This window comes from Vicia villosa, linkage group LG7 (assembly GCF_029867415.1).
Source record: "Vicia villosa cultivar HV-30 ecotype Madison, WI linkage group LG7, Vvil1.0, whole genome shotgun sequence".
Classification (NCBI taxonomy): domain Eukaryota; kingdom Viridiplantae; phylum Streptophyta; class Magnoliopsida; order Fabales; family Fabaceae; genus Vicia; species Vicia villosa.
The window spans coordinates 107,990,631-108,062,719 of NC_081186.1; the positions used below are offsets into that span (position 1 = coordinate 107,990,631).

A 72,089-nucleotide genomic window follows, 5' to 3' on the forward strand; every position below is an offset into this window, starting at 1 on the left:
CAGGACTGTTGGAATGGCACGCGCACCTCGCGTTGAGTTTATAGTCAGGAGTGGAGGTGTTAGCATTTTTAGGAGGGTCCCTCAGAGTAATAAATTCGATCTTCAATAGATGTTGTAATGCTTGAACCAATGACATATTGATCTCGGTGAATTGATGCTTGGGTACGTCTGGCTTTATTCGTTGTTGTGGAACTGGTGTAGAGATTCAGAGTATCCGGGATTCGAGCTTCCGGAATGTATCTGACATAGGACATCAGAACGAGTTATTCATTAAACCATATCTGAAGAGGAATGCCAGAACGGGTCATACATTAGACCATATCTGGAAGTGGGAAATCAGAACGAGTTATTCATTAAACCATATCTGAAGGAGAACAATCAGAATGAGCCATGCATTAGACCATATCTGATGAAGGATGTCAGAACGAGTCATTCATTAGACCATATCTGTTATAATGTCAGAACGAGTCCTACATTGGACTATATCTGTTGAGGAATGTCAGAACGAGTCGTACATTAGACCATATCTGACTGGAGATACCGGAACGGATCATATATTAGACCATATCTGATAGAGAATGCTTGCTTGTTAGAGTCGATGAGTTATTTTGACGAAGTTTTGGAATGTAAATAGGGCTTGTCAGAATGAATCTCCAGCTCGATTATATCTGAGAGGAATGATTGTCGAGGCGGAACCTGAAAACAAGGTTAGGAATATGCGATGTCATGAATGCAAATGCAATACTTTCAAAGATCTTTAGGAATTTAGTTAGCAACTTTAGAAAATGATTTGGTTGCATCTTTGTTTGAAGAATTCTGAATTTCGTTTTTGAACATCCTTCTTTGAGAGTCGAGCTCACCATATCGAGTGGGTCATCGCCTCTGATTCAGGACACTTTTGAATTTGAAGATACATAGCAAGAGGAAAGTAAATCCTCTTGCCCTTTGATAGGTGCGGTGTCTTTGAATTGGAAGGTACGTGGCCAGAGGAAAATAAATCCTCTTGCCCCTAGATAGGAATTCAGTCCTTGATAAGGGCACCTGAAATTGTGCGCCCTAAATTCCTAAGATCCTTGAAAGGGTTAGTTAAATCATGTTATGCTTATGATGTCATGATGTCATGATGTTATGCGAATGCAATTCGTTAGACTTAGTGTGCGATGGTAAGGACAAACAAGTCCTTTCAACAAAACCTGCGGGGAAACGAAGGTTAGTAGCAAACACAAACAAGTCACACAAGTCACACAATTGCCTTAAGGGTAGGCTTGCATGAAGTTCATAGGTATATACCCTTCTTCCTTTCGTTTAGTTGGTTCAACCTGTCCTAAAAAGTAACCGGGTTCTATGGTGCTCATATCCCTGATCTTTCTCGTGGGCATTGTCTCAACATAGCACTCAATCGGCCAGCCAAAAGCATCCCTTGAGTCTAATCTCAATGAGTGTAGCATCGAGTATCAACCGGCTTCAGTCAAGAATCCAAAGCCAGCTATCTCGCTACTTCCTATAGGCCAAAGTCAAGTTCAACTAAGGTTCTAAGGGCGAATTAGTGCTTGTGACACCACGCGGTAGCCAAATGTCTCCTCGATCATATTCAAGGGCCATCAGGACAAACCAAAGCGTCGCACTAACGGTGGCCACCAGTTCAACCATAACGATACATGTCGTACAGCCTCCCTGGTCTCATGCCACATACCTAAGGTACACTAGATCCGGGTGTAGGACCTTTCACACAGCAGAATTCCCAAAACAGCCTTGGAAGTTAAAACAAGCAAAACAAACAATAGAAAACATTTAAAGTGAATCCTAAACTTTTAAGGTAACCCCTCTTTTATCGAAATTAGTCCCCAGCAGAGTCGCCAGTTCTGTAATATGGTGAACTGACTTTTATAATCGAAATGTCGCGGTTAAGCATGAGTCGCCACCGACTTTTATTTTATCCAAACAAATTCAGAAAGGCAAAAAGAAACAGAAAAAAACCTTTTAAAGAAATCTAAGTTCGGGGGGTAATTTATGCAAAGGGAAGGTGTAAGGCACCCTTTGCATCCATGGTTTTCCATGGGCTCTTAATTGCTTTGCTTGCTCGTTTGTTTAGAAAATGTAGATGAAAAAGATAGGGACTTTAGCTCGTAAATGAGCGTAGCCCTTTTGAAAAATTATGAGAAAGAATATAATGAAAGTTTGAGCATTGCAAGGCAATTAGGGGCAATTACCTTAAACTCAGATGATAGGTCTCTTTTTAGCCTTTCAGAATGAAAGGGTCTATCCTTGCCATAAGAGGGCAGGAAGCCTTTCGTTTGGAGGTTGAAGGGTCGTCGAAGCACCCTTTGCCATAAGACTGTCCCATGCCATAGAAGGGCAGGTAGTCTAAGGTAAGGATCAGAATAAGCCTTATTCGTAGGCAACCAGAGGATACCTCAGCCTTTTTCCGTAGGCAACTTTCAAGGGTCGAGGTCATTTGTGTATCGAAGGCAGCATCATTAGGGACCATGACCTTTAATCGAGGCAACATGGCTGAGGTATCCTCGTATTCGAGGGACTTGGCTTATTCTGCAAAAAAACATAAAGGCAACATGCAACAGGCAACAAGGCAACAAAGAGGTTACCCCAAAAGCGTGCGTGTGTGCACCAATCACGTGATTTGATTCAGTTATTTATCTTGTAATTAGTCATTCTAGGTTCAATTCGAGGTTATCACTCCCTAAATTACTAACCACGCAAATAATATAAGGCAAGAAACAGTAATACGGGGGAGGGGACAATGAAACCAGCGGATCCCTTAATCAGGGTTTGACACAAGTAATAATAAAGCAGGAAAATATAAGGTTAGGGTTTAGGGTTACCAAACTTGTAGCTTCGGCGGTCGACAAACCCTGAAAAGGAAAAAGACAAGACAGAAAACATATAGTGAGTGCATTATCAAATTCGAGGGCAAACCGCATTAACTACAAAAGAAAATAGGATAATAATTTAAAAATAAAATAGGGAGAAGGTACTCAGCTTGGCATTTGCCTGACAGGGTTGAGGGCAAGGGTTTGCCAGAAGCATCGACTCTGACCATTAGGAATGAGCAAGGAAACAAATAAGGCGTGAGTGTATTATCAGATTCGAGGGCAAAGAGATTAACCCTAAAAACAAAGAATAAATAAATATAAAGATAATAGTTAAAAAAAGAAATGAGGGTACTTAGCTTTGTATTTGATCTGATAGGGTTGCTTGGGCGCCTTTAGGGTGCATGGTAAACCTTCAGCTTTGTGTGCGTTAGATCTGGATGGTAGGAGATTGAGGATGAATTTTGCGAATATTTGCAAGAATAGATGAACAGCTCAGATGTACCTCGTAATAAACAAGAAAATGGTAGTAATAATGCATAAAATAATAGACGAGAAAATGTCGAGAATATTAACAACATTAATTAATTGAGATATCTAAAACATTTAATTCTAAGAAAATTAAAATTTAAACAAAATATTAAGCCAAACTGTATATATATTTTTTTGTATTTTTTATCTATACATTCTAAATAACAATCTAAATGAAATATTTTATTTTTTATGAAAATGATAATGATACTAAAAAAAACTACAAAGAAATGAAATCAAAAGTGAAACCAAACATGTGGACACAGTAGCCATGATTTTTTTTTTATACTGATACAATTAGGTGACACAATCAAAAATTAATAATTTTCTAACTTAATTTAACAAAATATCTTCTCCTATGCTTCACGTGGAAAATAGATAGAGAAAACAAACAACTATAAACCATTACCATTGTTTTCATTAGTGTAAATTCAAGGAAAACTTTTCATTCTTTCTCACGCTCATGAAACAAACACACAAACAAATACAAGCTTTCTTCTTATATATAAAAGACATAACATAAATGATTTTTCTCAGTTTATAGATCACAAGTCTCCTATATATGTCAGACCCAACAACAAAGCAACACACATCCAAATTAGCAGTAAACAAAAAGAATGAAGATACTTACGGAGGCATCGAAAACTGTAGCTGAAGCGGTGCTCCATGTGAGGCGGTACAGAGTAGATTTGTGAGCGTTGTGTTTCGCGGAGGACAGAGGTGCTATGACCAGATTTGTGAGATCCACGGTGATGGCTACGCATCTGTGTTGTAATCCGGTCGAGAGTAGTGGTTGCGGCGCTGTGCAGGGGCGGACGGCGAGCGCCGTCGCGGTGTCTTCAAGGGTGGCGTTGAACATTGGTCGTGTCTTCGTCGGAAGCGGATGGTGAAACGGTGGGTCTTGCGGCGGAGTATGGAAGTTTCCTCTTCTTCTCTTGGTTTGTACCTTTAGACATGTATCAAATTTGGATCTAAAAGATTGAGTTGAGAATATGGCTTAGCAAAATCGGTGATGATAGTGGTGTTTGTGGTTGTTGTTTGTTGGCAGCGGCTTTACATTTGTTCTCCCACTGCTTCTTTTTCCGACTGCGGATTTCTGTTGATGATTATTGATTTGACGTTGTTGGTGGTGCGTTGTTCTGTGTTGGACGGCGGAGTCGCGGTTGCCATGGTGAAATTGCAAGCTTGCTTGTGACTTTTTTTGTGTGGAAGTGAGGTCTTTTTGATCGGTCTGTGTGGTTTGTTTACAGTGTATGAAAGTGGAGATACGGCGTGGAATATTAGAGTGGGGGAGGGAATATAAGGGTTAAAAAAAAGCTGTAAGAGTGTATGTACGTGAATCAATCCCCCCCTGAGATCAGGGTTTTGTTCCTATTTATAATATACAAAATTAGGTTAAATTTAATGGACCAAAATTAATTAAAAATGACCAAAAGCCCAAATAAAAGGAATTGTTTTAATTGAGTTCTTATGATTATATTTAATCAATTAAAAAACTAACCTAAAATGTAAAAAAAGTGTAGAATTTAAAATCTTTCTAAAGTAAAAAACTATGAAAATTAATTGCAAATAAAAAACAACTTTTTGTGATTTTTAGAAAAAGTAATTTAAAACAAAAATTAAATTAGTAACAAATAAAATAAAAAAAATGTTAGTAGTGGGACTCGAACACGGGACCTCGCGCTATTGTACCATTCACGCTCAAATCCTTACCAACTGTGCCAATTCATTTATTCGAAATAAAATGGCGTTTGTAAATATATGAGGGCAAATTTTGGGGTATGACACTAGCATTCTCAGTTTTCAGCATTATGTGGTTTACTATGGGGAACCGGGTTGTCCCTAGGTGGGAACCGGTTCCTCAGTTCAAAATTTGAATATTTCTGCTGTAACGTTCAGCAGGAACCGGGTTGTCCTATGCAGGAACCGGTTCCTACTGAACCAGTGTGTTTTTCCATTGCATGTTTTCACCCAAACGAAATTATATTCTCAAACCTTAAACATTGCATTGGTTGATCATTTTATACTCTTTCTAAAGGGTGTAAATACCTATATAAATACCATAAACTTCAGATTTAAATCTCACCTCTTTCATTACAATTTACCACATTTTTGATCATATATTTTCATCATATATTTTCATACAAGTGTTTCATACTTGAACTTTCATTGAAACTTTTTCTACACATTGTTAGAAAAGTTTCTCATTCATACATAAACACTTGAGCACTATTATATCATTGTAAATTGTCTTGCTTGAAAGAGAAGATCAATCTTATAGATTGATATATGTTCATTAACATTTCTACTCAAATATATTCATTATTATTGACTTGCTATCCAGGATTGTTGGAAGCAAGGGTTATTGATTAGTGAGAGGATTGTTCTCATAATCAAGATAGTAAATCCAAGAAGATTGTTCTTGGTGGTTGAGATCTTGTTGTCCAGGATTGTTGGAAACAAGTTAGTGAAAAATCCAAGAGGATTGTTCTTGGTGGTTTTGTTAGAAGATTGTAGGAGGAGTCTTGGTATAGGCTTGTACAAAGATCTAACAATAGTAAAATCTCTTTCGTGTTTGAAAGGGGACTGGAGTACTCTCGGATTGTGAGGGGAACCAGTATATATAGTTGTGTTCTTTACCTTTCCGCAATTTATCGCTTTCATCACTATTATCAAGAAAAGAAAAGAACCATTCAAAAACCTTCAAACACTTAACCAAAAATAAGTACAAGTATTCTAAAAACCGGATAAATCTTTGAAAACCTAATTCACCCTCCCTCTTAGGCGCACTCTTAAACTTACAACTTCATGGTCTTCAATATGTAATTTCCTTCAAACACACACGAATGGATTCCCATGGAATCAGGTAACTTTGTATTTGAAGACTTGGAAGTTCATATACATAAGATAACCCATGCGTCATCTTAATGAAGCAACCACATACAATTTTGTCAGCACCAACTCTTTTTACCCTTTCTAACTCCTTTGCAATGTGTTATATACACTATTTCGAGATGAGGCTATGCAATATCGAGTAAAATGGAGTGTTATATCAATGTTCAATATAATGTTGGTAGCATCCCAACATCTGCACAAATCTCCTCGACTAGTATTCAACATGTTTTTAGTCTCCAGTGAGTGGTTTCAACCCTATAAAATAATATTATAAAAAGATGTAATAAATAAATAGATAAATATTTGTATAATAATATTAAAATCACAAGGTTATAAAATGTACCTTTTGTTGTCGGGTTCCCTAAATGGGTGACTTGGTTAGTCCATGCAACAATTTATAGGATGTCAACCATGTTTGGTGCACATAATCAACAAATGAAGAGATATCAGTATATACTACCTCAAAATGATGCAAATGTTACTCAAACACACTATTTGAATACATGACTTTGTTTCATTGATATATAACATACTCTTTCCTATTGGCCTCGACGTACTCCTAGCACTTCGAATTAACATTTTTTGAAATATGGAATGCACGCAAGAGATAAAACGAGGATTGGAACACAAATTCGATGACATTCATCGGGGCAAGATCTTGATTTGTCACCATGGCCTTGGGAAGAAAATTCTTAGAAGTGAACAAATCCTTCTGCTTCTCTAGTGTCCATGTGAAGTTTTCCTCCCTTTCATGTTTTAAGTAGGCAAACCCAACCGAGAAAGACAACTCTGTATACATAACACCAATGATCTCAAGTAGTGAGAGCCGATACTTGTTAGTGTTGTATATAGATTTAAAGATCAAAATCATATGAAACATGTTCAATTACTTCACATATCAAGACGTGTCTAGAATATTATCAACAATAACATTTGATTCCTTTATGTTTTTGGTTCACCACATGTCTATCTCATCATGAAATAGGTTTAATAGATGTTGTATTTCCGTATATGGGCCTCTAATAATAGATTGGTATGTTGATCTTGCCTAATACACATGCTTCGTAGTCGTCATACTATCATAATCTCTATCTTTCAATGCATTCACTATGTACCTCAGCGCCATGCGCTATTTTGTCATTTCATTCACAGACAATCTTTCAACGGATTTTAGTTCCCCTAATATGTTATGACCAACTAAATCCTTAATTAGATCATGATTATGAATTCCACATCTATTTGTCTACTGTTTGGCACAGATCTAAACTTAAATGAGTATTTAACTCTTATACTACAAGTGACTTAAGACGGTTTTTGGTTTTTGTAGTTTTCTCCCCTCTCAGAGTCCATAATCAATGTGTTTCCCCCTTCTTTGCCCATTTGTTATATTAGAACAAATGGCAATGACAATAATACCATAGTGTTTCTCAATAGATTGTGTCCATGATAACACTTCGGTCTGAGAGGAAAATATCTATCAATTAAAACATATAAAAAATTACTCTTAGATTCTACAACTCGATTAAAACTTCAAAAGTTTATATAAAATATGTAAGTAAAACATAGGGATAATACATATTCACCCCCTGCCATTAGGGCGAGATTCGGTTTTCCCCCTATTAGTTTTTTTTGTTAGATTCCCCCCTTATAAAACACAGATTCCATTTTCGCTACCCCCTATTCCCTTGTTTGGCTGCCTGTGTAACACCCGTATATTTTAATTTTTAATGGAAATTTAATTAATAATTAGAATTATATGTGGTTTGTGGGATTTAATTGGAAAAGGATGGTTTATGGTGTTGGGCCATGTGAGATGTTAAGGAATGAGGGGGTGTTATGTTAGTAAAGGTCTTATTCCAATAAAAGTTTATTTTATAAAATAATAAGAATTGGGAATAAGAGAAAGGAACGTGAAAGGCAGAGCAGAGGAGATGAGGGATTGGAAAGCTGGTACGTGAAGAGGAGCAATGGAGGGAGAGACCAATCAAGAACTCTTGGCTAAGGTAAGGGGGGACTCTCCGTTTATCATCTATTATCGTATTCTTGGATAATAATATTGATTAGGGATGTTGTTGAGTCAATTGGATTATATGTCGGGTTTAGGGAGGTTATGAATTGATGAAAATTGCATGGATTATTGATTGATTATGTGTTGTTTTGATGTGTGATGATGAATAATGATGCAATTGATGATTAACTGCCTGTATATGACGTTTAGAGTCAGTTTTGGACTCAGATTGAGTCAGATCGCAGGATCTGACGCAGACCCGAAAGTCTGTGAAATCGCCAGTTCGCGCCGCGTCCTAGTGTTGGCGCCGCGAAGGCGTACTTGTTTTCTCACATCGCGCCGCGTGCATAGGTTGGCGCCACGAACGTGTTTGTGTGCTTCAGGTCGCGCCGCGAACTTTGGTTGCGCCGCGTGCTGTAGCGTTAGTTGTTTTCTTGGAAAAGTTAAATGATGTGTAACTTTCGAACCGTAGGTCCGTTTTTAGTGCCGTTTCGAGTACGATGAATCTTATGAGATAGCCTACGTGTTTAAATGATGGAATGAGGTGTGAATCCAATTATTCTTAAATATGATTTTATTTCTTGGTGAACGATGTATTGTACATATATGTGATGAGATGTGTTAAATACATGCTATGTTGAAATATTAATCATGTGACGATTTGTTTAATTGGATGATGTATTGTTGACATATATGATGAAATGTAACAATATAAGATGTTGTTTTTGAGAAACATTAGGATGTGATGAATTGTTGAGAATTGTATGATGTTGATTGATTGTTTTGGAATGATGTGGATACATGTGTGTTCTTCTTATTGATGATGATGATTGATATGGACACATGTATGTTCTTTAATGATGATGATGATGATTGATTGTGATTGAATGATGTTAATATATATGAACATACTTGATAATGATGATGATGTTAATGATGATGATGATGGTATAAGTATGTTGTATATGTTGCATTCATTCATGTTCATTGATGATACTGTATCCATAAGGGAGTGTTGGATCAGTGAAGGGCATGATTCCCATTGTGTGGAATCTGTGCTGGCAGGGCCGTATCTTGATGATGTTGGATCGGTCATGGGTTATTCCCATTTGATGAGGTTAATCGTGTGCCCATGTGGGGTGTGAGCGATTGAAGGGCAGTATCGTAGAGAGAAGTCCTGTGGATATGATTCACGAATTTTGGTACCACATGCATAGTGTCAGTTCATACATATGCATACTTTTATAACATGATTGGAAGTATTCCAGTGTTATAAATATTGATGACGTGTTGATTGTGTGTTTTGTTGAATTAATGTTGAGTATGATTGTCTGTTTGAAAGATGTGTTTTGTTGACGTTTGTGTAAATGATGGATGTTCCTGATAATCTGAATATGATGAAATTGGGTGAATAATATAACTATGATGTATTGTTATTTAAGATGCAATAACATTTGTTAACTGTGATGAGACTCACCCTTACTGTTGACATTTTCAGATTGAGGATAGCTGCTTTCGACTTAGTGAGGATTAGCTCATAAGTCGGTTTAGTTGTTGTGTCGGTGTCATGCTCTGATAGATGTAACACTGGGAACGCGATGTTTTGAGTTTCGATTATAACTCTATTGTTTATTTTATTTGAAGTCTGATACATTAACAATGTAATGTTGACTTGATGATTTGATTCCGCTGTGTAAACATGATTTTTATCTAATGAGTTATAATTCAGATGTTTCAGTGAATGCATGACATATGCCGAACGTATGTTTTCTTTTATTTTTGAATTGTGACACCCTTTGCATGTTTACTCTGATTTAATTTTGTTAATTACCGTGGGGTATTAGAGGGGTGTTACAATAGTGGTATCAGAGCAGGTCGGTCCGTCCGACCAATTGTTGAGTCAGTTAAGTTGCGCGACAGTTGTATATTGTCGGCATTTTATTCCTTGGTACGCGACATGTGAGTGAATCACTGTCGGTACTTGGTTGTTTGTTGCAGGTGTTGGATTGAAACAAGTGGGGGAGATGCTTCGCTTCTCGGTTATGTTTCAGTTGTAAGAAGATTGATTCGGTAGGCTGTTGTTGGCAACAGTGCGAGCGTTGTTGGAGTTTGTTGTTTCCCGAATTGAAGGCGATTTGGAATCAAGACTTGACTAGTAATTGAGTTGGAACATCTTGAAGGAAGATGATTAGAGGTAATTGACAGTTATTGTAAGAGGAGGAAATTAGAAGGTTGCGATGTGTCAGCTCTGCTGGTGTGCTGCAAAGATGTCAGTTGAGTAGCCATACGTCTGGGAAGAGATTCAACTGCAAGTTTGCAAAGAGGATTGCTGTCGTAATGTTCTAGAAATCGCACTTCGGCGATAGGATGTGTTGCTCAAATTATAAGAATGTTAGGAAGTGAAGAGATACGATAATGAGCTGTTTGGAATGTGATCGAGTTGAAGAGAATGAGTTTTGGAGAGAGATTTTCGTAAGCAAAACGCAGGAAAGTTGTTGAATAGCTGCGGAACTTCGAAAATTCATAACTGGAGTTCTGGACATCCGAATTGAGTTCCGTTTGAAGCGTTGGAAAGCTAATGAGATGAACTTTGTTATAAAAATGGTTGCAGCAGTTGTAAGATAATTAATTGTGACAGGATGATGTTGGAAAGAGGTGAAGTTGCGGTTGCTCTTGTTCTTATAACTAGACTTGTTTATTGGTACTGCACGGGATGTCAGTGTCAGTGTCGAATGGATCGAAGGAATAATTAGAAGGTTTGTTGAGGAGTAATTTTAAGAATTGAATTTACCAATTGAGGAGTTTTGGATATATCGTATAGAGTGTCGCTGCATGATGTCGGTGTTGCATTTTGCGGGCAATGACTGGAAAATTCACATCATGAGTTCCGAGTGTCGGACTAATGTGCCGTTCGAACCTACGAAGAGGAGAGATTATGTTCTACCTTATGGAAGAGCTATAAATACAATCGATTGATCCTATAAGGAGATATTGTGAAGTCGGTTAAGGAAGTGTGAAACTTGTTGGATAGGAATGCCTACTACCGTGATTATTCGAAAACGAAGTTGAGCAGAACGTGATGTTGATGAATAAGTTGATGAGATGCTCGATAATAAAGATGATTTGAGTGCCGATGGATTTTATTAAAGATTGAATTAGTAGCAAAGATGGAATAAACTTTAGAACTCTTGGAATCGTGTTTGTGATGGCAAAGTAACGATAAGTATAAAAGAATAATTGTAGGGAATTTCTAACATCTGTTAATGTGAGGAAGACCTTGTTGAGATTCCGAGTGGAATGATATTTGGACGTGAAGGATGTTATGGAATTTGGATTAAAACCACGAGTTATGAATGTTGTCTTGGTCTTGCAGGTTAATTGTATGGTTCAAAATTCGAAGTGTTTATTGATCATAAGAGTTGAAGTACCTCTTTGATCAGAAAGGGCTTAATATGAGGCAGTAGAGATGATTAGAGTATATATTTTTTTATTAGGATTTTGGTTTGAATTACCATCCTAATGAGGAAAATGTTGTGTTATTGTGTTGCGTAAGAAGTCTTTAAAATGTCGGTGCTAATGATGAATGGGTTGGATTTAATCGGACAATTTAGAGACTTGAGTTGGTATGTGAAGGCACTCGTAATAGTGTTAGATTGGGTATGCTAGAAGATTACTAGTGGTATTCTTGACGGGATTAGAGAAGGTCAGGAAGATGATGTTGAGTTGATCGATAGGTTGACTTTGAATTACCAAGGTAAAGACGGTGAATTCAGAATCGACGAGAATGGTGTAATGAGGTTGAGTGATTGGATTTGTGTAACTGGTGTTTTGAGCTTCAGAAGGATATTCTAGAAGGACACCGTAGTGAATTATTGGACTATGACGATGTTAATGAGTTTGGGTGCAAACTCGGAAAGGGACACTATTATGTAGTAACGACGGTTTATGCTTAAATATGATTTTCAACTAATATTGACAAATTTAGGACTTGATCATCCTAAATCTCTTGTTGGTAGTAGATGGGATCATATAGAAGAGATAAGCTTGTTTTGTTACCTTAATGGTTTAAGATGTGATGAATACTAAGCCGTGAGAATAATCACTCACTATGTTGTGTGAACTTATGAAGAAGTGAATAGGAAAGAGTGCAACATGGTGGATGATGACTTAAGATGGGTAATCAGAGTCGCGCAGCGAAAGTATGATGTGGAGTAGTGTTATGAGTACTACTCGCGGGAAGTAAGGAATTAATATGTCGGAAGCCTACATAGAGAATATGTATTGATCTATATGTTGGATTTAGAATCCAGTGGATGTAAGGATGTCGTGTCGAAGAATTATAACTCTTTTGAATAATTGCCGAGATGATGAATATGTTATTATGGTTGTACGTAGTTAACGAGTAGGTATTCGGCGAAATTAAAACGAAGAGTTGATTCTATATGACGTTGTAATAATTTTGTGTTGTTGTTAAGGGGTTATTATAGATTCCAGATATAATGAGTAATTACACTCTATGAAGGACGAAGTTGATTTGATTCTTAGAAAATAGTGAAACTCAATTTGAGTTGTTTTGTAAGAAATGGTATATTGAGGCTGACGAGTGTAATTATAACTACTTGTGCGTACTCGTTCCGATGGCCGGAATGTTTAAAAGATGTAATAACTCAGGGACTTGTTTTTGAGTGCGAGTAAGTATTACTGAATGGTAAATTGGTACCATGAATGATGAAGAATGATTCTTGGACGAATGAGTAGAGAGAATCGGAATCGGGTGAAACTCAGAAATCTATTTGGTATAGATGATTGTGATGAGTAATCAGAGTAGTGCGGAAAAAGCGGAATGTAACGAGTTGGATAATTGCTGGTGTGACTTAAGAGGAGACAGATAATTGGAATTCAAGGGTATAGGAATATGAGTATTGAGTTTCTTGAAGGAAGCGGTTGGTGAAAAGTGTAAGTATTATTTTATCGCTCAGATGGAAGAGTATGCCTAAGGTTGGTGTGTTTGGTAGATGGTATGCATTACTGCAGTGTTGATCAGTGTGATCATACTATAGATTGTGTAATTGTATTACTCGGCTGTTGAGCGTATTGTATAGGTTGTATCTCAATGTTCTGTTGTTGTTAACCTTTTGGAGCTATAGCGAGTGGTATACTTTTGGATAGTCAAATGCGACGTAAGAACTGGGATTTGAATGTACGAAACATGTTTCCTGTTGGTTATGTCAGATGGATTTTGAGGATTGACCGATGGTAATGTTAATTGGGAGCTGGAGAGTCAGGTGAAGGACTCTTATACGAGCTGGTTACTTGAGGTATGTTTTCGAGGACGAAAACTCTTTTAGTGGGGGAGAGTTGTAACACCCGTATATTTTAATTTTTAATGGAAATTTAATTAATAATTAGAATTATATGTGGTTTGTGGGATTTAATTGGAAAAGGATGGTTTATGGTGTTGGGCCATGTGAGATGTTAAGGAATGAGGGGGTGTTATGTTAGTAAAGGTTTTATTCCAATAAAAGTTTATTTTATAAAATAATAAGAATTGGGAATAAGAGAAAGGAACGTGAAAGGCAGAGCAGAGGAGATGAGGGATTGGAAAGCTGGTACGTGAAGAGGAGCAATGGAGGGAGAGACCAATCAAGAACTCTTGGCTAAGGTAAGGGGGGACTCTCCGTTTATCATCTATTATCGTATTCTTGGATAATAATATTGATTAGGGATGTTGTTGAGTCAATTGGATTATATGTCGGGTTTAAGGAGGTTATGAATTGATGAAAATTGCATGGATTATTGATTGATTATGTGTTGTTTTGATGTGTGATGATGAATAATGATGTAATTGATGATTAACTGCCTGTATATGACGTTTAGAGTCAGTTTTGGACTCAGGTTGAGTCAGATCGCAGGATCTGACGCAGACCCGAAAATCTGTGAAATCGCCAGTTCGCGCCGCGTCCTAGTGTTGGCGCCGCGAAGGCGTACTTGTTTTCTCGCATCGCGCCGTGTGCATAGGTTGGCGCCGCGAACGTGTTTGTGTGCTTCAGGTCGCGCCACGAACTTTGGTTGCGCCGCGTGCTGTAGCGTTAGTTGTTTTCTTGGAAAAGTTAAATGATGTGTAACTTTCGAACCGTAGGTCCGTTTTTAGTGCCGTTTCGAGTACGATGAATCTTATGAGATAGACTACGTGTTTAAATGATGGAATGAGGTGTGAATCCAATTATTCTTAAATATGATTTTATTTCTTGGTGAACGATGTATTGTACATATATGTGATGAGATGTGTTAAATATATGCTATGTTGAAATATTAATCATGTGACGATTTGTTTAATTTGATGATGTATTGTTGACATGTATGATGAAATGTAACAATATAAGATGTTGTTTTGAGAAACATTATGATGTGATGAATTGTTGAGAATTGTATGATGTTGATTGATTGTTTTGGAATGATGTGGATACATGTGTGTTCTTCTTATTGATGACGATGATTGATGTGGACACATGTATGTTCTTTAATGATGATGATGATGATTGATTGTGATTGAATGATGTTAATATATATGAACATACTTGATAATGATGATGATGATGATGGTATAAGTATGTTGTATATGTTGCATTCATTCATGTTCATTGATGATACTGTATCCATAAGGGAGTGTTGGATCAGTGAAGGGCATGATTCCCATTGTGTGGAATCTATGCTGGCAGGGCCGTATCTTGATGATGTTGGATCGGTCATGGGTTATTCCCATTTGATGAGGTTAATCGTGTGCCCATGTGGGGTGTGAGCGATTGAAGGGCAGTATCGTAGAGAGAAGTCCTGTGGATATGATTTACGAATTTTGGTACCACATGCATAGTGTCAGTTCATACATATGCATACTTTTATAACATGATTGGAAGTATTCCAGTGTTATAAATATTGATGACGTGTTGGTTGTGTGTTTTGTTGAATTAATGTTGAGTATGATTGTCTGTTTGAAAGATGTGTTTTGTTGACGTTTGTGTAAATGATGGATGTTCCTGATAATCTGAATATGATGAAATTGGGTGAATAATATAACTATGATGTGTTGTTATTTAAGATGCAATAACATTTGTTAACTGTGATGAGACTCACCCTTACTGTTGACATTTTCAGATTGAGGATAGCTGCTTTCGACTTGGTGAGGATTAGCTCATAAGTCGGTTTAGTTGTTGTGTCGGTGTCATGCTCTGATAGATGTATCACTGGGAACGCGATGTTTTGAGTTTCGATTATAACTCTAATGTTTATTTTATTTGAAGTCTGATACATTAACAATGTAATGTTGACTTGATGATTTGATTCCGCTGTGTAAACATGATTTTTATCTAATGAGTTATAATTCAGATGTTTTAGTGAATGCATGACATATGCCGAACGTATGTTTTCTTTTATTTTTGAATTGTGACACCCTTTGCATGTTTACTCTGATTTAATTTTGTTAATTACCGTGGGGTATTAGAGGGGTGTTACAGCCTGGACATAGGGTACTTGGCTGACGGACATATGAATCTCTTGTTTTGTTGACTGGACTTGTTTACTATATAAATGTAGAAAAGTTAATAAAAATGTGTATATTTTCTTATGGATTAGTAAAAAATCTACCAAATTTTTTTATTAGACTACCAAATTTTTTGTGGTTTATTAGTTTTTGAAGAGTATTTTTCTTTTTTAAATTATAACTTTTGAAAGAGGTCAGCAATAACTTGGTTAATTTTGGAGAATATTTCATTACACCCCTTGAATCTCTTAGGCACCTGGCAAAATTTTAATAATGTCCCCATCTTCCGTAGATGCATATCCAGAAGCACTTTTTTTTTAAAAAAAAATTGGCTTTTTCCGTAGGTACATCTACGAAACGTGTTAAAATTAGAGTGTTTCGTAGATGTACCGACGTAACATTTTGATATATTTTCAAATCAAATACATTTCACTCCAAAACTTAATTTTTATAACAAAAATAGAACATCAAATTATAGTAAATTAAAGTAATGCAATTTAAAGGCAACGTAATATAGTACACCAAAAAAAAAATACATCGTATAAATCATCGACCATAATGTCAAATGCATAATCAAAGTAACGTACATAAATGAAATCAAAATACATATATTAAAAAAATCACAGGCATCACTACTAATGTGTGTGTCGGACAACATCTTCTGCCTCTCATCTGCCTCTGGAACCGCCTCTGCGTCCACCACGCCGTTTGCTAGCTACTTTGCATATGTCATCAAGTGCCTCACCTGTCCTGAAACGATGTCGACAATAGAAAAATTCCCAATTTGCCACCCTAGTGATACCATCCCGTACACGCCTTTGACCAGACCCCTCAGGGAAGAAACCAGTGGCAATGCCTGCCTGTGCCATGTCAAGTATCTCACGACAGCGAGGAATAAGATCGTCAGTGTGGTCCAACTAAAACTGATGAGTCCGCAAAATCTCCTCGTGGGCTGGTATGGGTGGTGATCTCGGTGCAGTGGGAATCATGTATGGGTGTGACACCCTGTAGTACCAAGTGATGTACCCGTCGACATAACTTCAGTCTACCTCTGATTTGGTCTCCCGAGCCTCGTCAAGAACCATGTGATGTTCAAAGTCTGCAAAGATATGATCTAGCCGCCGATGGGTTATGGCGATAGGAGCGGAGACAGAAGGGTGGCTAGGTATCGTCTGCTGGTATCCGAATTGCCACATGACGCACTCCGAAAGATAACGAACAATGATGGTCGAACTGGCAGCCAACCTTCCAAAATATAGTGTGGTCTCATCAAACGGAACTGTCTCACGATAAGCAGCATAATAGTCGTATTGGACGTCCTCAGCACCCATGCGGTCAATATAGCGCCTATAAGGATTCGGCACCTGGTTCCCTCTGAGGGGGATGAAGTCTCTAGTACGCGGTATGGTCTCAGTGTAGTCTGACACCTTTCCACAACCAATAATGTCAGGGAAGTGTTGTAATATCCAACGCTGGAAAAAAAAGAATGAGGATCAAACATATTATCACAAATATATAATAAACTTTGAGAAAAAGTATAATGATATAAGATTGTTACCACTAAGAGGGTACAGCTTCCAGCCACAGTCCTTGCCTTCCACAGGTATCCCTCACCGAGTCTATGATAGTTATACGCTAGTGTACCCGCTATCTAGTTATACTCATGGACACGTACGGTATCCGATAAGTACCTCAGGTAAACGACATATGTGTACGACGAGCTCGTGTCCATAAACAACTAGGTGCCTAACAAAAATAGGAAGTAACATCTCAGCATCCGCTGCCTGTGTATATCCACCTTTGCCTCGTCACCATCAACAGCATGTGTCGCAAGGAGCTCGGCCTCGTAGTGTAGCGCCAAGAAATGAAACCTCGTGTGTGCCCCACGGGTTCTCTCAACCTCCTCAAGCGCGTCCTTAGGATCATCCCCGAGTTCCTCAATCTGCATCTGCCTCGCTTCCTCCTTCGTCAGCCTATTGTGACCAATGAGGGTACCCCTGATACGTATATGTAGGAGGCATGCGACATTGTCAAGAGTGATGTTAATCTCACCATGTGGCATATGGAACAAAAAAAGTCTCTGGATGCCACCTCTCTGCAAATTCTACCAGCATCCCATTGTGTGGAACCCGACCTAACAGAGGTCCTTCAGCCTAGAAGTTGAGAGGACATCCTGGAACCACGACTCAGTAGGCTGCACAAGAGCGGCAATATTCCATTTGTGGTTGTAAAACTTCTGGGTATCTCTATCCTGAAATTTTACAAAAAAACACTGTTAATAATAAGCAAAGTCTACAAAATTTTACCTCTCCATCCCAGATATGCCTGGCTGAATGATTTGCATACCCTGTCAACAGGGATACATCTATAGGACTCCCAGGTAGAAGACAGGCCCCTCAGCCACATCAGCCTCCTCGTGTAGCTCAGGAGGTGGCACTAGAGAGCTAGCATCAGTCGTCACTAGCACAAGAATAGAAGAACTGGCCCGACGATGTTTGCGGTCGGAGGGCGTCTGTGAGGAACCCTCACCATCATCCTGAGGCCTCTGGGATGAGGTAGTAGATGTGGAAGGTCCCTGTCATACCCCAAAATTTGCCCATCTCATTTCCCTATTCAAGCTCATACTAAAGTTCAAGGCTCAAGGACACACTCTCATAAACAATGGCTCAAGGAATTAGGGTTTTTGATTTCTCTGAAGAAAACAAATGAATCAAAGGCTCCAATGCATTTCATACGCTTATGATGTTTCAAACTATCTCCGTGACAAAATTCAGGTTTCAATTCCAAGGATTGCCCAGTCAAATGATCAGAAAGTCAACAGTCGACTAGCTTGACCTAAAAGTCAACTGTGGTCAAAGTACAGTCAAAACTCCTGATTTTTTGTCAACCATCTTATTTTGAAGTATCATTAATCATTTGATCAAGTATTGATCATGATTCATCAAGAAAAGATCAGAAATCAACAAATTCAAAAAGTTTCTAAATTAGGGTTTCATAGGAGAAAGTCAACTGAACTTTGACCAGCCATAACTTTCACATGGAACATTAGAAATTTCCCATCCAAAGCTCATTTTGAAGGAAATTGAATTCTCTACAATTTTGTCTCTCACAAGCCAAGGATAAAAATGCTTCATTTGAGAGATATGGATCAAAAGATTATAGGTTCTTTTTGAAAGTCAACCAAAAGCAGTTTTTTGTCAAAGCCAATATCATCAAGATAAAATCCTCAAATGGAAAAAAGATTCCAAAGTGGCTTGTAAAGGACATCTTGAGTTTTCCAAAAAGTCCTAGAACTTCTCCATATCTTAAAAATTGAGGGAGATATGCCTTGTCAAAGTTGGACAATTTTTAGAGAAAAATATGAAACAAAAAGGCTTCAAAATGGATTTCTTTGCAAAGAGGCTCAATATTTTATGGTCCAATCTTGTTCCCCAAGTTATCAAAGACATTCAATCCAACTCCCACGAATTATTGAGTTTTATTTGATTTTATATGGATTTTTTTATTCATTTAAAAGTGATATAATGCATATAAATCAAAGGAAAATCAAAGATTTGATTAGAGATATTATATTGATCAATTTTAATCATCAATCAAACCATATAATATGTCAAAATTCTTGCAAATTGGAAGTGGTAAGATTGGATCAAAATTTGGACAAAAATAGCAAGATCATGAACCAAATTCCAATCAAATTTTCCAAAACTTCAATCAAAGATTTAAAGAGATTTAATCCAAAATTGTTAACCTAATATGTTCTATTATATAAACCAAACAATTCCAGATGCAAGGCTCACGAATTCTCTGCCTCAAGAACCCTAAATCTGAGTCCTAAAAATACAAGAAAACTCAAACTTCGAATTAAGGGTTACAGGCCAATTCAAGGATTCTTATTGATCTGAGTACGTTCCTGGATCATCATTGAAGCTTTTCCAATCATTCTCAAAGCCCTTGCATGTCCAAAACCATCATCAATACCTCACGGTTTGCACTTTTCTAAAATTGTTTCGATTACTCTCATTCACGCATCATAAACTGTTTTTGCTTGCATATTTGTGTTCTACATGATGTCGTAATGGATTCTGGATAATTAATTGTATTTCTGTGCACGCGAACCGTATATCACCATTGTTAGGGTTAGAGAGCTTTAATTGGGGCTTTCCTTGTTAGGAAAAATTAGAACCAATTGCAGGTACCATGATGGTCGTGAGACCTGGACGATCACGTCCATGAGGTCGCGCCAAATTTATATTGCATTTTTCTTGTATTCGTTGAAGGCAGGTGTAATAGCTTTGAAGCTTTTATAGCTCTCTGCAAAAGAGCGCTGTAAAAGAGATGTTGATGAAGAAGATGAAGACGTGACTCCCTCCTATTGGCCAGGGGGCGCGCGCGTTTCTTGTTTTAAATCCATGGATCCGGTGCATCAAGATGTATGTGGTATCGTACTCCTTCATCATCAGGGACATCAGATCATCTCCTCTTCAAATCCAACGCCCTGAAGCTGCCAGTCTACCATGGTCTCTCAATCCTGCGCAACACTGGATCCAAAACGCTAAGTTCCAATTTTTTGTACTTTTAATTGTATAACTTAGTTTTATTTATTTTCTTTTGTTTAATTATTTTTATATATTGTTTATTTGTTTTATTTAATAAAACTTCTTTTAAATTTTCTTTTTTCATAAAAACATTTATTTTGAAAATATTTATTCTACAATTAAATAATTAATTTGATTTAGTTATTAATAACATTTTTATTTTGATTAAATGTTCAAATTAATTTAATTGTTAAATATCTAATTATGTTAATATTTTTATTAATTGATTAAATTAATTATTAGGGTTAGATAATTTAATCGAAAGCATATTTTTGTCGATTTAATTAATTAGGTTGAAAACCAATAATTAATTAATTTAGCTTTTTATTATTTTATTAACCATGGTTAACTTATGCCCAATCAGGGTTGCGAGGTTTGTCATTAGATCACTCATGCACTAAAAACTTCTTTTCTTTGTGCAAATTTTCAGGGTTACCCCAGGATCCTTCAGACACGCGCCATACCAATCGAAAAGCTAAGTTTCTAATTCTTTTCTTATTTAAATATCATTTTACTTTTATTTTTGCCTTATGGATTAAATTAGGGTTTGCTTCAACCGTCAATGAATTACTCCTACACTCACACCTTTTATTTTTGCCTTCATTGATTTTCAGGGTTAACCAACCGATTAAAGCTCAAACCTTCGGTAACCCTAAACTCGTTCTTTTTTTTTAATTCTCTTATATTATTACTTGTGTTTATATATTTAGCTTTTATTTTGGGTTATTTTATTGCTTTCCCCCCTCCCCATGGCTATATATTTTGTAACTGCTCCTGGTTTGTATTGCTTGGCCTTGAAGGCACTTAAACTGTTATGCATTATATTATAACTGCGTGGTTAGTAATTTAGGGCGTGAAAACCTCGAACTGAATTTAGAATAATTAATTATAAGATAAATTATCTGAATTGAATCACGTGATTGTGCACCCACACACCTTTTATGGTAACCCCTTTTGTTGTCTGTTTCCTGTTGCCTTGTTGCCTTTTCAGTGCAGAATAGTCAAGTCCCTCGGATACGAGGACGCCTCAACAAATGTTGCCCTCAGTTCATTCTCATCACAAAAGATCATAAGTCCCTACGATGCTGCCTTCGATTATATGATCTCGTCCCTCGAGGTTGCCTACAAATATGATGTGATAGTCCCTTTCAATTGCTGAGGTGTCCTCTTGGTTGCCTAATAATGACTATTCTTATCATTCCCTTAGGCTACCTGCCCTCTTCATGGCAGGGACAGTCTTATGCCGAACGATAACTGCGACGACCCTTCAACCTCCAATGGTATGGATAGCCCTGAAAGGCTAAAAGAACTCTTTTACAATGTTAAGGTAATTAGCTCCTAATTGCTAGCTCTGGTTTAAATCCTTTTTCTACTCTTTTATCAAAAACCTTCAAAAAGCTACGCTTATTTACAAGCTAAAGTCTTATTTCATTTTTAAACTTTTGAAAACTAAAGGAGCTAAGAAATTAAGAGCCCATAGAAAACCATGGATGCAAAGGGTGCCTTACGCCTTCCCTTTGTATAAATTACCCCCCGAACTCAAAATTTCTTTTAAAAGGTTTTTTCTGTTCTTTTAGCCTTTCTATAATTTGGATAAAATAAAAGTCGGTAGCGACTCTTGCTTACCGCGACATTTCAATAAAGTCAGTTCACCGTATTACAGTCCCTCAGCTGGAACGAATGGAGAAGGCTCTGCTGGAACGGGTGTAGCATGCACATTTGCTGGAACAACAACTCCATCAGTCACCTGTGACACTACCTGCATTCGTTCATGTCGCACGGAGGCATGTTGTGCTACCCTCCCACGTATAAGTTTGTCTGGATGGTCGACCATAATGTCTGTATTGTATTATAAATAAAATCGAGTTAGATACAATTTAGTTATAACAAAAAATGAAAAAAAAACAAATTTACTTCTGTATGTGCACCTACGAAACTCTTCCGTAGATGCATCTACGGAAGTACCTTACATTTCAAAAAACTGAAATTCTTCCGTAGGTGCATCTACGGAAAGACCTAATGTTTCATGTTGCGTAGATGCATCTATAAAACATTTTGAAACCTCTAAAACGCAAAAATGGCGTTTGATCACTGTTGTAGAGGGTTAAAAACCTCATTTTGGTGGTTTGGTCGTCCATTTAACACATCTAACAATACCTACATCGTCTTTAAACTATGTTTCTAAAAGTAACTAATGATTTATAAAAATCGTTTCAAACTCTATTGCGGGAAATACTCTAAAATAACTCGAAAACTTACCGATTAAATTGAGTTTTGAAGTTGTTGGAATGTGTTGATCGTTGATGTTGACGTTAACGGCCGAACTCGGGAAAAAAACAACTTCGATGGAAGTTTGATTTTTGAGGTTGAGAGAGTTTGAGAGTTTTGGAATGAGAAACGTGAAGAATGGGGGAGGTGAAGAGTATGTCGCGAATATAACATAAAATGCTTCCGCAGATGCATATACAGAAACTTCCGTATGTGTATCTACGAAACAAAATAAAATTTTAACAAAAAATTATACTTCCAAAAATACATCTACGTAAGCAGGAGACATTTTAGACAACTTGCATGGTGCATAAAAAACCTATAAAATGGGATAAGATATTCTCTAATTTTAAAACTATTAAAATATGTGAGATGATAAAACCAACTTAGAGGTGTCAGGTAAATTCTCCCTTATATTAGAAATTAGAATGTAACCACCTTACTCCCTTCTTTTATTTTGTTTAAGAAATTTCTAAATCTCTTGTTTTTATACAACAATACAAAGAGCCATTTCATCCTTGAAGACTTTATATTTAGAGGGGATGCATACCATCATAATTTTCACAATAAGAATATTATATTACGGTAAACAATAAACACTAAAATCTATAAATTTAATTGAATATCAATATTCTTAATCAATCAAATAATATAATTCAATGTCATATTATTTTTTAATTTTTTTAATTTAAAACAAATTAAAATTTTAATATAATTTACTTTAAAGATATCCGGCTCAAACTCATGAATTCCAAAAAATTTATCTTATATTATTAGTAGTTAATCCTAAAAATACTTTTAATCCAAAATTGAAAATTTCCTGTCTATCTTATTATGTTCTTCTTCTTTATTGCAAAGAAAAAATCTACATAAAAAGTAGCCTCAAGTATTGTTTCTTTGACTTTAATGTCCTCGGAAATTGCACAGAAAGAAGAAAATTCAAAGTAGTAGTAATTATAAAACTTAAAATAAACCTCAAAGCATGATTTATTTTTAATCATTATACGTAAAGAAACAAATACTAAATAAAAGTATACTAGGTTGCTTGTATGTTGGATTCAACAACGAAGCATACGCGTTTTGGTTTGTGGATAATGTTTGTGATGTGCGTGCGTCCCTTGTTTTTTTTCTCATGTCACTATCAATTTTCAACTCCTTCATATTTATTTTCTTCTATTAAAAATAATCCTCACTATTTTCTCTTTATTATAATAATTTATCATATTTTATATTTGTAATTCTTTTATTCGAGATAAACAATAATTAAGGTTTTTTTCATGTAAATTAGTTCAACAAATCGTTTCATAGCTTCTTTCACTTGAATTAAGCATAAATCTAATTATTGAGTTGGTTGCAAAGAGAAATAACGACTAATATGTTAAGATTTTATGAAGAATAAAATGTATCCGTAAAAATTGAAGTAAGATTCTCTTTTTTTTTTAGTAGTTATAGTGTGCATATCCACTTTTTTTTTAAGAGAGAGGGGGTCGAAGCCCAAAGGAAAATAATTACAAAGGAACAAAATTATAGTCTAGAAAATCAATGAGACCGGAGTTTGAGCTATTTTGAATGAAAATCGGCATGTCATGAAAAACTTCTAATCCATGATGCATATTCCTACCCTTTGACGCAAGCGCATTAGCACACTCGTTGGATTCCCTATAAGTAAAAGAGAGCTCACCATTGAGAATTTTCTCCATGAGACAGATAATTTGATTCTCCAAAGATGAAAATCTATAATTATTCCTCTTAGTTTTAGCGAAAACTTCAATAACCGCTTTAGCATCAATGTTTATTTCAACCTTATCAAACTTAAAATCAACAATTTGAGGCCTTCAAAAACACCCCACAGCTCCGCTTTAAGCACACTACAGTTTCCGATAAACTTGGCGAAGACTTTAATCCATTTACCGTTCGAGCCGCAAATCAGCCCACCACACCCAGCTGTACCATCAGAAACTCTAGAGGCATCCACATTAAGTTTGACACACGACATCCTAGGAGGGATCCAATGAATGCTTCTCTCCGAATTCACTAAATCAACAATCCGCTATTGGTTCTCCATGGCCATAGCATAGTCCTGCACCCTTTTCTCTATACCCATGCACGAATCATGAGGTCTAGAATAGTTCATAGTGTGCATCTCTGTATTTCTCCAAGACCAGATAGCATGACAACCAACGGCCCTGAAATTCCTCCAATCAACATCTTCATGGGGCCGAGAAAGAACAGTCAATCTGATTCACTCATGCCAATTCATCTTAAAGAAATCATCTGCAATGCTAGATGGAACACGATTAATGCATATCATACGAATCTTCAAGCAATCACGCATGACATGTTTAGAGGATTCACACGAGTTCCCACACAGAATGCAAACAGCTCCTTCAATACCAATAACATTTTCCTATAATTCGTCATCAGCCTATCATGATTCATCAGCCAAATAAAGTGCTTACCTCTTTCAGGAACCTTTAAATTCCAAATACTCTTCCAGAAGTTATTGATGGGTCTTGTATCACTTCTCATTTGATTATGATATAGAGCACTAACTGTGCACGTACCATTCGCTTCACTAGCAACTCTGAATTGATCATCCGTAGCATCCAAACACGGCGGCATAATAGCAACAATTTTCTTCTTTAGACCATCCGACAACCAGTCCTCCATCATACTTAAGTTTCAACCCCCGCGCCAATCAGATCCTTAACCATAATGTTATGTAAATGCAAAGGAATATTAACACTATAATCGGAGATGATCTTCCCAGCTTCAACCTAACACTCATGCCAAGCCCTAACATCAGAACTGTTACCAACTAGACATTGGCCATGATCTAGCAATTGTGGCATAGTCTTTGCAATAGACTTCCACGTACTTGAATTGAAATTTTTAGCCTCTGTTATCATGTGCATATTATCAAGATTATATTTAACTTTTAACACTCTCCACCAAAGCTCCTGCTCATTATTTATCAACTTGCCACTAAGCTTCATAATACACGCCTGATTCATGACTCTAAGATCTCGAAGCCCTAAGCCACCCTTGTCCTTATCTAAAGTAATGATCTCCCAACTCACATCATGGTACTTTTTACTATCCTCGGTATCACCCCATATAAAGTTCCGTTGGAGCTTCTGAATATCTTTGATACACGCCTTCGATAAAAGATTTGTCATCATCGGATAAATAAGAATTCCTTCCATGACACTCTTCGCTAAAGTAACTCTACCCGCAAACAAGAGCTGCCGCGCATTCTAGCCAGATAACTTCTTAGAAATTTGGTCTAGAACGTAGTTGAAATTAGCTTTCTTTAGAGTCTTACCCTTCAAAGGAATCCCCAAGCATTTGCCAAAACAGTTCACTTCGCGAAATTGTGCAATATGCACTAGTTTGGATCTCAAACTTCTAGTAACATTATGAGAAAATAAGATGCTTGACTTTTCCTTACCAATCTCCTGGCCAAACATAAGGCAAAAAACGTGAAAAATCTTCTTAACAGACACCATTTAGTTCTCGGACGCCTCTCCAAACAACAGCAGGTCATCGACGAACATCTAATACGAGATGTTGATACCATGAGTACCAAGGCGCGTAGGTCTCCAGTTCTTCTTGTTTACCGCATGCTCAATCTATTTTAATATACACAGTTAAAAATACAATTAAGAATTATAACTGATATTGCAATTATTAATGTTGATTGGATATATATATATATACTAGTAAGAAACCCGTGCTATCGCACGGGTCTCGTCTGGATTCACATTCACATGTCTATCATCGGTAAAGTTTGAATTCATTTTTCAATTGGTTAACATTGACATAGTGACAAATATATGTTAATAATATGCATCAACTTTTACGCATTGACTCGAACTTACAATAAATCGTACAACTGATTTTGTAACTTCAATTCTATAAAACAACCGCAAGAGAAATATTTAAAAAGACATTAAATTGAACAGTCCACAGCTGATATCTCATAGATATGTTTACATCTACCCGTGAATCCGTATGAATCCAGATGAGTTAACAAAATTCAATTGAATCCAAATGAGTTAATTTTAAAACTACATATTTGAATAAAATCTTTTTTCCAATTCAAATAACTAATTTTAAAATCAATTCCCCTTTAAATATCAGTTTTAAATCCTTCTTATTATATCATATTTTCAATTTTTACAAACCTACAATATATGACAGCTCCCCGTCAAATTTCAGTTATAAATGAATATCTACGCTCCGTGGTAACTTAAAATTTTAGTTCTAAATGAATATTTTCTCTATCTTTTTTGTCTAGAAAAATTTCGTTTAACTCTATAAAATTTTAAATAATTTAATAATTCATTGGATAATTTTAAACAAAAATAAAATAAAATTTTAAAAAAGTGTAACTAATAATAATTTTAAATTTATATAAAATTTAATATGCTTGATAATAATATATAATAATAATAATAATAATAATAATAATAAATTGAGTTAATGTAAAAATTATTATAAAAACAAAACATTATGTTGTCTCAATTTTGATAACTAAGATAGATAATAGATGATAGCAGCTACCATATACTAATTAGACCTTGAACAATTAACAATGATAAGATATTGTTCAATTCAATAAATGGAAGTGTTATTTTGATTATCAAATTAGATGTGGAATAATTTTTAAAAAAAACTTATTAGATAAAAAATGATCATTAACAAATTAATTAATTAATTAAAAGAAAGAAGAATTAGTGCAGCAGATGAAAGAAAGAGATGCAGCAGATGAAGGTACAATTAGGCATATTTATTTGCTCACTTGTAGTTGTACTTGAAGACAACTGTAATTAAAATACTTTTTTTGGTTGGTACGATAATACTTAGAGTGGGTATTTAAGTTGTAGTTGTACCATATTTGCTCACTTGAAGTTTTCAAGGCAAGAATACTTGAAGAAAAGAGAGGAAAAGAAATTAGAAAAACTAAGATATGATTCTAAGTTTTGTTTGATAAAGAAACTAAGTTTTGATTTTAGTTTATATGAGACTTGGTTAGCTAATATGTTGCAAACTTTCAGATACATTTAAATTGGATGAAATTAACCGTAGTAGGAATGATATATTAAAAGAAAGACATAAAGCTCGCACAATTATGCGAAAGCTTGTTTGCAAGAACATGTTTCTCTGGTATCTTAACAACGAAATTAACAGGAAACAATGCAATTATTTTACAGAAAATCAACTCAAACTTATCATAATAAAATAAAATGTTTCCATGATAAACTTTAGCTTAACTAAACAGCAGTAAGTTGTCCATCTTTATATCAAATTTTCCGATTTGATTGGTTTTGTCATCTTTGTTGGGGAAAGTTGAACACTCTCAACATCTTATACTATGTCGGTTATTGTTCTCTTCGACGGTGTCAGCCCCAAATTTGCAACAGAAGGGTCATAATTTGCAGATGCAGACAATGGTTCCTGTAATATTTTAAGAAACATTGATTAATGATTATATGCAGCAAGCAATGTTGTACTTAATGTAATCATAGATAAAGATATATACTTATAGAAAAACTCCTCAAATCCTCTTGCGAGCAAGGTTCCAAAACGCCAAGCTTCGATGCTACCTGCCAATACATAATTGAATCAAAAAAACTATTTATTATACCAAATTTGATTCATCCAAATGAAATATAAAATTAATCTATGAACTTGATTAGTAGTTGACGGGAGATGAACAATACCTATATCAATTCAATCTTCAATTGCAAAGCAGACTATCCGGCTAACTTCACACAGTCGTTGTCCCAAAAGATGAATCGAGCCTTGAATTTCCCGTCAATTCCCAAAATCTCAAGCTTATATCTACAACAATTAAAGTAAGTTATAAGATTATTACATAGCTAACAATAATGGAGTACACTATTCAAAAAGTTATAGAACACAATGTTTTAACTAATACCTCAGTATTGTTTCATTCATTATACTCTCAGGATCAAAACGTGGAATGAAGAATCAGGGAAGTTGGAGACGTAACCTGTTGGAAAATGAAGATTGAGGGAGTGGAGAGTGAAGATTGAGGGAGTGGAAGAGAAAGAGAATCCTATTTTCTATTTAAATAAATAATATGATAGAGAAATATATATTCTATTCCAATTCCTATGAGATGCATGAATCGTGTAGTGTAGGGGAGCAATAAGTGTTGGGTTTTTCAAATTCTGCATCTATTTTCAATAAGTGGAGCAATAAGTGTTGATTTTCAAATTCTGCATCTATTTTCAATAAGTGGAGCAATAAATTAATTTGTTTTACTATTCCAATTCCTAAGAAAAGTCATGAATCGTGTATATAGTGGAGTAATAAGTGAATTTTCCCAAATTCTGCATTAAATAATAAAACAAATCCATTTGACCTTTAATTTTTTTCAGAATTAAATAAAATAAAAAAATATTGTTTCAAAATGTAATGGGATGACACATCAGAAAATTAATTGTCAAATGATTGTGGTAACAACATAGCATTGATTAGTCATTTTTATCCTTAGAATAAGAAAAGTTATAACAATTTATCAAAAGGTTAGATTTGGAATTTCCAGATACTTTATTTTTAATAGATTGATAATATATATATATATATATATATATATATATATATATATATATATATATATATATATATATATATATAATTCAATTGTCATATGCATTAATGGACACTTCAAGAAGATATATTTCCATTATCATCCCTTTATTATTTACCTATCTTAAAAAAAATCCCTTCAATTCATTCGTTTCGGATCTACTACAAAATCAGAGCAAGGAAATTTCGTATGGGAATTTTTTTACTGAAAAAGACAAAAGAACATTCGTGGAATTCTGTGTGCATGTGACCATAGTATTTTGCTTTCACATTCTTAACCGTTTTGTTGTAAACTCTGACAAGTCTAACGGCCACATGTAACTTCTTTGACTTTATTAAATAACACTTACACAAACATAAAATATATTTAAAAATTACATAAAATATAGAAAATATATTTCCCTAATTTATCGTATTATATAAAAAAAAATGAGTTTAAAGGTAGTGCACTGACAGTGTAAACAAACTTTACACATACATTCAATCAAAATCCTTACACTTGCCATGTCATATTAATTTTTTTATTTTTTTTTAATAAGCAATTGATTGAAAAGCACGCACTAGAGGTGCAACCCTTACAAAAAGGGAAACAAAACTAAAGGTTAATTTTTTAAAATTAAAATTGTGTTTTAATTAAATGCATGGTTGTAATTGATTGATAGTGTAAAAATATTTTTCACTGTCAATACATATCCATTTTTCTAAAAAAAATACTATTCATCCGTTTTGAAAAAGAAATCAATTTATATTCGAGTCAATTACCAATTGTTTTAAAAATCTTTTTTTAATAAGAATATAAAATCAACACTATTTTTCATGTAAATTATCTCTTTTGATTTCTTAAACAATATTCTAAAATATTTTTTGGTTTTTTTTTACGTATATAGTCAATTAATATTTTTACTTTTCATGTTATTTTCAATTAGCTATAATATTTATGATATGGTTTAATATTTAACTTTTTTAAATTTTAAAATTTAATAGTTGATAAATAAATTTTGTAAAAACTTACTGTAATTATTTTTTAATTAATTTAATTTATATAAATCATCACTGTAAATATTGTCAATATCTATCAATTAACTCCTCGGTTATCACATAAAATCGAGGTAAACGAATAACTTATTATCTCAGATTTTGAATCAAAATGAAAGGTATATGACGAGCGTAACGAAATTTAGAAAATATAAATATGAAGTTTTTTGAGATCGAATCCATGACCTTTTAACACTACCCAAACTCGCACTCGAAATCGGCACCCGAACCCGAACCCAAAGGGTTTCGCACTGGATTCGAGTTTTTTCACCCGAATCCGAACCCGCAACAAAATACATAAAATACATTTTTCCTACAACTTTTTACAATATATATATATAAATATATATATATATATATATATATATATATATATATATATATATAATATAATATAATATAATATATAATTTATAAGCGGGTGTGATTTTGGGTTTCGTGTGCAGGTTTCACACTATCCGAACCCAAACCTAGTCAACTCGGGTTTTCACCCGTTGACTCGGGTACGGGTGGGTCCCGCGAGTTTGGGTCTGCTAGCAATCCTTACTTAAAATCGGTGTTAACACACTCTCGCCATTAGGGGTGTAATCGGATCGGTTTGGACCGGTTTTTGGTTGAAAAAAGGTCTGAACCAATGATATTTGTATTGGTTTGGTTTGGTTTTCAACATTTTTAAAAAATGGAACCGAACCAAACTAACCGATTTGGTTCAGTTTGGTTTGGTTTGGTTGATCGGTTTACAATGTTTATTTTTTAAAATATTATATTCATCCGTATATTCTCCATTATCGTGTTTTTTGGTGTATTTTATACTATTATTTTTTTAAACATTATATTCATCTGTATATTCTCCATTATCGTATTTTTTGGTGTATTTTATACTATTATTTTTTAAAATAATATGTTTCATGCTATATTTGTTCAAACAAATTACAAGTTGCTCTTATTCCATACGAAATAGTGACAGGATTTCCTTTGCATCATGAAATAAGTTTCCTATCAAATATAAAAGTTAACACTTAGTATCAGAAAGTTGGAAAGGGATTTCAAAGCTTAACATATAGAATATAACAAAACACACATTCATTAACATGTTTCACACCTCAAACACACATCAAAACTATTTTTTAACAAGATCTAAATGAGTTTTGATGAAGAAAAAGAATAAAAAAAGGTACAAAAATATATGAAAATTAACAAAGAGAACTTGAATACGAAGAAGACGACCATAACATATCATAATGACGGTAGTGAAAGGAACAATAGTTGTGGGCATCAAGAGCAGCAGTTCTGTGAAAGCATAACTTTTGTGACTTATGGTTTCTATTGTCTATGCTTTAGAGTTTGATTCTAGATGCGAGTTTTGCTTAAGGAAGGAAGTGTAAACAAAGATGGATAATGGTTGGACCAATAAAAAATTTGAATTTAATGATGGGTAGAATAAAATATTTAGAGAGTCATTATTTCCATTGGTTCGGTTCATCGGATTGGCGGTTCCTAAAAACTAAATCCGAGAACCAAACCAAACCACATCGGTTTTTATTGGTTTGGTTTGGTTTTTGAACCAAACCAATAATAATCGATTTAATTTCGGTTTGGTTTGGTTTGGATTGTCGCCATATTTCCCCCCTCAAAGTGTTCAAAGAAGTGTAGGCGGGGAATCTGGATTAGGATCTACGGTCCCTGTCTTTTTTGAGGCAATTGCTCTCTTTTTATGGCGCCCAACCGTATTTGGAGTTTCGTGCTCCCTGGACCATCTCTCCTTCTTCATTTAGGATTTTTCATTGTAATTGATATAAGGTTATGAATTATTTAGCATATCACTCAAATTATAGGCTACTGAGCGCCAAAATTTCGCAGAACATGTAATTCTACCTCAATCCCTCCCTTCTTGAACATCCAACATTTTAATCCTCCATTCGTGACTCGTACAACCATTGTCACTTTTGTGAATTGATCAATGTACTCACTCAAGGTTTCCTTCATTCTTTTGTATGACCCTGCTGAGTACCACCATGGTTGTGGGTTGCTGGTTTCGGGAGGTAAATTGGACAATGAAGGAGTCATACAGATCCTTCAATAAATCTATACTTTTGTCTCGAAGGGCTTTGAACCACGTCATCGTGACTCCCGTAAGGGTCAACATGTTTGTCTGGTAGTAATCTAGTATGTTATCTACATGTTCAAAATGTTCGTCTGGATCTCTAGTTCCGTCGTAAATTTACAACTTTGGAGGTTTCTTTAGAGACCTCGGGATTTTGTTAGTGAGGATACAACATGTTCTTCTTTTGCTGTAGAGCTGAAGTGTTTGTGTCATTTATTTTCCTTCTCTAAGAATGGTGTATCGGTGAACGATGAGGATGACAAACTTCGGAAGGAGTATGACTATCACTCATTCTCAAAATTGGGCAGAAGAGTCCTATGTCATCGATGTTGGTTACGAGTAAGTGATTTCGTGGCCTCTCCCTGTGGCGTAGTTGTGCCAACAGGAACCGACTCTGGTATGCCTGCTTGGTTTCCCTGAGAAGTTGTCTCTCGTATAGTGATGTCCTTTCATGGAACGTATTGCATGTTTAATTCATTTTTGAGTATCTTATCAGTTAAGAATTGTGAGTTGTGTAGGTGTACTAGGTTGTAAATGTTGTTCAACAAGTTTGTGGCTCCTTGCACTCCAATATTTGCCTGCAGCAACTAAAGGCTTAAGATTATTTCTTTTTAAAATACAACATGTTGTAAAGGAGGTAGATGTGATGGTTCTCCCTATCAAAGTTGTTGTATATGCTTGGAGAGCACGAGAGCTTGGGACACTCTTTGACAAACTCTTAAAGGAACATAATCTTGTTGCGTAGGGTTAGATGAAGATGCCACTAATGGATCTTCTTCCACCAGAGAAGGGGGGAGGAAGAGGTGGAGTTCTAGTATATTCAATGACTGCAATAACAACTTGTCATTGAGCGATAGATTGAGTGACTTTGGATGTCACCATGCTCGATGAATTTTATAATAGATCTGTTTGAGAAGGAGATTGAAACTTCAATAAAGGAGATCAATGACCTAGATATTTGGTGGAGAAACAATTATTTTTTATGAAAGTCTGCGAAAATCAAAAGTCAATTCCTATACAGTGTGCCACTGTTCGGTTGGGAACTAAAAATAGAAGACGAGACGATGCAGTTACATCTCATTGCAGTGGAGCAATACCTCATATACGATAGAGTGAGACTAACCTCTAAAATTAATACTCCAAAATTCAAATCAATTAGGAGAATAACAAGTAATATAAAAGTAAAAATAAATTCATTTAAAATGACACGCCATCTCCTTACATGTCAAGATACCAATTAAAATGACACGTCTTCTCTTACATGTCAAGATATGTGCACCCATAGCAACATTAAGTATTTTAAAAAAATATATATTGAAAAATTAATTTAAACTTTCAAAAAAGTCAGGCACAATTTTCAAAACTATAAACTCACATTTAATCTCTCAACCCACATCAACATTTTCTTCATTTTTTTATGGTTATAATTCCTTTACATTTTTCATCTTTGACTTTCTACAACATTAGTTCATATAATAAAATTGAACACCTTTTCATTTGATAAAAAAATAAAAATAAACACCAACTTTATAATACCCCGCAATTATAATGTTTTATATAAACAAGTCTCTGTCAGGAATCACAGAGAAAAAAGGGTTACTAGTATATCAAATGAGAGAATGATAGAACAAAATGGAAAACTCGTTACTCAAATTCCATTTCACAACAGAATTTTCATTCTTCCATTGATCTCTGTTTTTCCAAATTCGTGTACAGAATCGTAGCGACTTGTTTGTTTCGATTAATTTATTTTTTAATCGATTATTGAGATTATTCTGTGGTTGACGATGATGATTATCAAAGATCCAAATTCGAACTCGTTGTTGATTGATTCAGGGTTTGTTTCCGTTCTTCGTATATGCTTAATTTTCTGATCGTGTTTTTGATTTTTTTTTATAGTGTGCGCATTCAATTCAATTGAAACGAGTGTTTGAATTAGTCAAATATTGAATTGAGAGCTTCTGAGGTTAAGTGATTGGTGAATTAGGGTTCCTTTCGTTGATATTTCGAAAGCAATTGATCTTTATTACCTCGATGTATTGAGAATTTGAGTGTATGAGTTTTGAATTCTGAATTGTGAATATGGTTGGTTATTAGTGGCAAATGGGAGAATCATGATGAATGCGGAAGCTAGATTTTTGTTTGTCAATGGATGCAATAGACAAGGCATTTTCTGAGCTTGTCAGTATTATAAAATCATGGATACCCTGGCAATCTGAGCCAGCAAACGTGTCGCGTGATTTTTGGATGCCCGATCATAGTTGTAGAGTATGCTACGAGTGTGATGCACAATTCTCTTTATTTAATCGCAGACACCATTGTCGTCTTTGTGGACGGATTTTTTGTTCCAAGTGTACTACGAATTCGGTTCCTGCACCGTTTAGCGGAGGCCAGAGGAATTCTTGGGATGAGTCGGAGAAGATTCGGGTGTGTAATTATTGTTACAAGCAGTGGGAGCAGGGTATAGTTTCTTTTGAGAAAAGTGGTCAGACTTCTAATCTTGAACGTACAATGTCAGCTTCGAGTGTGGCTAGTAGTAAAACTAGTGCCACGGGTAACAGTAGTAACATTACTATTTGCTCCGTGCCTTATTCGGTTAGTTCTTATAAACAAAAACAACAGGGTTCATGTGGGAACAACATGCATCAGTCACCTAAGAGGGGAAAAGAAACTGATAGGGAACGTTTATCATCCATAGGAGGGAGGAATATTGATCTTGTAGAAGAACTAGGGGACCCATTAACGAAGCAATACGGGTTCTCTATGAGCAGGTATTGCATTACTTCTCTTAAATTCATTGATAGTGAGGACTGATTCTTGATTGTTCATATTGGTATTTCATTGATAAGACATTTTCATGTAGTTTTGTTTTTATATTGTTTTTTGATAAATCATATTCTTCATTGTGATTATGGAAAATTCAAAGGAATTTCACAACCATACATTATATCTTTAGTATAACTTGAATTATGATGGGGATCTGATAAGTGATCACATAAATCATTTCGTTCTAATGCGCATCAGAGTCGTCAGGATTCTGTAATCACATGATTTCAATGTGTGAATGTTATTTAATAAATTATCTGTGATTTATTTTACCTTTATATTTTGACTAAAATATCTGTAATTTATTTAATGCATTCTCTATCACCCAACAACTCTTATATTTAGGGTCTGTTTGGATTGACTTTTTGAGATTATTTACTTACATAAGCACTTGTTGTGAGACTGTTTGAGAGAGTTTATGGAAACAATTTAGGGCATTTCTGAAAGCTCTTCAAGAGAGCTTATGAAAACAACTTATAGCTTTATTTCATCTTTTGTTATAGAAATAGCTTTTGCATAAGAACTTAATGATAAATGCTTATGCTATTAGCGCTTAATTAAGTTGTTTATCCAAACATGACATTAATACGTGCCTTATCAATGCTGCTAGTTTGTCCAAATTTGTCATGGGTCAATGTGCTTTTATGTTTTTTCAGGAGTGACGATGATGAGGATGAGTATGATGTATATCGGTCTGATTCTGATATAAGGCAATATCCTCAAGTGAATAGCTACTATGGACAGGCCGTGCTTGATGGAATAAAAAAAATTGATGGCTCACAGAAAGGGCATCCCAATGGAGAAAACATTGATGCAAAACTCTCTTCAAACTACAATTTTGATGCATGTGGTTTGGAAGGAACGCCAGTTATTGCAAAAAATGAAGATGAACCTGATATCTGTGATGAACATGATGCACCTTCGTCGTTATATGTTTCAGAGGATGTTGATGCTGAACCTGTCGATTTCGAAAATAATGGACTTTTGTGGCTCCCCCCTGAACCAGAGGATGAAGAAGATGACCGGGAAGCTATTATGTATGATGACGACGATGATAATGAGGGAAATAGCACTGGAGAGTGGGGCTATCTTCGCAGTTCAAGCAGTTTTGGAAGTGGGGAGTATCGACAGAGAGATAGGTCAAATGAGGAACACAAGAAGGTAATGAAGAATGTAGTTGATGGACACTTTAGGGCTTTGGTGTCGCAGCTCTTAGCAGTTGAGAACCTACCAGTTGAGGACAATAACAAAAACAGTTGGTTGGAAATAATCATATCTCTGTCATGGGAAGCTGCTAATTTACTGAAACCAGATATGAGCAAAGGTGGTGGGATGGACCCAGCTGGTTATTCGAAAGTCAAATGCATAGCATGTGGGAGCCGCATTGAAAGGTGAATACTACACTTTTTATGATATGATTTTAACCTCTATGTTCTATCTAGTTTTGTTTTATGCTCTTCTAGATCAGTTATTACAATTTATCATTCTAGATGGCTTTTGGCAACAGGTTTTAAGCCTCATGCTTTTCTCGTGCATAAATACACTGAGTCTCAATATGGAAAAACACCTTTCATAACCTGCTAAACAAAAATATTCAAGAGTGGTGCTGTTGCTTTTGTATATCTTATTTATGGTTCCAAAAAAAGAAAAAGGAAACAGATAGTGTCCAACACTGGACACGCCTTAAATGTGAAGTGTTAGGGCCAAATAGAAATTTTTATTAATTTTCACATAAATCTACACCATTAGTATAAACTTGATTTTAACTCATGATTTTATGTTGATCACTTTTATTTCCTGTTATAAGTGCAATATATTATTAAACTCAATCATGGGTCAAAGAGAATTTTGTATATGTCAAAGTCCTGGCATTCTATTTCCCTGACTTCTTGGATTTATTTTCTTACAGTGTGGTGGTTAAAGGAGTTGTTTGTAAGAAAAACGTGGCTCATCGACGAATGACGTCAAAAGTGGATAAACCTCGCTTGTTGATCCTTGGAGGGGCTCTTGAATATCAGCGTGTTACCAATCTCTTGTCTAGTGTTGATACCCTATTGCAGCAGGTTGTTCTTGTGTAATACTTTTTAAGGGTTAGGCTAATATGAGTTTATGCTAAGTGTTTATACTCTTTTATGTAGGAAACGGACCATCTTAAGATGGCAGTGGCAAAGATAGCTTCACACCAGCCAAGTATCCTTCTGGTCGAGAAATCAGTTTCTCGATATGCACAAGAATATCTTCTTGCAAAAGACATAACACTAGTTCTCAATGTAAAGAGACCGCTTTTAGAGCGCTTAGCACGTTGTACTGGCACTCAAATAGTGCCTTCAATTGATCATCTTTCATCGCAAAAGTTGGGTTACTGTGAAACGTTTCATGTTGAAAAATTTCTCGAAGACCTAATTGTTGCTGTTCCGGGTGCAAAAAAACCAATGAAAACATTGATGTTTTTTGAAGGTTGCCCAAAACCATTAGGTTGCACAGTAAGTCTTGATTTATTTGTTTCATGTAATTTCAACATAATAAGAACAAAATATGCAGGAAACCATGACTTCAAATTACAGATAAATCTTTCTACTATTGTAAGAAGAATTCATTGTTCTATTGTTTATAATTAAACAGATTTTACTTAGAGGAGCTGACATGGATGAATTGAAAAAGGTAAAGCATGTGGTTCAGTATGCAGTTTTTGCAGCCTACCATTTGGCTATGGAGACATCTTTTCTTGCTGATGAAGGAGTCTCTCTGCCAGAACTTCCATTAAACAGTCTCGCCCTTCCAAATAAGTCGTCATCCATTCAAAGGTCAATCTCAACAGTTCCTGGTTTTAGTGTTCCGGGCAATGAGAAGTCTCAGATTCATGATCCCAACAATGGACCACGGAGGACCAAAAGTGTCACAGTTACTGAACTAGTCTCCCCAGTTTGCAATACAGGATCCTTATCTAATGGTTGTTCTCAATCTTTGCCATCTGGATCAAATCTTAACCATTCAGCTGCCATGTACTCCTCCATTGTTGCTTCTGGAGATAATATTCCTGAATTGCACCATAAGAAGCTTCTTTCCAAACAACCTCCGGTAAAAGAAACTTCTGTGGTGGATGATACCTTTGTAAATGGTACGGAAACTTCAGAGCAAATATATCAAGGCATTTTAGCTGATAATTCTCGAAATGGTCATAACCAAATCTATGCAAATCAGTTAAGCGCTTCGGAGTCGTCATTATCTCCAAATTATGCTCAAAACCATACTGATAAGAAGCTTGTAACCACAAATGAAGAACCAGTTCCTCAAAAAGAAGAGTTTCCTCCATCACCCTCTGACCATCAAAGCATTTTGGTGTCTTTATCGTCTCGGTGTGTATGGAAGGGAACCGTGTGCGAGAGGTCCCATCTATTCCGAATTAAATACTATGGAAGCTTTGACAAGCCATTGGGTCGGTTCCTGCGGGACCATTTATTTGATCAGGTAATTTTCTCTTATTGGAGGAATACATGTGCATTTGTTAGAACTAAGGCAATAGTTTGCACATTTAATAAATGTATTTACTTTCCAGAGTTATCGATGTGATTCTTGTGATATGCCATCGGAAGCACATGTGCATTGCTATACTCATCGACAGGGAACACTTACCATATCGGTAAAAAAACTACCAGAAATCATCCTGCCTGGTGAAAGGGACGGAAAGATTTGGATGTGGCACAGGTGCTTGCGGTGTCCAAGAATCGGTGGCTTTCCTCCTGCCACACAGAGAATAGTAATGTCTGATGCTGCTTGGGGTTTATCATTTGGAAAGTTTTTGGAGCTCAGTTTCTCAAACCATGCTGCAGCCAGCAGGGTGGCAAGCTGTGGCCATTCTCTACACAGAGATTGTCTTCGCTTTTATGGGTGATTATAATCTCCCCTATTTTGTGTTTGACCTAAATTGTCATCTAGTCCAATTTTTATATGTTACCCATTTATAACAAAACTGTCATGTCTGTGGTCTTGATCTCTATTTTATAGGTGACAAACTTCATGATTTAAGATACTAATGATTGAATTTGAAAATAATGTGTATAATAACTCTGTAACGACAGTCTAAACAAATTTTCCACACATATATAGCCACAACGTAACATTACTTTTAAACCTATATACATTGCTAAGATGGTGAAGTAAGTTTGAATGTATGTGTAAAACTTATTTATACTGTCAATGTATATTCATTATCTCTTCTTTAATACTGTATCAACACGATTATTTAAGAGAAGGAATCTTATGGCGTCCTTTGTAGGATGCATTGATTCACGATGCTCATATTTCTCTTGCAGATTCGGGAAAATGGTTGCTTGTTTTCGATATGCATCAATTGATGTTCACTCAGTCTACCTTCCTCCACACAAACTGAATTTTGATCACGGGAAACAGGATTGGATACAGAAAGAATCAGATGAGGTTTGATATTTGAAGTCTTGGATTTTAAATTTTGGTTGCATTACAGTGAATCTAATTTCTGGTTGTTACAGACGGTCAATCGAGCCGAGCTTTTATTCTCCGAAGTACTCAATTGTCTAAGTCAAATTGGAGAAAAAAAATCGAATTCAATCCAAAGCAGTAGTGGTCATAAAACACCGGAATTAAGACGTCAAGTTACTGAACTGGAAGCAATGTTGCAAAGGGAGAAACTGGAATTTGAGGTGAGGGTCTTTGTAATTTTACCTGAATTTATAGCTTCATTCACTCAAGTTCGTTTCAATGATTGTTTTTGTGTTCAGTAACTTTTAGTCTTGAGAGATACTACCTCCATCCCTAAATATAAGACCCTTTAGAGTAAATCAAAGAAATTAAGAAGTTAGTTGATGTATTAAGTTTGTTGACTATTTGTATAATTTTACAAGTTTATCCATAGGAGAGAGAATTATTTAATCTTTGTGTAAGAGTATTTAGTGCAAAAAGCAGAAATACAATGTAACATAATTAGAAGCATATGAGTAAGCAAATGATCAATGCACTTTGAAATGGTCTTATAAAAAGGGACAAAGAAAAAAGAAAAAACTCAAGAGTCTCTTATATTTAGGTACGGAGGTAGCATAAGATCATTTTTGTTTTAGCATTTTTTAATATCTATCACTTTAATGTTAGATAGGATAGGGGATTTATTAACTAATAACTATGTTAGCAGTCTTAAAGGGGTGAGGTTTTATTAAATTCTATAATATTGTAGAAACATATACATATCTTTAAAGTATTGTAGTTTCACGGTTTTCTCTTCTGTTTACATAGGAAACTCTTAAAAAGATTTTGAACCAAGAAAAGAGAAATGGCCAACCTGGAATTGACATTCTGGAAATTAACCGACTGTGGAGGCAGTTACTTTTCCAATCATATGTGTGGGACCACCGCCTTGTGTATGCAGACAGCTTAGCTAATTCCAACATCGAAACTGATTTAAGCAGTTCGACTTCAGAAGATAAGGAAACACCTATAGATGAAAATTTGATGACTGGGGTCTCCTTGGCTAGAAGGGGATTCAGCAGTGCTGACTCTATTCATGAACTAGTTGATGCCAAAAGTTCCCAATCCGATGCATTTAATCAAGAAATTGACGTGGCCAAAAATAAACAAAACGAGAAAGAGCATCCCAATCTTTCTCTCAGCAAAAGCGTAAATGATCAATCGCACCTTTTAGAACATGAATTGGGTGTTCGTAGAGCTCTCTCGGAGGGGCCATTACCCGTTGTACCTAGTTTGTCTGATACACTTGATGCAAAATGGACAGGTGAAAACCAGTCAGGAATTGGAATTCAAAAGGATAGCACTTCCGGAAACCCTGATATATCTATAGCAGATGCTTTGACAACCACTACACAAAGAGAAACGTACTATCTCGGGGATCGCTCTGAAGACCAGAACAGTTCCAAGAGCATCTTTTCTTCTCTTAAAAGTCATGATAATTTGGAAGACTCTTTAAGTTGGTTAGGGATTCCCTTTGTAAACTTCTATCGCCAATTTAACAAGAGCTTGTTTGCTAGTAGCCAGAAGATTGAAAAACTAGTGGAATACAATCCCGTTTTTGTAACGTCATTCGGGAAGCTGGGACTCCATGGTGGTGCAAGCATGCTTTTGCCGATCGGTGTTAATGACACTGTAATTCCAATATATGATGATGAGCCCTCGAGTATTATAGCTCATGCCTTGATGTCATCGCAATATCATTCCCAGTTATCTGATGAATTAGAGAGATCAAAAGATGGATCTGAATATGCATCAACTTATTTTTCAGAGTCTGGTGCCTTCCAGTCATTTTCATCGGCCGATGATACAGCTTTTGATTCTCAGAAAAGTTTTGGGTCGATCGAGGATATGATATTGTCCATGTCTGGTTCTCGTAACTCATCAATGTTGGACCCAGTGATGTATACAAAAGCTATGCATGCCAAAGTTTCCTTTGGAGAAGAAGATCCCCTTGCAAAGGTAAAATATTATGTGACTGTTTACTATGCAAAGCGATTTGAAGCCTTAAGAAGAGTCTGCTGTCCTTCCGAGCTTGACTACATAAGGTCTCTAAGTCGCTGTAAGAAATGGAGAGCTCAAGGTGGGAAGAGTAATGTATTCTTTGCAAAAACCTTGGATGATCGATTTATCATCAAACAAGTTACCAAAACAGAACTTGAATCGTTCGTTAAATTTGGTCCTGAATACTTCAAGTACCTTTCTGAATCCATAGGAACAGGAAGTCCAACATGCCTGGCAAAGATTCTTGGCATATACCAGGTACTCGTCTTTTCATGCCTTACATTTTTTTTTTTATTATTTTGTTCTTAGAGCCTCAAATGTAGAAGTAACTAAGTCATCATATTTCGTTTGTAAATATGGAAACTGCCGAGTCTAGTTATGAAATTTTATTAAAAACCAAGCAAAGTAACTTGCTTAACTAAATCATTGATAGAAGTTTAGATGGTTATTCATCTTTTGGAAGGTAAAGAACCAAGCAAGAAAACTCACATAACCACCGATGGAAGGATCATGCTATAAATCATCTTTGAATGTATTGGTAATTAGAATTAGATTGTTAATTTATAATGCTGGATCTTAACCGCATAATTTTTGGTTGGAAAAAGGTTACTTCAAAGCATCTCAAAGGAGGTAAAGAGTCAAAGATGGACGTTTTGGTTATGGAGAATCTTCTATTTAGGAGGACCGTGACACGACTTTACGATCTCAAAGGATCTTCTAGGTCTCGGTATAATCCAGATAGTACAGGGAAAAACAAAGTTCTGCTGGACCAGAATTTGATTGAAGCAATGCCAACTTCTCCTATTTTTGTGGGAAACAAAGCAAAACGACTGTTAGAAAGAGCCGTCTGGAATGATACTGGTTTTCTTGCAGTAAGTTTCACATCTTCATCCACACTATACTTTACACTTTTCTTGCTTAGGCTTTGTTTGGATAAACACCTTAATGTTAAGTCCATTTGACATGCATGCATATGTTTACCTCTTTTTGCAGTCAGTTGATGTAATGGACTATTCATTACTAGTTGGGGTGGACGAAGAAAAGGACGAGTTAGTTCTTGGAATAATCGATTTCATGAGGCAGTATACATGGGACAAGCATCTTGAAACATGGGTGAAAGCTTCAGGAATCCTTGGAGGACCAAAGAATACACCACCAACAGTTATATCACCAAAGCAATACAAGAAAAGGTTCAGAAAAGCAATGACTACTTACTTTCTCATGCTTCCAGATCAATGGTCCCCTCCATCGATTATTCCTAGTCATTCTCAGTCTGATTTAGTTGAAGAAAACAAAGAAAAAGAAAAAGAAAACAAAGAAAAAGAAAACAATACACAGTCTAGGACTTTAGCTGAATGATTCTTTCTTTCATGTGTTTCTGTAAATTTTACTTCCATTTTGGGAATCATCAACTCCATCCATATTTTTTATTTGGTTTTTGTTTTTGGCCTCTTAAATTATAGGAATTCTTTTGGTTCAATTATGATAGATATACACACAGAAGCTGTTAGAAGCCACATGGTGTTTGTCTGGAGTAAATGTATTTAATGACCTCCAGATGAAATCTATGTACAAAAAACATACAGTCTGTTTCCAGCATCATATATACATGTATAAAATTTCAGACGCGTTCGAGTATCTCAAATTTCATTTGTCATCACTATGTCTTGAATTCAGATATCTTTTTTCGGAGATTCTTATCGAGGCAACAAGAATGAGGTTTTTTTTAACTCAATTGGTTATTACAACTTTCATGGCCAACTTTGAGGTAAAAAAGGTCTCCATTGACCAAGGAAAGTTCAGCAAACATAATGTCTTATGACATCATTGTCATATTATTGAGCATGCCTTTCCTAAAATGCTTTAGGAGAAGTTTCATCTTTTTTAAATTTTACAATGACAAAGATGGGGTTGTTCCATTTTGAACTGATTATTTCGATAAGCACTTATGCTATAAACTGCAAATAAGATGAGATTAATACAATTTGAAGTGATTATTTTGATAAGCACTTGTGCTATAAACTGCAAATAAGATGAGATTATTACAATTTGAAGTGATTATTTTGATAAGCACTTGTGCTATAAACTGCAAATAAGGTTTATCCAAACAAGGAGGAAAAGCAATTGAGAAAAACATTGCTATTATTAATTTGTACAACTTGCAAGTAAAGTAAAAAATGTGCTGCAGGAACTAACCTACTGCACATGTACTATTTGATTCAATACTCACAACTATAGGTTATAATACATACTATTATTACACTACTCAAACTTCAAAGCTAAGAGTGTAACAAAGGCCTGATTCGATTAGTCAAAAGAGTTAAGTTAAACTCTTTTATTGAAATTCAAATTAAATCCTTCAACTGCATCATCAATTTCTTCTTCCCCTTTAGCAATTTGAAACCAACTTTGTTTTAGTAGATTCACAATTTCAATATCCCTGAACCCAACAAAAAATTTATGTTAGGACAAATATATGTATGTATAGAATAGTAGTACAATTGTCCGACAAATCCTTACTCAACCGACATAAATCGATATTGTTAGGTGAAACTTCATTACCAGGTTCAAACCCTGATATTTATAGTTGTGTCTGAGTTTCTAGTGATTATTATCACTGTCTTCCGACAAAAAAATAAAATAGTACTATAATTTTTCAGTTGAATTTTCTCTACCTAACTCAACTGACATAAACTGATATTATTAAGTTGGACGTCATTATCAGGTTCGAACTCTGATACTTGTAATTGTGTGTCTTCTGACAAAAAAAAAATAGTACTATAACTTTTCAGATGAAATTTCTCTACCTTGTTTGTTGGATTGGTCTTGAAATTTGTCTATAAGAAGGCCCTTCATCACACCCTTCACAAATTATTTCTCCACTCTCATCTTGGTAACAAACTATACCTTGAGATTCATCCTCATAAACCTGTTTTGCATAAAATAAAACATTAATTAAGAAAAAGTTCTTGTTCTAGAGAATTAAAGAAAGATTATAAGATGTTAATTAACCTTGTTCTGGATGGATGCTGTGATTTTAAACACTACTTGACCAACTGATGACTTTTTCTTTGGAGCATAGAATCGTTTGGAGATCAACAAATTGTTTGAATATTTCACAAATGAATGATCATATTTCTGAATTGGGATTTGAGCTAAAGAATTACAGTGAAGAGCCATGAATCTCTAATACTTGAAGAACAAGAAAAAAAAAGAGGAGGAGAGAAACTGAAGAGGAAAAAGAAAATGAAATGGATGTTAATGTAATGATAGTGAGCATCGATTTTATCTACTTTTGTTTATATAATAATAGTTCAATTATTGTAGATTATCATGTCTTGTCACGATGCATTAATTAATTAATATAGTACTATAGGATAAAGAAGTAGGGACCAACATATGTTTAACTTATTGTGTTGCCCCATAGTATTTTCTTAGCAAGCCAATTATGTTTGATTTTAGTGGTTTTAAATTGAAACAATTGTTGAATCTTTTTATATTATATTAATGATGATCAAGTTCTTAGATGGAGTAATTAAGTTATTCTAGGAGTAGTTTTAGGTATAGCTACTTTACTTAATAATTCGGCATATACATTGAATTTTATCAATACAAAAATTTAATGTTTTCATATTGTATTATTGATGGATCAATCATACAAAACTTCATTAGAATTGGATTTATAGTTATGTAATTTTATAGTTGGGTTTAGTTTACTTGAAATTATTTAATCCTTGATTAAATAATTTTAAATTTTGTGAAAATATGTTGAGTTATGTATTCAATATTTTTTTAATTTATTTTAAGCGTTAAATTTGTAAAATATAATAATTCTAAAAAAAAATCTTAAAATAACTTGATAATTCTCTTACATATATTAAAGAAATGCAAGTCTCTTAAGAATAAATTTTTATTAAAATGTATGAATGTGTCTAATGCATTGAAAATTGAAATGTTTAATATTTTAAGAGAATTTTTTATTAAAAGTTCTAATGAAGAATAATATTAAGGCATCAATTAGCAAGATCTCATAAATTAATATAAAACTATGTTATGTTAGTGATAAAGTATATATACTAAAAGCATTGTTTTAGAAATGAGACTCAACAGCAAATCAAATCGATGAAAGTACTGAGTTATTGATTTATTGGTCGAATTATTAAAGTTATTGATAAAATTTCATAATTAAATAAAAAAATTGGTTAAATAAATCAATCTCCATAACAAAATTATATATTTATTAAATCAGTCAAACCGAATAATTCAATCTCTAAAAAATCATTATACCGACAAAATTTTATAATTTCACAAGTTCATTCTTTATACTCAAATTTCCACACACAGAAAAATAGTTCAAAATACAAATTCAAATAAATTTTAAACAAAATCTAATTGAAACATAAACTGTATAACAAAATAACTATCTAATAAATTTTATTACAAAAGAAAAAATTGTATCAAATAAGTTTTGAACAAAGTTGTGTGTGTGTGTTATAGAATTACCCAAAACTCTTGGAGAATTGTGAATTAATCTTGATGAAATAGAATCAATTACACCGATCAATTTGCTTCTTGTTCATCACTTTTCACTCAAGTGAATCAACCACACATTGGTTGCAAGGTAATTCTATTGCATAACGATAATGAAAGAAGAAAAGAAAAAGATGAATTTGGGAAGAAAGGGAATTACGGTTTGAACGAAAGAGGAAGAAGAAGAAAATATTTCTGCAGAATTTCTCTCTGCCTTAAAACTGAAGTTTTATTCTCAATTATGAAACTGCATTAGTATTTTCCAATGATAGGGGTTACTCCCTATTTATAAGTTGAGTTTGCTTGTTCACTAAGCAAAATCCAACTAATCTAATTCAGGTAAAATTACAAAAATAAGGCTAAGTTAAAATTCCTGTCGATGCTAACTCCTTCGATATTTTGAGAGCTATACAATTTTGACGCACAAAACATTTTGACATCTAACATTTTTTCGACACAATTCATTGTGTCTAAACTATCTACATTCATCATTGGTCTTAGTCTTCTGAACACTTTGACCTACACGCCCTTCGTCATGATGTCTACAATCTGATTTTCAGTTATGCAGTGTTCCAAGTTCACTTTCCCTTTTTGTCACTTGCTCTCGAAGATAATGGAACCTCATTTTTATGTGCTTGCTTGTGCCATGTGATATCGGATTCTTTTCCAAATTGATAGTAGCATTGATGTCGATCTTCATGGTAGTTGCTTCATGGTCCTTTATTGTAATCTCTTCGACTAGATTCATCATCCATGTTGCTTGACATGCATAGAGAAAAACCACTATGTATTTTGATTCACACGACGATAATGCTACTACTAGTTCTTTTCTTAAGCTCTAAGCAGCTGGTGCACCACCTAACATAAACACATAGCTACATGTGGATTTTTTATCCTCAGCATCAGTACACCAACTTGAGTCGATGTAACCTACCAACTTGCATTCTTTTCTTTCATCAACTTCAGGAAACAAAATGCCATAGTTGAGAGTTAATTTGAGATACTTTAGTATCCTCTTTGTCGCTGTTAGATGTGATACCTTTGACCTATGCATGAATCTACCCATCATACCTATATTGTATGCTAGATCAGGCCTCGTGTGACAAAGGTATCTCAATGAACCAATAAGTCTTATGTACTGTGTTTGGTCAACATCATCTTCATCAGAGTCTTTCGAAATTTGCATTCTTGGTTCAGGCGGTGTCGAAGTTGAATTGCAATCTTCCATCTCAAATATTTTGGGTATTTCACTTGCATATCTTCTTTGATGCATCATCAAGCCTCTACTACTCTTGTAGAATTTGATACCATGGAAGTATGAAATATTTCTCAGATCAGACATTTTGAATTCCTTGCTAAGATCACCTTTGAAGTCGTTGGTCTCTTTCTTACAACTACATGTTATTAACAAATCATCGACATAGAGACACAATATAACCAATTCACTCTTGCTTCTTACATATACTACATGCTCAGTTGTTCACTTCACAAATTCCTTCACCCTTAAAAAACTATTTATCTTCTTATTCCAAGTTCTATGAGCTTATTTGAGTCCATACAAGGCTTTATGCAACCTATATACCTTGCTTTCTTGACCTTGTTTTATAAACCCAACTGGTTGTACAACATAAACTTCTTCATTTAAGGGGTCATTCAGGAATGCAAATTTCACATCCATCTGACATATATGCCAATTGTTCATGTTTGCTAGACCAACAACCAACCTAATTATTTTGATCCTAGCAACAGGTGCAAAAACTTCATCAAAGTCGATTCCTTTCTTCTAAAGAAATCCTTTCGCCATAAGTCTTGCCTTGTGTCGAGTTACTTCTCCTTTGGGATTCAACTTCACCTTGTATACCCACTTCACATCGATTGCCTTCTTGCCTTAAGGCAATTCGATAAGTGACCAAGTGTTGTTCACTTCAATGGACTTCAAATATTCATTCATAGCTTTCATCCACTTTGAATCCTTCAATGCCTTAGCTATATTGGCTGGTTCGATATCTGCATAGAAAGCATAGTGTACCAGCTCACCTTCATCATCGACCTCATCATCCAATGTAATCACACATTCTTGCAACCTTGTAGGCATGTGTCTTGTTCTTTGAGGTCTTCTTGTGCTTGCTTGACCTCTGTCTTCTTCTTGTCAAACTTCTCTTTCGAATTCACTTGTTGGTTCTTAACATAAGATTCTTACTGGATCCTTCTTTACATTTTAAGTCTAATCCCATTCTCTAAGCTCATCTATTATCACGTCCCTGATGATCACAACTTGCTTGCTAAATAGGTTGAATAGTTTGTATCCACCAGTAGAATGATATCCTATTAGGGTCATTTGACTCGACTTTTCATTAAGTTTTCTTCTCAACTGATCAAGCACATGTCTATGTATTATAGATCCAAATACCTTCAGATGACTTAAGCTAGGATCGACACTAGACCAACATTTTTTTTGGCGGGATTCCTTTTAACTTCTTCGTCGAACATCTATTTAAGATGTATGTTGCAGTCGGAACATATTTTCCCCATAATTCTTTAGGTAGATGCTTGCCTTTTAACATTCTTCTCACAGTAATCATGATGGTTCTATTCTTTCTTTTAGCAGTTCCATTTTTTTGTGGAGTGTAGGGTGGCACTACCTCATGCACAATCCTTTCTTTTTCACACAATGTATCAAAATCTTTCGACACATATTGTCCACCACCATCAGTCCTCAAAGTCTTGACCTTTCGATCACTTTGTCTTTTGACCATAAATTTAAACTTGGCAAATACCTCAATCACTTCAATTTTCTTCTCGATAAGGTAAGTCCACAGTTTTTGACTAAAATCAGTTATGAATGTGACAAAGTATCTGTTACCTCCAAACGAATCCACCTGGATAAGATCACATACATCATAATATATGTTTTTAAGGATTGCCTTCGACCTGTTTTCTGCATCCTTACTGAAGCTATTCTTGTGTTTCTTTGCATGCACACATTCCTCGCATACTCCATTTGGAATGTCAATTTATGGTAATCCTGAAACCATATTTCTTCTTTTCAAATCTTTGATATCTTTGATGTTGAGGTGGCCAAGTATATAATGTTATATCCATTTATCCCTGGTAGTTGTAGTTGCAAGGCACTTGTGCTCCATCATATTAAGTTCAATCTTGAAGGTTCGATTTTGAGACATAAGAGCCTTCAAGATTAACCTCCCACTTGAATTGATAACTCTCATAATCTTATCTTCAATCGATATTTTGTAGTTATTTTAGACCAACTACCCTATGCTGAGAAAGTTACTTTTCATTCCTGGCATATAAAATACATTGGAAATTACTGACCTTTTTCCGTCTTTCCTCATAATTAGTACATCACCAATACGTTCAGTTGCTAGAGTATTGTGATTTGCAAATTTCACCATGTTCTTCATTGAGGGTTTTATGTTGACAAACCAATATTTCCTACCAGTTTGATGAGCATCCTGAATCTAAGTACCATTGGTCCTTGATTCTTTCTTCTTCTTCTTCTTCTTCTTCTTCTTCTTCTTGCTTTGCAAGCTTTGTATCACTCTCCCAATTCTTTTATTTTTCAAGACAATCACTAGAGTAGTGACCATACTTCTGGAAACTGAAACACTGAATGTGACTTTTTTCAGGTTTTCGTCCACCACCCCTTCCTCTACCTGCAACACCACCTCTATGGTTGATTTAATACGAGGGTCTTCTTTAATTCAAAAAATTTCCTTCTTGCTATAACCTATGTGGACACCACCTCGGTAACCATATTGCTTTGTAGCCTCCTCTACCTTTGTTGCCGAACTATTTTCCTCTGCCTTTATTTTCTCTTTCTAATTGCGCATGAAGAGTCACATCACTCTTTGACTTGCCTGTAGCTCTTTCAGCCATTCTTTGTTCATGAGATTCAAGTGTCCTTTGAAGCTCTTCCTTTGTCAATGTTGACAAATCTTTCGAATCGTCTATGGCTACTGCCACATGGTCAAACTTTGGAGCCAATAACCTCAAGATCTTTGCAATAATTGATCTTGATATTAACACTTCTTCATATACCTTGATTTGATTCACCAGTTTCATAACCCTGGTGAAGAAATCAGTTATGCTTTCACTTTCTTTCATCTGAATAAATTCATACGTTATTTTGTGAGTTTGTAATCTCACCTCTTTCACCTTCTCAGTGCCTCCAAACGATTTTTTCAAAATTTCCCATGATTATTTTGCTGATTCAACATCATTCAACATTTCAATGTTATTTGGATCAACACATTGATGAATTATAAAGAGGGATTAGTAATCTTTCTTCTTCTGTAATCTTTCTTCTTCAATTCTCTGTGCCCTTTTGCTCATCTGTCACATTTTGTGCAAGTAGTGTTATACCTTCCTTCATCTTGATAGGAAAAAACAACCTTCATCTGCTTACACTAACTCTCATAATTCTGACTCTTTAGAATTGGGAGACTCGCTGAAAATGTCCATTAGGATGGTTTATCAGATGATTCATCTTGTTATGCTTCCCAAGAATCACACAGCCAGTGCTCAGGATACCAGATGTTGGAATTACCCAAAACTCTTGGAGAATTCCGAATCAATCTTGATGAACAAGAATCAATCACACCGATCAATTTCCCTCTTGTTCTTCACTCGAGTGAATCAACCACATCTTGCTTGTAAGATGATTCTGCTGCACAACGATAAAGAAATAAGAAGAAAAAAGATAAATTGGGGAAGAAAGGGAATTAAGGTTTGAATGAAAGAGAAAGAAAAAGAAAATATTTCTGCAGAGTTTCTCTCTGCCTTCAAATTGAAGTTTTATTCTAAATAATGCAACTGCATTAGTATTTTTCAATGATAGAGATTACTCCCTATTTATAGGTTGAGTTTGCTTGCTCACTAAGAAAACTCCAACTAACCTAATTCAGTTAAAATTACAAAATAAGGCTAAGTCAAAATTTGTGTGGATGCTAATTCCTGCGACATTTCGACACAAGAAATTAAATTCTTAACTATATATATATATATATATATATATATATATATATATATATATATATATATATATATATATATATATATATATATATATATATATATATATATATATATATATATACACACACACATATACATACAGTGGCGAAGCCAGAAAAATTATAAAGCCTGGGCAAAATAAAACAGACTTTTTATTTTGTCAAACAAAAGTATAATTTAAAATAAAAGAGATGAAACATAACCTTATAATAACGTGTTATATAAAATCACGAGACAAATGTTCTTTTTGAGACTTCTTTTTAGTAAATGTTCGAATAATATCAATATCATCAAGTGACTTGAATATCTCATGCTCGGTGGAACACATCATCAAGTCATTGAACCACACATCGTTGATTTTATTGCGCAAATTAGACTTCATAATATTTACTGCTGAAAAAGGTGTTTCAACGGATGTTGTCGACACCGGCAATATCAAAGCTAACTCAATAAGTTTGTAAACCAATGGAAATACCAAATGTTTCTCAGTTTGAACCATCTTCATAACCAACGGATGTTGACCGTGAAACATTTCATTTACTTGAAGAACATAAGTTTCAAGTTGATCCCTTATTGTTCCACGACCATCATCAGAAAAGTCAACATCATATATATTTTAAATTATTTATTTAAATTATAATACTTATTAATAATTATTAAAAATAATTTAGTAAAGTTCATCCGTGTATCGCACGAACAAACATATAATTATTTTTTTAATTAATAGTAGCAGATGGTTTTAAATACGTGTCCTATGTACAACTGTAAATGAAATTTTTTTAAATTAAAATAAGATTGATAGTGAGAGTTTTGTAATCCCCTATTTAATTATTTTTTAATCTTTTTAATATATAAAATTGTCCAAATTAGTGTCCTATTTTTCACTAATAAATTGATAATATTATAAATTAATTATTGTAAATTATCATAATTGCAAAAAAATTGCCTAAATAAATTATTTATATTCAAATAGTCATATGATGAATTATAGTTAAATTTTAAAATTTCTCATAATCACTTATTTATAAAAAATAAATAAGATCAAAGTGTATATTTTAAAATGTATAATCATTTATTGAATTAATAGTGGGAAGTAGTTTTGATTTTTGAATAGGTGTTCTATTGTATTCATAAAGTCCTATGCACTAGTGATTTTTAAAATTAATAAAATAAGATAAGATTATTAGTTGAACTATTATAAAGTTAATAAACTACCCTATGTTGAAATGCAATAGCTATGCTATATAATTTTCTAAAAACACAGCCTGGGCAATGGCCCAGTCTAGCCGGAGCTTACCTTCGCCTATATATATATATATATATATATATATATATATATATATATATATATATATATATATATATATATATATATATATATATATATATATATATATATATATATATATATATATATATATATCAAAATTGTTATATATATCAAAATTGTTAGTTCGTCGACTTTTACTTATTTTAAATGGTTCTAATCAGTTTCCATTTATTCAATAACTTACCCGGTTAAACAATTTGATCAAACCAGGGACACTTCCGATTCGATAAAACACGCCTAAAATGTTAACCTTCGGAAAAAAATATGAAGAAAAGGTTTGATTAAAAGTATTATTTAACTCTTGAACACATTATTTTGACACCTAAACATGCAAATAATATATACAAGTTATTGAAATGTGACTAACATTTTTGTGGTAATTTCTTCATGTTTCTATTATAAGATTTAGGTAAAGTGACATATATCATGCACACAACATATGTGTTTGTGGCTAAAATTGGAGCTACAAAGTACAATAGTAATGATAGTTGAGGCCTTGGTCGATTAAACTATTTAGGGTTATAATTAGAGGCAAAAAAAAATCTAAATTTCTAATATAGGTAAAATAGATGACATTTACTTTCTACTTGTAATTATAGACCGAAGAATATTTATTGTAATATAGATAAAATAGATATAATAATTACTTTTAAAATGATATAGAGAGTATACATCAATGCATCATTTTTGTAATACCTGGAATCTCTAAGAAAGTTAGTGGAAAACCATAATTGTAAGCAAATGCATATGATTGTTTATTGTGCACTAAAGTCGTTGAGAAAAAGGAAAAAAATATGTAGCACTAGTTATCATACTCCACTTGGCATTTATAATTTACTATTCTTGAAAGAGAATTTGTTTGTATACCTAACGCAATATATAGTCAGCATTGCAATCTGACTATAAATTAATTACATAAATATTAATTTTGATGGGTGAGTTGGGATAGTGATTGTATACTTTACGTGCAAAAAAATATGGAATCAAGTTTGTGAATAGAAATAGGAAAACAAAAAAGATTCTCTGGTTTATTATTACTCAGTTGGGTGCAGTTTTCTTTTCTTAAACATTTCTTATCTGAAAAGCATTGCTTCTTAATTATTGCTTCCCATAAGTAACAAAATATGTATCCCTTAATTCGAAAATAGTATCATAAATTATGGGACCACGGTCCATCCAAAAATTTAGATGATTTCATGTGGAATTTTTTTTTTCATTCTAATATTTTTTATAAAAAAGTTTATTACCTATTTTTCAATAAGCATGCTTTTTTTACAATAATAATGTATTCACTATATAATAACACAATTTTTGTTTTTTATTTTTAAAGTTTTACAACAAATTTTATAAGATAATTTATCACGTTTCGCAAATAATATGTTAATTAAAATTATTTGATCATTAATTTTTTCATATAAATAAATATTTTATAAAAGATTGAATTCTTGTTGAAAAGATTACGTTCATTTAATTCAAGTAACACACATGACATATAATAACATTTGTTTGACAATAAGTTTGGAATCTTATTTTCACATCCGTATTGCACTTTTAATGTGAAAATAAATTTGAAATCTTAGTTTTACATCCAGTTGCATTTTTAATGTGAAAATAGTGAAGCTACAATTTATATAGTTAATTTTTTTTTACTAAAGTATATTCATTCATTTATTGATAGATGATATTGTTGTAATACAAATTAAAAATTGTCAAAAATAAAAAGAAACGAATCTGCAAACAAATTCACAACATCTATGTTAATAGCATAAAACGACAAATTGCATATATCTATGAATATAACTATGAATATATTGAATTGTTTAAAATCTTCATGCCTTCAGATTTGCAGCGTTAATGACATCAAAGTCGTAGATTAGATATACACTATATCGAAATTCATTTTTTTAACTTGAAACAAATGAACACTACACAAAAATAAAAAAGCAAAATACACTGCACAAAGACGAAAATTCAAAATAAGCAATGATCCACTAAAATAATAAAATCACAAAAAAAATAAAAGAAATAGTAAATATATATAAAAATCACTTATTTAATTAATAAAGAAACAAAAATAATTTAGAGAGGTGATTTATTTTGATTCAAAATTATCCCTTTCTAAGAGATAAAGAAGAAGAAAAGTGATTTATATGAATTAACTTAAACGTTTGTTTCTTGACATTTTGATGTGATTCCAAACACTCACATAATTGATCCATCTCACTCCTTAATTTTTTAGATTATCTGATTATGTCATCTTTGTTTTTTATACGCCAATCATTTTATCACTTATTGGTAACACTCATTTTCAGCCACGAGATACAATATAAATAATGAAGGGAATCTAGATTAAATTATTTAGATTAATTTTTGTTACGTTAAGTCATGAGTAATTAAAGTTAATTAATAAGTAGCCAGTGGTAATTGAAGTTCCACGTACACCAATGAATGAGGCGTGTACGCAATACATTAGCACTTGATGCTTCTTTAATAATGCAAGGAGCGGTTTCAAGGACGATTACCTTATAGGTCCATTGGTGGAAACTTCTCTTTGTATTTGAAATTAGTTATCAAAATCAAATAATTGGTTAAAGAGAAAGATAGTAACTTGGTACTCCCTCTCCTCCCGATTCGATTATATTAGTAAGTAAGAATAATTAAGTGTTTGATTATATTAAAGAATAAGAATGATGATGAAGAAGATAATTGAAGCATTTCGTTAAAGAATTAGAAATAGTTGATGACGAAGTGAGATTAAGTTCAAATGTGGTGGAGTGAAATTCTGATACAATGGAACAATGGAACGTGTGAACGTGCAAGGTTAGTACTTCAACACAATGATAAATGGTTTGAATGAAAGAATGAATAAATTTTTTTAATCTTAGCATGTGTCGAGTTTTAAATATGGAGGGTAGTTAAAACAACTTATGCTTAATCCACTGTGACATGTAGATCACCGTCTGATTAAATTTGACGGTAGAAAGTTGACAGGAGATTGAAATCTTGGTCTTCGTGCTTGAGTGAGATTATAAATATTTCTTGTACCTTTTCTCATAGTGCTTGCAATTGGGCCTTGATGTGTGGGCCTTGTGAGATGTCCAAAATAATTGCCTCCTATGCTTTTGTTCTTGCTTGTTGGAACAAGAGTTATGTCATGTGAGGTTCCAGTCTAGCCCTGGTCGGTTGGAGTGGAATAGATTTGACGTCAGTAGCATTTGAAACATGTGCATTAAATGTCTTCCTCGTAACTTGCAAGTTTCACTAAAGGGTTTCGACGTGTGGATTTAAGACAAACAAATAATGATGCTTTCTTATCTTACGATACTAAAGTGTTCTACATAACTCAATGCGAGATCACGACCATTGGTAGCATAGTCACACTTCCCAATGCATATTGTCTTGAATTACACGGTTTTCTCATAAATATAAAAAGAATTCTTTGATAGCTATCCATTTTTTTGTCATTTTTGAGAGTCCAATAGTTCTTCCCCTATTTTTCTATTGTTTCTTCTTCCCACTCTCAACATTTTTCTATTGGACATCATTTTGACATTTGTATTTAATCAACCTGGTGTCACCTATCACTAAGCATGACACTGGGGCGGGTCGGGGACAATTATTATCTCCCCCAAACTCCAACCTGAATCCCTAAATGATCTCTGTTCCCTGTCCCAAATCCAAACAAAGATGGAGAATTAAAACCCAAACTTCTCCCGAACTTATTGTCATGCCTACCTATCACAATAAAATTTCTCCCGAACTTAAACTTCAAAATTTATTAATCTGTATTTACTGCGAATGAGTGAGTTTTGAAAACATGTTAGAGTATAAAGTAATTAATAAGAATACATAAATTGTCAAGTAGACATTGTATAAAATAAAATCACATTTAACATAAATTATCAACATAAAAAATCAACATAATTCATAACATGATAGTCTAGATTCATATCAAACTAACTTAAGTAGAAATCATCAAGATATAACCTATATACAACTCAATCGTCAAATCAATCCTTCAAAAATTTAACTAAGGTTATGCATGCTCTTATTCTCAACTTCCTTTAGTATCATTCTACTTTGTAGAGGCTCGTATTTTTCTCTAAGATACTGCATTATAATCATAACACAAATACAAGCGTGATTCTTTTAATTGATATTGCACTTGTGTAATACTTCTATCAAAAGATATTGTATTACGCCTCATGATTCAATTTTGAATGTTCTTCTCTCAAGCGATACAGCATTATGTGATCACTTTCAATTTTAATCCCTCTAACATATTTATTCAATGAATGGTCCCTTTAAAAAATTTCATCCTCAGTTTTGCTCCCTACTGCTAATGTCCGTTAACAAAACAGTTTGACACTGACACATGACAATGTCAGCGTGACAAAAATGCTAACATGGATGTCACATGGCATTTTGTCCCCATTTTATATTTTTTATATAAATTTTATTTATAGCGACAGATATTCCGTCGCAAAATCAGTCGATAACATGACAAAAATCCATAAACCATAGCTAATCTACAGCTAATCCGAGTTAATTCCTAACTAATTCAAACACATCATTCTTATGACATATACTTCATTTTTTTAATGATTTTTTGTAAGAAAGTATATCACATTATAAGGATCTCTCTCACAATTTTTTTGACTTGAGATGAATTAAATATGAATTATTTTACAAGTCAATTTTCTATAAAATGAAAACAAGGAAAATATTATCATATGATTGAGTTTTAAGCCAGTCTCTCTGTCCCAAAATAAATGTCACATTTGTAAAAAATATTTGTCCCAAAACAAATGTCACTTTTAGTTCCCAATGCAAATTTAGTTTTTATTTTCCATTTGAACTCTCTAATTAATACTCTTACTTTACTATTTATCTTACATTGCGTTATTAATAATAAGAATACACTAGTAAGAAATAATGATAATTTGGTAAAATTGTCATTCTCTCTCTCTCTCTCTCTCTCTCTCTCTCTCTCTCTCTCTCTCTCTCTCTCTCTCTCTCTCTCTCTCTCTCTCTCTCTCTCTCTTTCATTTATTATATTTTCTTAATTTGTGTGAAAGTGGCAACTATGACACTTATTTTGATACAGAGGGAGTACTATTTTGTCGGGAGTTATATCATAACATTTATAAAGTATCTGCAAACTTTCATTGCATTCTGAATAAGTCTCAATTTATTTTGATTTTTTGATCAAAACACATATATGTGTTTCGATCAAAAAATCAAAATAAATCGTGACTTGCTCTAAATGTCGTGAAACTTTACAGATAATTTTTATGTCATAATATATAATCCTTTTCAAAATATTAACTTAAAAATAAATCATTTCGATGTCGCGTTGTTTTTGTTTCATGGAAAACGACGCTTAAAAAATTGTTATTTAATTCACCTCATGCAAAAAAAAAATCAATTTTTTTGGGAGAGATCCTTATAATTTAACACTAATTTTTAAAAAAATCAAAGTATTACACCTATTTTACAATTAATAGGGTTAAATTTATCATTTTGTCACTTGAAAAAAAACACATTTATATGTGTTTTGGTCAAAAAAAAAAATTAGATCCTTTTTATGTGTTATGATGTAATCCTTGAAAACAGTAGAAAACATAGGTTTAGAAACAAACTTTAAAAGATCTTATCACTACTATAAATAGTATCTATCATCACGGTTGGGAGAAGGATTCCACCATAGATGGTGGTCCGTGATAATGAAGGGTGTGATACTAAAAGCGTTACTTTCCACCTCAAGTTAAGGTCAGTGGTGAAAAACTTAGTAACACGCTATATTTCACCACGATTGAAAATTCCGACTGTGATGAAATGTAGTAAGTCCACTTTTCACCACGGTTGGAACTTCCATGCACAGTGAAATGAAAATCAGACATTTTTTCACCATGGTTGGAACATCTAAATATTGTTAAAAGTCAGTCAGCTACTTTTTCATTTTTGCCACATGTTTTAGATGACTACATTGAGAACATCTATCACAATATAAAATATTAAATATTTCTAACACAATAACAATAACAATAACAATAACAACAACAACAACATGAACAAGAACAAGACCACGAACAACCACAACAACAATAATAACAACAAAACAAAATTAATAGAATCGTTAAACATTAATCTCAACAACAATAACAACATCAAAAAACATAATCAATAGAATCTTTAAACATTAAACCTCAACAACAATAACAACAACAAAAACTAAATCAACAAAATGGTTAAATATAAAATCTCAACAACAACAACAACTAAATCAGCAAAATCGTTAAACATTAAATCTCAACAATAACAACAACGATAATAAATAACAACAACAACAACAAAAAAAATCAATAAAATAATTAAACATTAAATCTCAACAACAACAACAACAACAACAATATTAAATATTTTACTTGATGCAACAACAACAACAAATATTGCTAACTTGAATCCATGTTTTCCTTATCTCGTTCAAGTTGGAGAAGAGATGATGGGGTTCCGAAACTCGTTAATGAAAGAAATCATATTTTCGAGTTTCGTTTATGAAAAAAAATGAGGTTTTTGACTTTGGTTTAATGGAGAAATAGAGTTTCATAAATAGAAGATGAAGTTTAGATGTAGAAGATAAAGTTCGTTTAAGTTCGTCTACGGCAAAAGTGAATAAACATAGAACATTATATATATTGGGAAAACAAAACAAGGTAACTTTTCATCAGGTTGAAATTTCCAACGGTAGGGAAATGTAATTTATTTTTAATTTAAAATTAAAAATAAGAAGGCGTTACTTTTTACCATGGTTGAAATTCCAATTGTGGTAAAAAAAACTAAAATAAATAAAAAACAAAACTGATGGTGTTGAGATTCAAACTCATGACCAGATGCCACTTTTCACCACAGTTGTAATTCTAACCGTGGTAAAAAGTGGCTTAAAAATACATACAAAAACAAAATTGTTGGTGCGGGAGTTCGAACCCTTGACCAGACCCGATTTTTCATGTTGGTTAAAAACTTTAACTATGGTAAAATGTTGCTTAAAATGAAAGAAATGCGCGTAATTAAATAAATTCTACCACGGTAGATACTTTGGATGAGGTGAAATTTCATTACAAAATCTACTTTTTGTAGTAGTGTATACCCTATTAAACATCTACTATCTAGCCATTAATGAAAGATGTCACCATTCTTCCAAAAATGTCCTTCACTCTTTTAAAATTTACAAAGCAAAAAGGAGACCCCATTAAACATAAAGACATTATTTTTAAAGTATATGTAGCAAATCTTTATTGTGAAGTGAAATAATATTAAAACATTTAGACTATTATGAGAGTAGATTGATGAGCATATCTCACAAATCATGAATAAAGAGTTATCGTGTATTCACATAGGTATAAATATTATGAGTAATATTTATACTTGATTTATCCGCCATTAGAATACTACATAAACGATTATGTGAGTGTTATAAATTAAAAAATTTCTTTGCCAACCTCCCTACCTTCTAGTCCACCTCTGGTGAAAACCCCATATTACCCCTGACTTCGGAAATGCATTTCCGAAAATGCAAGAAAAATGTGTTTTTGGAGATGCATCTCCGAAAACGCCTTTTTTCTTGAAAAAATTGTCTTATTTCGGAAGTTCATTTCCGAAAACAGCATTTCGGAAGTTCGTTTCCGAAATGCTGCGCGTTATGCAGATTTATCAAAACACTCCCCCTCCCCCATTCATTTACCCTGACTCAAATCAAAAACAAGCAAAGGCAAAAATTTGTACAAACACACTTCCAATGCTGCATCAAGGCTCCAATCACATTGCTATACAACATTCAAAAGCCCACAAATCACTCAATTTGTAAGTTTTAAATTTGTTAGATTCATTATTCAAATGCATGTTATTTAGGGTTTCAATTGCATAAATGATATATGGACTGGTTGTTAGTAGTATTTAGGTTGTTTAGAAGCTTTTTGAATTTGTTTTATGTTTGATTTTGGGGTCTGCCATGGAAGTTGCAGAAAACTCCATCGCAGGGATGTTTCGGAAGTTCATTTCCGAAAACACCTCCATCCCAGTTTTCGGAAATGAACTTCCGAATTGTATCAGAAGTTCAAATTTTTTAGTTTTTTATTTTGTCTCGCATATTAATCGATTTCAATTGTTTACAGGAACATGTCAGACAACCAACCAGCACGCATCAGACAGGGTAGGGAGACCCAGACTGCGTCGGCTAGAGAGGGTAGGGAGTGTCCGTTTTAATTTGCAAGTATTTTATTTTTAACGCCTTTGTTTATTGTGCCTGTTTCTTTGAAGTTTGTGTGCATGCATTCCGACTTCTTTGACGGCGTGTCGCTGGTTTCCAACGTCTTTGTTCTTTAATGACTTGTCTGTTTCCCAAGCGTTTTTGTCCCCTTTCTTCTTTTATAAAAGGAGGTCTCATGGACCTTTCTTTCTTCATTTTTACGCAGGAATGGGTGGCGCTAAGGGAAGAAAGGGTTCTTCAACCTCGTGCTCTCGCGGAGTGAAGGAGGTGAAGGAGAAGAAGAAGGTTTTGACTGGTTCTGCTTCTCGTCCCCTGGGGGTCCATGGCTCGGACGTGTAGGCTCAGTCTTCAGGCGTGAGAGTCATGATCAACGCTGATGGTTCTGAGACTGAGTGGGATGAGGATTGGTATAATTATCTTCATTCGGAGGAGTTCGCTCGTCGGGCAGAATAACGTGTTTTTGTTTTGTTTGATGTGTATTTTGTAACGCTCGTCGGGCAGAATAACGTGTTTTTGTTTTGTTTGACGTGTTTTGTTTTGTTTTGTTTTGATTTCGGATTGTATCTTTCGCACAGTGTTTTTGGATTGGATTTATCATCTTAGTATTTTCAGTTTATCTGTTGCTTATTTTTATTTGGCGTTTGCGTTTAATTAAAATGCGAGACAGTTTAAGAAAAAACATAAAAAAAACACAGTTTCTGCATAATTCGGAAGTTCATTTCCGAATTCACCCCCATGAGGTGTTTTCGGAAGTTCATCTCCGAAGACACCCCCCATGAGGTGTTTTCGGAGATGCACTTCCGAATTGTGGAATTTTTTTTAAAAAAAAAGCGCTTCGGAAGTTCATTTCCGAAGCAGGGGTATTTTGGGATTTTCGCTGGGGGTGACCCCCATAGGGAGGTGGCTAAAGAAATTTTCATAAATTATTATCAAGATGATAGTGGCGCATACTACCCTTTAAACTAAAACTACTATAGGCTCTAGATGTGGAGTCGGGTACTTTATTGCAGATCAACCATTATTTGTAATAGGATGGCCATAATGATGGTTGATGGTATTGGACATGTGACTTTATACACAGAAGGGGGAGGTAAATTGTGGATCTTCGAGAATCGTTGATATCGTATTAGACATGTTACTCCATACAGAATGGGGGGAGGATTTGAATTGTGGAAATTTAAAAATTGTGATTTAAAACAAAATCATTTTCGAAATTAGAGTTTAAAAATATTCTATAAAAACGTTTGAATAATATGCATACAAAATTCAAAGTAAATAAAATAAGTGGAAAATAAAAAGAGATAAGAAAAGAGAAATATCAGTAGATAATTATATAGGTACAATCAAGAAGACTTAATCTTGTCTTCAAGAATCGATCTTGAGAATATCTACCATGTCTTGATAGCTTTTAGAAGGTTATGCCCATGAATCTCTTATACAAAGAAATGAATTTTTTTACCAACTTCCAACCAAACAACGAACACAACTTGAAGCGGTTATTCTTCAATCCAAACAACGAACTAGCTTGAAGCGTTTAGTCTTCACACCAAGCGGTTAGTCTTCACACCAAAACTTGAAACGGTTATTCTTCAATCCAAACAACGAACTAGCTTGAAGCGGTTAGTATTCACACCAAGCGGTTAGCCATCCATACTTTGACAAACATTGGGGAAGTAATGGTTAACAACCCCTCCTAGTAGATCTTCGCCATAAAATGCTACAGGCGGACTTATAAAGGTACTTCTGATAGAGAAATTTAGGTGTGTATCAACCCCATCATTCAACATTTTGTGCAACTTTATCTTCATCAAGCAACTTTGAATAGTATTGACTCGTCCAACATAATTACCCATCTTAGACATGGGGAGACAATACCATGGATTGATATAAATACCATATACTACGAGGGCCAAATGTTGCATCTTTTCTCAATTTTCACTGTGTTGTAAAAGCTCTAACAATTTTAGTGAATTTTTTTATAGGTTAAAAAACAACAAGACATATGATGTATGAGACATAGAATAATGACAATCAAAATAAATGGTCTTAAGCAATACAATAATCTGTCAAGAGTGAATGAAAATCCACAACAAGCAAGTAGGAGATAAAAGACAAGAATACAAAGAAACTTATTTACCCGATTTCGATCAATTTGATTTAATATGGGGGGAAATCAACTCTCTCAATCACTATAGTTCTAAGAATTGTTACAAGAAATTACAAAAGAACTACTAAAAATTAGTCACAAAAGTTTCCAAAAACAAATCTTATTTTTTGAGTTTTTCCATTATTTCTAATTCTATCTATGAATCACGCAAGCCCAAAATTTTTAGAAGTGTTTTCCAATCCCTTTAAATACCTTCAAATGTATTCAAAATTCTAAGAACACAATTTCTACCTTTGACTCTTAAAGTTTCCCTAGGATTTCAAATTATTCTCTCCGTCTTCAGTTTTAAAGGTTTTGGAGACAATAATGATAGATATACATATTTATAATGACTAAAACCCAACATAACTATAACGAGCAAAAAATACGACCTATCAACAAACAAATCTGCTAACTGAAATAACCAAACTTAATATCCACAAAATGATCAGCATGAATCATGATATTCGAGAACCGTCACCGCACTATAAACCCGTTGTTGCTACAATAGTTTTGTTGCCACCATGGTTCCGACGTCGTCAATTTTTCTATTGCTTTTTGATTTCCTACAACTTTGATTTATGAAAGTTACAAAATAGAATTTCCTTAGCTTCATGTCATAATATTTTAAGACGTGTTTCGACTAATTGAATGAAGTAATTTATATTATGCTTGGGTAATTTTATCTCTTTTTCCTTAAATTAAACATTTCTACATTCATGCCAAATATGTTCTTGTGAGGCAAGCATAGTGAAGGAGGTGAATACAATAAAAATGTTTATTGTGAGGCATGAACTTGACCATGTGAATAATAACTTATGTTTTGTAGCTAAAGATAAATTATATTTATGTGTCTAGTTAGTTGGTGACTCTATAGACATCAAATACAACAATACATATTTGAAACTACGATATTTTATTTATTTATTTTTAAAAGGTGAATTTCAACAAAAATACATTACTATAAAACTTTCCATGATTTATTTATTTACTTTTAATATATTTGTTTTCCGAAAAATTGAAGTGGAAAAAGGGAATAGAAGATTTAGAGATATATTAAAAAGCAAAACTAGTTAAAAAGGCTATAGTGCAATTATAAATAATTAATTCAATTTTTCTAAAGATCAATCCAAAATAATAGTTTAAATTAAAAGATAGAATATAGAATATTGTTATTTTTATAATATGATAAATGAGAAAATATGGTACACTTATCTAAAATTTAGCGGTGAATATATTTATGATCTTTTTAGATATCTCAAATTTTATTTTAATTTTTAATTTTTTTTTTTTTTTAAGAATGGTCATCTAACATTTTGGACTCTATTACTAATTCAGTCGTTAAGTAATAAATCGTCGCTAAAATCATCGTTAATTTTATCGCTAAGTTGTAGAAATAATTGCTAAGTTGCAGGAGGACTAAAAGTGTGGATGCAAAATTGTAAAAGATTCAGATATTTAAAACAAAATTTCAAATATTTAAAATTAGAGAAATAATATTTAACTCTAAAATTTATTGACAATATTAACCTCCAAAATCTAGTAGATTTATTATTTCTTTTGCATTTTTCTTGCTCCTTTTAGTTTTAAATTTTGAGATTTCTATACAAAGTTCTGTGTTGAGTGTGACCTATTATAGTCTAGGACATTGACAACCATCCAATTCTATGCTAAGCTGTTTCATACCATTCTTATTAAAAAATGATAAAATACTTGTACTACTACTAATGAAAGATCCTCTCTTCTTTTGATAATGTACAATCTCGTCTTGTTCCTCATCCAATCCAATCCTTGTCCTCGAGAAAGTGAGAAGACAAACTAAGTCTATATAGGACTGTTTCTTTGTCCCTTTACATGTGACTCATTTTATTAGTCCCTGCTTCTAACTATGTCCATGTTCTTTTTTCCTTCTTCAGCATGTCTTGTTTCACTGCTTCTCATGCTCAGTTTCTGCTCACTCACTCACTGTCCAAACTTCATACTTCATCATAATGTTAAGTTTAATGAGTTAGAGAAATCATTTTGTGACATCAAAATTTTAATATCAAATACATTATATTTTTGATGTATTTAAGATTATGTCAAAAAAATATATAAAGAATATCGAAATAAATAATTTAAAGTTATATAGATGTCAGACACCAATTCAAATAAATATATATAAATTTTTAGACGATGATTCAAATAGTGTGAAACAAAAAATCGACAATATTTGTCTGAGTTTTCTAATTAATGTCATAACATAGTACAAATGTCGAACATTGATGCGCGCGAACATTGCAACACACAAATCTTAAGGTGTCACTTCATAGTTTATAAATCTATTTCGATATTATAAGATTGAATAATATATTTGTCCTGAGCCGATCTTAGATTAAACACGGTATAAGTTCAATGATCGCCTATTGTATATATACCACCGCACAAAAATATTGATTTAAATATTAAAGTGCTAATATTGAAGATCAGCCTTGTATAATCATATTGGATTAATCTGTATCACTGCATCAAGAATCTACATCAGCGATCGTGATTCCGAAGAATATTCAAACTAGATCTATAAATATACAAACAAAAAAAAGAAAAAGAAGTTATATTTATATTTTGGTAAAAGTTAGTACTATTAAGAAATGAAGATAACTGAAGCAACCAGACTAGTCAAAGTAACTTCCCTCCTTAGAAAACAGTGACCCCAAAAATAAGGCCATGGACCTCACTACCCATAGACTCATCACTCACTCAACCTTCGTCATTCTTGGTACCACAACACATAAAAACCATCTCTTTTAGCTTCAACATCTTTCTTTTTTCTTCCTTTTCTTCACCATCTTTTCTTCTGATTTCAAAAACCACCCTTTGAACAGAAAAAAAAAAAACATGAACATGCATACAAAAAACAAAGACTATTACAACAACAACAACAACAACCCTTTTGTTGATGATTTCATTGATCCACTTTGCAACCTCAACCTAAGAGAAACCTCTGAGTTTGTCAAGTCTTTCCCACTACCAAACCCCAATGCAGTCAACACAAGATTCACCAATGATTCTTCAACTCACCTCAGAAAGCTAGAAGCTCCTTCAACACCAGGAAGACCACTTTTCAGCTTCAGCTCTTCTTCATCTTCTCTTGCTGGAAGAAACAATCTTCCTAGAAAGAGTTTTCCTTCCAAATGGGATGATGCTGAAAAATGGCTCATAAGCACTTCCTGTCATGACTCACCAGCTCACAATAACAGCAACCTTAAACATGTTTCTTCAGATTCCTCAAACATTGGAACCAAACAATGTGATAATAGTAATAATAGCTTTAAGCAGAAAGTGGAACAAAAGGTTTCAAAAGTTGTTACTAAATGTCAAAGTTCTTCTTCATCTTTGGACCACAATAAAGCTTTCAATGGAATCTCATATCCAACAGACATAGTTCTAAAAGGTTACTTTTCACAATCTACACTTTTCTGCTTTTTGTCTTAATTGAATTCTAAGCTTTTTTTCAACTTTTTTGCAATGTAGATAAGTTTACAGAAAGCATAGAACCAAAATTCATCTATTCAGAACCAACAAAAGAAGGATTCTTGTTTAAGAATCAAGCTTATGATGAATCAATGAATAATGATGCTGCTTACACAGAAGTGATTCATGAGGTTAAGCACAAGGATGTTGGCACGGAGATGACTCCGTTGGGAAGTTCCACGACTTCGAGATGTCATACGCCGTTCAAGAGTTCATCGCCTGCGCGACACAATACTCCGGCTAGTAGATCAGGACCGTTGGCGTTGGATAATGTCGATGGGAATGGCTGCAGTGTGGATGGTATTAAGCTGGAAGAGTGTCATTTTGATAAACTGCAATGTGGAACAATGAAGTATGATATGGTTGCGCCGAATTGGAGTTCGAGTGAAGAGGAGGAAAAGGAGATATCGAAAAGTTTGAGGCATAATGCTAGTTTGAAGGCGGATTCTGATTGCATTACTGCTAATTGGGAAGAAGAGGAGAAGAATAAGTGTTGTCTTAGGTAACTTAACCTCACAATCAATGTTTTATAAATCGAACCAAATGACATGATATCTTTGAGGGCGTGCTAGACGCGCTACTGCACTAGACCCAAAATTTGACACGATTAAACCACGGCTAAAAATATCTCATCTTATATGTATTGGTTAGAACTAAATTGTGATTTGCATTGATGCAGATATCAGAGAGAAGAAGCAAAAATCCAAGCTTGGATTAACCTCCAAAATGCTAAAGCAGAAGCAAGGTCAAGAAAGCTTGAGGTATTTCATTGCCAATCTCTTTTTTCTCATGAATTTTGGTAGGTTTGCAATTGTTTTCAAGTATCATCAAATACCACATGAAAACATTAATGTAGTAAGATACAAAAAGTTATACTAAGTTATAAATTACAATGTATATAAATACATCAAAAAATACATGTAATTTTTGAACTCGATTAAGGGTTGATTTGATCTAGAGATTGAACTCTGAACCAACAACTTACCGTCATCTAATTCAATTAGTCCATATCAGTTGAGTTACCTCATCCACCCTGATACATTCACGCAATTAGTCAATCGGGCAATTAGTTCATTGATAACAGTTAAATTAGATTACACTATTTGCGACAAACACAAATTCTATTATTTTTTTAAAATTTAGACTATTTGATCTCGATCTGACCGTCCATAATATACAAAGATTGTGTGAAGTCGGAACATATCGACCGTCAAGAATCTTGATCCTTCAAGATGGCTGTTTTTTTCTGTGATGCACATGGGGTAGCAGGTTGTCCTAAATTATACTATGTAGAATCCAAAGCCCCTCGAGCCACCCCCTATTCATGGACCATTATTCATTATTATTTTTACTTTGACCAAACAATACAATAGTCCACTTTATTCTTCCTCACCATGCTTCCCTAGTTTCATACTAACATATAAAACTCTTAAAAAATCATTATAATTTTAGGGAATCAATCTACTATTTTATTCACACCATAAGAATAATGTAGTAATTCTAAGCAAGACCAAGTTGAAAACTACAAGGAATAATATTGTCTATTCAAACAAATCAAATGTTACAAAGTCTTCAAAATCATTGAAAACCACAAATTTGATTAATAGAATACTACACATTCCAAGAAAAATTTTAAATTTCCAAGTTGGGGGGAGTCATTGAAACAAACTAACTAAGCATGCTTTTTATTTATTTATAGGTGAAAATCCAAAAGATGAAATCAAACTTAGAAGAGAAGTTGATGAAGAGGATGTCAGTGGTTCACAGGAAAGCTGAGGAATGGAGAGAAACAGCTAGACAGCAGCACTTAGAACAAATGGAAAAATCAACCCAACATGCTAAAAAGATTATTCATAAGCATAATTCACAATTTTCTAGGTACAACTCATGTGGATGTTTTCCTTGTAATAACAACCATTAACTATAACATGTTGTTTGGTTGAACATTGACAAAAATTGATTTTGAATTAATTACTTTTATAAAAATCACCATCATCTAACCTATGCAATGGTATGAACTCATTATATGGTTATCAAGACTAATGATGAAAGAATCAAATTTTGTGTACCAACATATAAGGTCTTGCTTTAGACAGTATAGAAATTTGGCTGGTCTGCAAACTAAGTTTTTTTTTTTTTATCTTGTTATTTAAAAGTCTTCTAGTTGGATCATATAAATTTCTTTGTCAAACTCTCCATGAAGAGAAACTATCTTTACATCTAGTTGTTCACAATGTAAATTGATTCTTTGAGAGAGATAACACAAGATCTTTTTGTGTAAAGTTCATTACATTTTACAAGAGAGGATGCTTGTTATATGTAGTAGCCTTGCAAGCTTTGATAGTTAGTTACACAATGCAAGAGCTAGTTAGTTATTCTAACTAGCTCACAACTTATCTCATTTTCCTAAGTGCATAAAGTGCATCCCAATACCCTCCACAAGTTCATGGTTGAAGTGTGGGTGCAACCTTGAGCTTGAGCTAGAATGCTTGAAATATGACATGAAGTTTGGGTGCAACCTTGAGCTTGAGCTAGAAGCTTGAAACACGACATGAGGAAGAGGCTTAGTGAGTGCATCTACAATCTTTGTAGTCTTTGGGATATGTTAGATTGAGTCTATCGGTTGCAACTCCTTCGTGCACAAAATGAATATCAAATTCAATATGCTTAGTTTTTGCAAGTAACATGGTCGCGGAGGATAGTTCGAACGAGATTCTTGGTGTGCAGAGTTCCGTTAATAGAGAATTTTGTAATTGCAAAGCATCTCAAGCATAGTTTGTTTTGATGAAGACAATATGGACATCAAGCTTTCATAAAGGATGTGCAAAAAGTATCTCAAGTCTTAAGCAAAGAACACACAATTTCAAAGTCTTGAAGAAATAATAAAGATTCAAGAATCAAGCAATAAATGGCAAAGGTATAAACAATACTCACTTTGACATATAATTGTTCACAAAATATACTCATGCATATCATAATCATGAACAAGTCTCATATATCAAAGAGTTCATTTAAAACTTTTTTCATAGTTAAAATTCAAAATAAAGGTTTTAGGAACCGGGTTGTCCCTATGGGGGAACCGGTTCCCAGCATTCTCAAATTTCAGCATTCTGTGGTTTACTATGGGGAACCGGGTTGTCCCTATGCAGGAACCGGTTCCCACGTTCAAAATTCAAATTTTCTGCTGTAACGTTCAGCAGGAACCGGGTTGTCCTATACAGGAACCGGTTCCTACTGAACCAGTGTGTTTTTCCATTGCATTTTACACTCAAACGAAATTGTCTTTATACCTTTTAAACATTGCATTGCTTCATGGAAAAATAACCTTTTGAAGAGGTGTTTTACACACTATATATTACACATCTTTCATATTCAAAAATCACCTTCTTCATTAACAATTCATAAACCATATTCTTCATCTTTCAATATTCTCAAGTGTTCATAAATTCTCATTTTCAAGTGAAACTTTCCATACACATTTTCATTGAGAAATCTATTCAAAGTTTCATGCATACATTGTGAACATTTATATTCATTGTTAGAATTGTTTATTTGAAGAAGAAGATCAATCCAAGATTGATAGTGCTATACAAATTTCATCTAAATCTCTTGTATAAATTCAAAAGTATTATCTCCTTACTATCCAGGATTGTTGGAAGTAAGTGTTGTGTTTGAAGAGGATTGTTCTTCATACACATTAGTGTTGATTGATCTTAAAGGTGTTAAGAACCTTTGATCACCCTATAGGTTAGATAGTAGGCATAGGCTTGTACAATAATTCTAACTATAGTGAAATCTCTTTCGTGTTTGAAAGGGGACTGGAGTACTCTCGGATTGTGAGGGGAACCAGTATATATCGTTGCGTTCTTTACTTTTCCGCACTTTATTGCATTCATCACCATTACCAAAGAAAAGAAAAGAACCTTACAAAAACCTTCAAACACTTAACCAAAAATTATTAGAAGTATTCTCATAAAACCGATTAAATTTTTGAAAACCTAATTCACCCCCCCCCTCTTAGGCGCACTCTTATACTTACATTTGGCATCAGAGCAAGTTATAGGTAACTTGTTCCTAAAGATCCAGAATGGCTTCCGCAAATCAAAGACCGGTTTTCAAAGATGGTGGTTCTAACAACAAGCCTCCATTGTTCTGTGGTGAATATTTTGACTTTTGGAAAATCCAAATGAAGGCTCATCTAGAAGCACAAGGAGAAGAAGTTTGGGAGGCTGTCCTACAAGGTCCTCTTGTTCCTACAACGGTCGTTAATGGTGTTGGATCGGAGAAACCTAAAGCGTCATGGGATGATAATGATAGAAAAAGGGTTCTTGCTGACAAAAAGGCGATCAGTCTTCTTCATGGTGCTCTTAGTATGGATGAATTCTTCCGAATATCAACATGTACAACATCAAAGGAAATTTGGGATACTCTTGTAGAAACTCATGAAGGTACCGCTGAAGTTAAAAGATCAAGGTTGAATACTTTAAGCCAAGAGTACGAACTGTTTAGAATGAAGCCCGGAGAAACTATTCTCGATTTGCAAAAACGATTCGTACATTTGACAAATCACTTGAAGGCACTTGGAAAGACTCTTACTACCGAAGAACTTAATCTTAAAGTGCTCAGATCTTTGACAAGGGAGTGACAACCAAAAGTGACGGCGATATCCGAAAAGAAGAATTTATCAAAACTTACTTCCGCAACACTATTTGGAAAACTTCAAGAATATGAGACAGAACTTGGAAGATTGGAAAAGCATGAGAACTTAGAGAAGAAATCCAAAGGCATTGCATTAAAAGTAGATTCAATAGAAAGCAAAATGAAAGATGCATCGGATGAAGATGAAAACTTCTTGCTTCTTGTAAAAAGGTTAGGCAAATTTTTTGGTAATAAAAATAATATTGATAATACTAACTATGTCAAAAGAAAGAAATTCTCAAAGCATAAAGATAAAGAAGCATCCACTTCATCACAAGAAGTTACATGCTATGAATGTGGGAAACAAGGACACATAAAGCCAGAATGTCCAAAGCTTTCAAAGAAGAATGTATTCAAAGGCAAAAGAGAATTCAAAAATAAAAAGGCCTACATAGCATGGGAAGATAATGAAGTAAGTTCCTCATCGGACTCCGATAGTGACGAAAGTGCAAATCTAGCACTAATGGCATCACACCACTCCGACGATGAAGAAGGCGAGGTTAGTTATGATAATTCTCTTTTTGATAATGGTGCGCAAGGTGCAATAGAAGAATTATTAAAAGAATGCAAAATTCTCTATAAAACTATCTCATCTCAAAAGAAAATAATATCATCGTTAGAAGAGAAGGTTAAGATAATTGAAGTAGAACATAAAGATGACAAAGAAAAAATGATTAGTGTTCAAGAAGATAATGTTGTATGCAAGAATTGTGAATCACTTTCCTTCCAAATTGTCCAATTAAAACGTGTTTTAGAAAGATATGAAAAAGGGCAAATTGGATTGGAAAATGTTCTTAGCACACAAAGATACTCCAATGATAAG

At 34.0% G+C, this 72,089-nt stretch overlaps 3 protein-coding genes across 4 annotated transcripts; 2 read left to right on the top strand and 1 right to left on the bottom strand.

Moving 5' to 3' along the window:
* Window positions 1-33,973: 33,973 nt before the first annotated feature.
* Window positions 33,974-43,403, top strand: LOC131616471 (1-phosphatidylinositol-3-phosphate 5-kinase FAB1B). Of its 2 annotated transcripts, XM_058887807.1 has the most exons (12): window positions 33,974-34,259; window positions 34,520-35,193; window positions 35,905-36,639; window positions 37,158-37,311; window positions 37,387-37,731; window positions 37,871-38,716; window positions 38,805-39,136; window positions 39,562-39,685; window positions 39,757-39,927; window positions 40,514-42,004; window positions 42,352-42,618; window positions 42,740-43,403. In XM_058887807.1, the coding sequence occupies exons 2-12, from the start codon at window positions 34,544-34,546 to the stop codon at window positions 43,103-43,105; spliced, it is 5,481 nt and encodes a 1,826-aa protein (XP_058743790.1). In that variant the 5' UTR covers window positions 33,974-34,259; window positions 34,520-34,543; the 3' UTR covers window positions 43,106-43,403. The 2 variants fall into 2 exon arrangements, with proteins under 2 accessions (XP_058743790.1, XP_058743788.1); XM_058887805.1 differs by having other exon boundaries at window positions 33,975-35,193.
* Window positions 43,404-43,870: 467 nt separating this feature from the next.
* On the bottom strand, window positions 43,871-45,019 carry LOC131616472 (uncharacterized). The gene is made up of 3 exons (XM_058887808.1): window positions 44,759-45,019; window positions 44,554-44,675; window positions 43,871-44,186 (listed from the first exon to the last, which is right to left on the bottom strand). The coding sequence occupies exons 1-3, from the start codon at window positions 44,924-44,926 to the stop codon at window positions 44,072-44,074; spliced, it is 405 nt and encodes a 134-aa protein (XP_058743791.1). The 5' UTR covers window positions 44,927-45,019; the 3' UTR covers window positions 43,871-44,071.
* Window positions 45,020-65,678: 20,659 nt separating this feature from the next.
* LOC131618224 (uncharacterized) lies at window positions 65,679-68,656 on the top strand. Its single transcript, XM_058889489.1, has 4 exons — window positions 65,679-66,488; window positions 66,569-67,070; window positions 67,248-67,329; window positions 68,268-68,656. Exons 1-4 carry the CDS (start codon window positions 65,933-65,935, stop codon window positions 68,487-68,489), a joined length of 1,362 nt encoding a protein of 453 aa, XP_058745472.1. The 5' UTR covers window positions 65,679-65,932; the 3' UTR covers window positions 68,490-68,656.
* The last annotated feature ends 3,433 nt before the right edge of the window (window positions 68,657-72,089 follow it).

What these genes read in the sequence shown, in the direction of transcription:
- LOC131616471 (XM_058887807.1), top strand. Translation starts at nt 34,544, where the DNA reads ATGCGGAAGCTAGATTTTTGTTTGTCAATGGATGCAATAGACAAGGCA. An exon ending in TTGATACCCTATTGCAGCAG is followed by an intron (nt 37,312 to 37,386) that starts GTTGTTCTTGTG and finishes TCTTTTATGTAG; the next exon opens with GAAACGGACCATCTTAAGAT. An exon ending in GGGACCATTTATTTGATCAG is followed by an intron (nt 38,717 to 38,804) that starts GTAATTTTCTCT and finishes TTTACTTTCCAG; the next exon opens with AGTTATCGATGTGATTCTTG.
- LOC131618224 (XM_058889489.1), top strand. Translation starts at nt 65,933, where the DNA reads ATGAACATGCATACAAAAAACAAAGACTATTACAACAACAACAACAAC. An exon ending in AAGAATAAGTGTTGTCTTAG is followed by an intron (nt 67,071 to 67,247) that starts GTAACTTAACCT and finishes GCATTGATGCAG; the next exon opens with ATATCAGAGAGAAGAAGCAA. An exon ending in CAAGGTCAAGAAAGCTTGAG is followed by an intron (nt 67,330 to 68,267) that starts GTATTTCATTGC and finishes ATTTATTTATAG; the next exon opens with GTGAAAATCCAAAAGATGAA.
- LOC131616472 (XM_058887808.1), bottom strand. Translation starts at nt 44,926, where the DNA reads ATGGCTCTTCACTGTAATTCTTTAGCTCAAATCCCAATTCAGAAATAT. An exon ending in CAGCATCCATCCAGAACAAG is followed by an intron (nt 44,676 to 44,758) that starts GTTAATTAACAT and finishes TATGCAAAACAG; the next exon opens with GTTTATGAGGATGAATCTCA. An exon ending in AGACCAATCCAACAAACAAG is followed by an intron (nt 44,187 to 44,553) that starts GTAGAGAAATTT and finishes TGTTGGGTTCAG; the next exon opens with GGATATTGAAATTGTGAATC.